This window comes from Terrapene carolina, unplaced genomic scaffold, assembly GCF_002925995.2.
Source record: "Terrapene carolina triunguis isolate 2854851 unplaced genomic scaffold, T_m_triunguis-2.0 Scaffold26, whole genome shotgun sequence".
Lineage (NCBI taxonomy): Eukaryota > Metazoa > Chordata > Testudines > Emydidae > Terrapene > Terrapene triunguis.
Window position 1 is genome coordinate 4761071 of NW_020664377.1, and position 70908 is coordinate 4831978.

General features: G+C 43.5%; 1 long non-coding RNA gene across 1 annotated transcript; it reads left to right on the forward strand.

Moving 5' to 3' along the window:
- Positions 1-20621: 20621 nt before the first annotated feature.
- Positions 20622-48315, forward strand: LOC115271193. Its single transcript, XR_003899804.1, has 3 exons — positions 20622-20706; positions 44427-44568; positions 48232-48315. It is a non-coding gene; the product is annotated as an uncharacterized LOC115271193 (long non-coding RNA).
- Positions 48316-70908: the final 22593 nt, after the last annotated feature.

Here is a 70908-nt window from a genome sequence, read left to right on the forward strand (position 1 = left end):
CCCAAGCACGCTGCCCCTGCTCTAATTCTCCTCCCTTCCCAGGCTTGTGGCGCCAAACAGCTGATTGGCGCCACAAGCCTGGGAGGCGGAAAAAGTGGCGCGGTGACCGCGCGCTCGGGCAGGGGGCATAGGAATGCTGTAAAAAAAATTGGGGGCACCGCTTTTTGGCACCCCCAAATCTTGGCACCGTAGGCAACCGCCTAGTTTGCCTTAATGGTAGCACCGTCCCTGGGTGGATGGTTATGAAAACCAATACCCCAGTAAAAGAAAAAAGGTTCTCCCGATCCCAAAGGACCAAGCCCCAGACACAGGTCAATATACAAATCAGATCTTACCCACAAATCACGCTGTTGCCAATCCTTTAGAATCTAAAATCTAAAGGTTTATTCATAAAAGGAAGAAGATATAGATGAGAGCTAAAATTGGTTAAATGGAATCAATTACACCCAGTAATGGCAAAGTTCTTGGTTCAGACTTGTAGCAGTGATGGAATAAGCTGCAGGTTCAAATCAAGTCTCTGGAGTACATCCACAGCTGGGATGGGTCATTCAATCCTTTGTTCAGAGCTTCAGTTTGTAGCAAAGTCCCTCCAGAAGAAGCAGGATTGAAGACAAAATGGTGGAGTTTTCAGGGCCCTTTATATCCTCTATCTCTGTGGAAGATCACAGCAGCAAGATGGAGTTTGGAGTCACATGGGCAAGTCACATGCCCATGCATGACTCAGTTCTTTACAGGCCGACGCCATTGTTTATATGCTAGTGTGAACGTTCCCAGGAAAGCTCAGATGTGAATTGGTGTCTCCCAAAGTCCATTGTCAGTTAAGTGTTTCTTGATTGGGCATTTATTGAGAATAGTCCTTTCTCAAGAAGCTGACCAAATGCTTCACTGAGGCTTCTTAGAATCAAAACACATTGAGGAACAAGTACACAGCCAATATTCAGAACTTTAACTGCAAAAATGATACACACATACAGATAGCATAATCACAACCAGCAAATCATAACCTTTCCATAGACACCTTACTGGACCTCCTTTGTATAAGATTTGGTGCAACTATAGGACCTTGGTTGCAACAGTGATCTATATGTCACAGTTTATGTCAGTAACATCACACCTCCAACACAAAATAGATGAGGAAGGGATGACACAAACATCGCTGACTGCATCCCAAGAGCTCCTCATCCTTGGTTCTGTCTCACTACAGCTAGTATTGGTGTATAACATAAATGGTTTATTAAAGTTATGTTCAATAACACGACTGACTCTCTTTATAAACTCAAGGTAAAACTTGGTTAGAACAATATTGGATTGGATCTGCTCTTGCAGCATGGTTCCTGTATGTCTCACGTGATCTTGCCAAGAGCTAAAGAACATAGCTACTTTATCCATACAAGCTCTGGCAAATGTTTGGAATCCAATTCACATTAAGTCAATGTAGATATTAATGTTGTTCATAGTATAGAAATCTTGGCCTTCAGCTGTGAAAGCAATATGGTAGTGTGCCTCAGTTTCCCTTTTCCATACAGCACATCAGGTCTGGAATGTCCTTTCCCCTGTGAAAAGTTCCAATACTGTTTACAGGCATTAACTGTGAAACATCAGCATTAAAAGGCCTTTTAACATAAAGTGTGTTCTCATGTATCAGTTTTAACATATTCAAGGGATTTTCCAAAAGACTAGGCACATTGTACATTTTTACAGTTCTTGGTAATAGCAACACATTAGTTACAAAAATTACCATCAGCAATAACAACAAATTCACTGCAATTGTACATTTACAATCATTTTTGTTATGCCACACTTTTGGCTCAATACCATTGGGGTTTGGGCCTTTTAGGGTTAACCTGTGGCTTTCCTTTGCAAAATTAAGTTTTCTTTTTCCTCCTTGTCCTGAAGGATCAAACTCTGATTTCTCTTGCTTAACAAAATTCACTGGCTGATTGGGTGTGCTTTCTTTGCTAACAGCTATTAACAAAAAGAACGAGGAGTACTTGTGGCACCTTAGACACTAACAAATTTATTTAAGCATAAGCTTTTGTGGGCTAAAACCCACTTCATCGGATGCATGCAGTGGAAAATACTACCTTGGCAGTTATCCCCCTATTTGTGTGATGAATTAATAAAGAATGCATGAATGTGAAACAACAATGACTTTATTGCCTCTGCAAGCGGTGATCGAAGGGGGAAGGGGAGGGGAGGGTGGTTAGCTTACAGGGAAGTAGAGTGAACCAAGGCGGCGTGGGGGGGCGGGGAGTTCATCAAGGAAAAACAAACAGAACTTTCACACTGTAGCCTGGCCAGTCATGAAACTGGTTTTCAAAGCTTCTCTGATGCGCACCGCACCCTCCTGTACTCTGCTAACCACCCTGGTGTCTGGCTGCGCATAATCAACGGCCAGGTGATTTGCCTCAACCTCCCACCCCGCCATAAACATCTCCCCCTTACTCTCACAGATATTGTGGAGCGCACAGCAAGCAGTAATAACGATGGGAATATTGGTTTCGCTGAGGTCTATCCGAGTCAGTAAACTGCGCCAGCAAGCTTTTAAACGTCCAAATGCACATTCTACCACCATTCTGCACTTGCTCAGCCTATAGTTGAAGAGCTCCTGACTACTGTCCAGGATGCCTGTGTATGGCTTCATGAGCCATGGCATTAGGTCCCTAAGGATAAATATAGGCATTTCAACATCCCCAACGGTTATTTTCTGGTCTGGGAAGAAAGTCCTTTGCTGCAGCTTTTGAAACAGACCAGAGTTCCTGAAGTTGCGAGCATCATGTACCTTTCCCGGCCATCCCACGTTGATGTTGGTGAAACGTCCCTTGTGATCCACCAGTGCTTTCAGCACCATTGAAAAGTACCCCTTTTGGTTTATGTACTCGCTGCCTTAGTGCTCCGGTGCCAAGATAGGGATATGGGTTCCGTCTATCGCCCCACCACAGTTAGGGAATCCCATTGCAGCAAAGCCATCCACTATGACCTGCACATTTCCCAGAGTCACTACCCTTGATATCAGCAGCTCTTTGATTGCGTTGGCTACTTGGATCACAGCAGCCCACTCCAAATTGATGCCTGACTGACCGGTAGCTGTCTGGCATTGCAAGCTTCCACAGGGCTATCGCCACTCGTTTGTGAACTGTGAGGGCTGCTCTCATCTTGGTATTCTTGCGCTTCAGGGCAGGGGAAAGCAAGTCACAAAGTTCCATGAAAGTGCCCTTACACATGTGAAAGTTTCGCAGCCACTGGGAATCGTCCCAGACATGCAACACTATGCGGTCCCACCAGTCTGTGCTTGTTTCCCCGGCCCAGAATCAGCGTTCCATGGCATGAACCTGCCCCATTAACACCATGATGTCCACATTGCCAGGGCCCGTACTTTGAGAGAAGTCTGTGTCCATGTCCTTATCACTCTCGTCACCGCACTGCCGTCGCCTCCTCGCCTGGTTTTGTTTTTGCAGGTTCTGGTTCTGCATATACTGCAGGATAATGCACGTGGTGTTTACAACACTCATAATTGCGGCGGCGATCTGAGCGGGCTCCGTGCTTGTCGTGCTATGGCATCTGCACTGAAAAAAGGCACAAAATGATTGTCTGCTGTTGCTCTGACGGAGGGAGGGGCACCCATGTCTGCCCAGGCGCCCCTAACCAACCTCACCAAGGTCGGCTAAAAGAGCACCCAGGAGATGACGACGACGGCTACCAGTCGTAATGCACTATCTGCTGCCAAAAGGCAATGAGCTGCTGCTGTGCAGCAATGCAGTGCCACGTCTGCCAGCACCCAGGAGACGTACGGTGATGGTGAGCTGAGCGGGCTCCATGCTTGCCGTGGTATGGTGTCTGCACGGGTAACCCAGGAAATAAGGCTTGAAACGATTGTCTGCCGTTGCTTTCACGGAGGGAGGGAGGAGGAGCCTGATGACATGTACCCAGAACCACCCGTGACAATGTTTTTGACCCATCAGGCATTGGGAGCTCAACCCAGAATTCCAGTGGGCGGCGGAGACTGCGGGAACTGTGGGATAGCTACCACAGTGCATTGCTCCGGAAGTCGACGCTAGCCTCGATACTGTGGACACACTCCGCCGAGTTAATGGTCTTAATGGTCTTGAGTGGGGACACACACAATCGACTGTATAAAATCGATTTCTAAAAAATCAACTTCTATAAATTCGACCTAATTTCGTAGTGTAGACATACCCTAAGACACTAACTGGTTGCAACCTAGTTACAGTGCCATTCTTCCTAGCAGACACAAACTTAGGACCATTCCCTTCCTGGGCTTTAGTTGAATCCAGAACCAACTTTGAGACAACTGCCTTATCCTCAACCATCACAGGCTAAAAGGCACCTTCTGTCTGCTTTACAGACAAAGAAGAGCTGGAGAAACCTTTCCCTTTAACAGACACACAGGTTGGGATATCCTTTCCCTTATCCCAGCACACAGGGCTGTTCACAGATAACTGCTTGGAGGCTCAGGTAGCTCCCTCCATAGGCAAGTCATTACCCCAACACACACAGGCACATTTCCTTCACTGTCACAATTCTCCACACAAGTAACAGGTAAGGTATAGGGACACTTATTTTCCACTATCCTGGTCTTCCCAAATTGCTGATTAGAACAGGAGTACTTGTGGCACCTTAGAGACTAACAAATTTATTAGAGCATAAGCTTTCGTGGGCTACAACCCACTTCTTCTGATTAGACAAAGCCATCAGCTCACAAGGCTGCCTAGGCTCATCCAAACTTTCCTTACCAGGCACATTGCCACTCCCAACAGATAAACTGTTGCTCTTCTCACTACACTGAGCTACTTCCAGCAAATCACAGTTACCCTTTTCAGGTTCACTTTTATAAGCTGTACTAGCCAACAATCCATCACCCATCAAAAATCTATCCTTTCCTTCCTCAGTTAGGGCTTTAGCCTGACCATCCACTTTAATCTGCTCCAGAGAAACATTTTCCTGACCAATGAGATCTTTCTGCTCTTGATCTAATTCCAGATTCACTTCTGAGACATTAGACAGACATTCAGAAACTTCATTCACAGACAAACAGCTATTTGCCACCTTTCCCTGGTTAGAGTCGCCCGCTCCCTGGCCATAGCAAAACTGGTTAGACACAGAGAACTGCTCAGCGTAGTACAACATACCAACATTGTTATAAACTGGACTTTCAAGAGGATACAGTTTCTGCTGTTCTTCCGTTGTTTTTTTGACTTGGAGCTGAAGTCTGGCAGTTTCTTGTTGCATCTGGCGAACCCTCTCCTCAGCAGCGAGCAGCTCAATACACTCCCTACAAGCCCTTTCCTCTCTCTCAGCGGCCTCTTTTTCCAATTCAGCCATTCTTTCTTTAGCTTTTCTCTGTCTTTCAGCAGCTTCCTTCTCCAGCTGGACCAAGGCTTGCTTCTCTCACATTCAAATTTCTGCCAGTTTTTGTTCATGTTCAAACTGCAGGCTGTCTCTCAGGGCTTGCAGTTTCATTGCTTCTGCTGATGCTTTCTGGCTCATGGTCACTGATCTTTAACCATCAAAACTCTCAATACCAAAATTCAAATTTGGATAGCGTGGGGTTTTGAGCCAAAGCTTAAATGACCTGGTTCTGTAGACGACTATGCCACTGTAACGATGCTGCCTTTGGTGGGACCCAACTGAGAGTATCAATTCAGGACAAATTGCTTAGAGTAGGGCTGTTACAGCACAAGGCTGGGGTTACTCTGCACACCAAGGGCTTGTCTACACTTACCGGAGGGTCCGGCGGCAGGCAATCGGTTTTCTGGGATCGACTTATCGCGTCTAGTGAAGACGCGATAAAATCGATCCCTGATCGCTCTGCCGTCGACTCCGGAAATCCACCGCGGCAAGAGGCGGCAGCAGAGTCGACGGCAGCGCGGCAGCGGTCGACTTTCCCCCGTCCTCACAGCCAGGTAAGTCGACCTAAAATACGCAACTTCAGCTACGGTATTCACGTAGCTGAAGTTGCGTATCTTAAGTCGGACCCCCGCTGTAGTGTAGACCTAGCCCAAGGCAAACCAAACTAGCCAAACAGAGAGGACTTCGGTCTCACCCCACTGGCTAACCATAAGTCATACAAGCAATTCCCTTGGACACTCCAGTTTCCAAGTATCACCACCAGTGCCACGCATTATGGGGGCAGATGGTTATGAAAACCTATACCCCAGTAAAAGAAAATAAGTTCTCCCAATCCCAAAGGCCAAGCCCCAGACACAGATCAATATACAAATCAGGTCTTACCCACAAATCACGCTGTTGCCAATCCTTTAGAATCTAAAATCTAAAGGTTTATTCATAAAAGGAAGAAGATATAGATGAGAGCTAAAATTGGTTAAATGGAATCAATTACACACAGTAATGGCAAAGTTCTTGGTTCAGGCTTGTAGAATCATAGATTATTAGGGTTGGAAGGGACCTCAGGAGATCATCTAGTCCAACCCCCCGCTCAAAGTAGGATCAATCCCCAACTAAATCCCCAAATGGCCCCCTCAAGGATTGAGCTCACAACCCTGGGTTTAGCAGGCCAATGCTCAAACCACTGAGCTATCCCTTGTAGCATTGATGGAATAAGCTGCAGGTTCAAATCAAGTCTCTGGAGTATATCCACAGCTGGGATGGGTCATTCAATCCTTTGTTCAGAGCTTCAGTTTGTAGCAAGGTTCCTCCAGAAGAAGCAGGATTGAAGACAAAATGGCGGAGTTTTCAGGGCCCTTTATATCCTCTGCCTCTGTGGATCTCTGTGGAAGATCACAGCAGCAAGATGGAGTTTGGAGTCACATGGGCAAGTCACATGTCCATGCATGACTCAGTTCTTTACAGGCCGACGCCATTGTTTACATGCTAGTTTGAACGTTCCCAGGAAAGCTCAGATGTGGATTGGTGTCTCCCAAAGTCCATTGTCAGTTAAGTGTTTCTTGATTGGGCACTTATTGAGAATAGTCCTTTCTCAAGAAGCTGACCAAATGCTTCACTGAGGCTTCTTAGAATCAAAACACATTGAGGTACAAGTACATAGCCAATATTCACAACTTTAACTACAAAAATGATACACACATACAGATAGCATAATCACAACCAGCAAATCATAACCTTTCCATAGACACTTTACTGGACCTCCTTTGTATAAGATTTGGTGCAACTATAAGACCTTGGTTGCAACAATGATCTATACGGTCACAGTTTACATCACAGAACTCCATTGGTATTTAATAATATAATAATAATAATAATATATAATATATGGAGATATACCTAATCTCATAGAACTGGAAGGGACCCCGAAAGGTCATCTTAAGCTATGGCTACACTACAGAGTTTACAGCAGCACATGTATTTAATCTGCCTGTAAGGTAGGTAAGTGCTACTACCCCCATTTTACAGCTGGAAAACTGAGGCACACTGAGATATTTAGGCTCCTAACGTCCATTGATTTCAAATTAGGAGCCTAAATACCTTTGTGGATCTGGGCCAGAGAGACTACATGAGTTGCCCAATGTCACAAAGGAAGTCTGTGGTAGAGCAGAGAGTTAAACCCAGGTCTCCAAAGTCAAAAGCTAGTGCCCTAACCACTGGCCCATCCTTCCGCTCCATCTAGATCAGCAAGTCTTCTATTTCCAGTGTTTTCTTCACTCACCAGAAACCACAAGTCAACACAGGATTGCCAAGCTAGCCAATATTTTTTTTTAAAAACATGCGTTTTGTTATAGGCTGCCAACAGAACTATGCTTCCATCTTTGCGTTGTACTAAACATTGTTTGGTAAAAGAAGATTCAGACAGTGGTTTAACTGTAGTGCACGTTTGTTCTCAATCTTAAAGTCATATTCAGAGTTTAAGGCCAGCAAGGACCATGAGATCATCCAGGCTGACCTCCTGTATATCAACACTTCATGCCATTATCTAGTTACCTCTGTACTGAGCCCAGTCACTTTGTTTGGCTAAAGCATACCTTCCAGAAAGGCATCTAGTCTGGACCTGAAGACATCCAAACACGGAGAATCCACCATTTCCCTTGATAAGTTTGTTCCAACTGTTGAACACCGTTACACTTAAGAATTTGCGCTTAATTTCTCATTTTAAATTTTTCTGGCTTCAGCTTCCAGACATCGGTTCTTGTTCTGCCTTTGTCTGCTAGATTAAAGAGTCCGTGAGAACTCAGTATTCTCACCCCATGAAGGCACTTGTACACTGTAATCAAGTTCTTCTTGATCTTTTGGATAAGACAAACAAATTAAGCTCTTTATGTCCCTTACTAAAAGGCTTTGTCTCCAGCCCTCAAATCATTTTTGTGACTGTCCAATTTTTCTGCTATCTTTTTAAAATGTAGACACCAGAACTGTATACAATATTTCAGTATTGGCGTCACCAGCGCCATATACAGAGATAAAATCACTTCCCTCCTCGTACTCACAACTCCTCTGTTTATACACCCAAGGATCATATTTGCTTTTTTGCCACAACACTGGGAGCTCATGTTCAGTTGGTTGTCTGCTATGACCCCAAACCCTTTTCAGTCACTGTTTTCCAGGTTGCAGTCCCCCTATTCTATGGGTATGACCTGAATTCCTTGTTCCCAGATGTATAACTTTGCATTTGGTTGTGTTATACGTCATTTTGTTTGACTGGGCCCAGCTTACCAAACAATCTGGATTGCTCCGTATGACTGTCTGTCAACATCATTTACCACTCCGCCAATCTTTGTCATCTACAAATTTTATCAGAAGTGATTTTTCAGTTACTTCCAGATCATTGATGAAAATTCTTCACTGTGTTGGGCCTAGTACCAATCCCCGCAGAACCCTCCATTCAGTGATGACTACCCATTGACAACTATTTTTTGGTATCTGTCAATTAGCTAATTCTTAACCCATTTAATGTATGTTTCACTGATATTGTATAGTGTCAATTCTTTCACTGGAATGTTGTGGAGTAGTAAATCAAATAACCTTACAAAAGTCTAAGCATATTATATCTATGCAGTTATTTTTATCAACCAAACTTGTAATTTCACCAAAGAATGAAATCAGCTTTGCGTGACAAGACCTACTTTCATAAAATCCTGTTGACTGGCATTAGTTATATTCCTATCCTTTATTAAATTAATTCTTTATCAATTGAATCCTCTATCAGCATTTTCATTATTTTGGAACCCTGGTTCCAAAACATGTCAAAATATGCCACTTTTTAAAATTATAGTGAAAAAAAGGAAGACATCAGGCCAGGAGATCCCAGTGTAAATATCTGTACTGTTCCAAAATCTTTACAATAACTACAAAATGTCAGACCAACCACAAGGCAGCTGGAACCTTCTTATCAGAAATCTCATTGTAAACTGGCTTCTCAGACTGGTTTGATAAAATGCCAGTGAATTTTAGGTCATTCGGTGGTGAAAGTACACACGACATGTCTTTTAAAATAACTTATTTTGTGTTTTTTATTTTTAATGTCTGCAGTAGACAGGAGTTTCCCTATAACTTGTAATAATCATGGCAAATCACTGAAGATGGCAATATGTGCCAGTGTGCCCCCATAGTTTTTCCCTCACAACTTCAATTTTGGTTATTGCTGCTAAACCACCAAACACAGCTGGGCAGAAAACAGAATTTCTTTCCTGTGAAAAACTGAGGGGTTTTTTTGCGGGGGGGGGGGAGGAGGAGGAGAAGTATCCTGATTTGGTATGAAAACTCTAAAACTCTCCCCCCCACCACCATTTTTTTTTTTTTTTTTTTAAAGAAAGTAAATCCAGAGAAATTCCATGTCAGGAGAACCGAAACTTTCCTTCTCCTGCCTGGTGTGCAGGTGGGCTGCCTGGTTCCCTGACCTGGCAGGCAGGCGAAGAACCAGTTAAACAGAGGAGCTGGCCAGCCCAGGGAAATAGCTAGTCGGGGATCCAGAGATACCGGGAACCCTGAGAGCCCACGAGTAATCCATCTGGCAAGTGAGCTGGCCACCAACCAGTTAATGTTGAAAGTGGAATCAATGACATCAGTGTGTTCCCACGGAATGTTTTGGTTCTGTTGAATCAGCATTTTCAGATGGAAAAACTTCTGTCAGAACGAACAGGAGTACTTGTGGCACCTTAGAGACTAACAAATTTATTAGAGCATAAGCTTTCGTGGGCTACAACACACTTCTTCGGATGCATATAGAGTGAAACATATATTGAGGAGATATATATACACACATACAGAGAGCATGAACAGGTGGGAGTTGTCTTACCAACTCTGAGACGCCAATTAAGTAAGAGAAAAAAACTTTTGAAGTGATAATCAAGATAGCTCAGTACAGACAGTTTGATAAGAAGTGTGAGAATACTTACAAGGGGAAATAGATTCAATGTTTGTAATGGCTCAGCCATTCCCAGTCCTTATTCAATCCTGAGTTGATTGTGTCTAGTTTGCATATCAATTCCAGCTCAGCAGTCTCTCGTTGGAGTCTGTTTTTGAAGTTTTTCTGTTGTAAGATAGCCACCCGCAGGTCTGTCATTGAATAGCCAGACAGGTTAAAGTGTTCTCCCACTGGTTTTTGAGTATTATGATTCCTGATGTCAGATTTGTGTCCATTAATTCTTTTGCGTAGAGACTGTCCGGTTTGGCCAATGTACATGGCAGAGGGGCATTGCTGGCACATGATGGCATATATCACATTGGTAGATGTGCAGGTGAACGAGCCCCTGATGGTATGGCTGATGTGATTAGGCCCTATGATGATGTCACTTGAATAGATATGTGGACAGAGTTGGCATCTGTCAGAACATTTTTGACCAGCTTCACACGGCTGGCAAACAAACTTCCCAACTGTATCAACATTTCTTTATTCACCAATCTATAGCTACGTTTGCACTCTTTGTTATTAAGGTCATGAACCAAGTAAGAGCACTGATGCAGATTTAACCCTTATTTTTCTGCCGAGTCATCTTCAATGCTCTTTCAACCGACCGTACCAGCTCAGATTGAGCAAAGAATTACAGCTGGAGGAGTAACGACACTTAAAGTTGTATGAGCATTTCCATTAGAAACCCCCTATCTATTTTTAATCCTTCTTAACATTCAAAAACTTTCACCTTTCAGGATGAAATTCTGCATGCTTAACTTTTCCCTGAGGACAATATTTGTTTGTAAAGTTTGGGATTAGCAGCCAAGAATAATGGACATGGGGAGAATAAAAACAAACACTTTTCCCCATCGTGAAAAAGAGGGCTTGCAGAGTTTGTTCTGAACAGCTCTAGCACTGTGTCAGTGTAGCACTCTATTGCTGGGAGTTTGAAAGTGAATTTGGCATGAAAAAAAGCCCTTAGGGAAGAAGAGTACTTTTTTATTTCCCAGTGAATGTCTGTCTTGAATTGGCTGGAGTTACCCGTCTTTGAACAGCAAACCTTATTTACGTACAGTAGGACGTGGTGTACACTGCTAGCAATTTTTACAATTGTTGACAAATTGTACTTAGGCCTCAATGAGACAAGCCCACCCTACAAGTTCCACTTCATGAAAATTGCTCCAAAGCATGTCTGAACTGATTGCTAAATTTTCTCAGAAACTCAAGAAAAGACAAAAGGTATTGTTGTATTCTCAACAATTCCACAGAATACAAAATTCACAGAATTCAAATCCAGTCTAGGGCATAAGGTCAGAAAGTCCTGAGTTCCAGACTCATCTCTTCCACTGACTGGTCTTCAATCTGGTGTTTTTCTTAGACCTCCAGTTCCTCAAATCCTGGGATCGGGTAGGACTCTCAGTTTTTATTTTAAACATTTCGAGTCCGTTTCTGCTTGAATGGCAAAACTGCCAGTGACTTTTATGCAAACAATCCTTCCTATTTCATTTACAGACAGAGTTTCTATTTTTCTGAGAAAAACATTTTGTTTGGGTCCCTCCCCCACCATAAAGAACTGGACACATCAACAGAATAGTTTGTAGTTTACTCTCAAGAAAATGCATATTTGCCCTTTTCTTCTGAGATGCCAAGTGTATGCATGTGGGTGGAATACCGGAAACATACAACAATGCAGCTGGAGACAGTATTTGGGGTCTGAACTTTTACAGAAGCAAGATTGTGTTTTCTTATGTAAGTAAACTGAAATTGGTCCTTTGGCGTTTTCCAAGCTCAGTTTCTAGTTTCACAGTGTTGGCCCTGCTTTTCACTTAGGTGAAGTCCACGCACCCCTTACAAATAAAGCATTGTCTTGAATGAGTGCCACCAACTTTTGTAGAATCTAAACTTTCATTTATGGTTGCTAACAAACCCAGATAGAAACTGAGTTTAAACAAGTGCAGAGATGTCCTCCTTGGGCTACACAGACAAAGCTTCAGTGCCTATGCTGATGCTCTGAGCTTTGCCAAGCTATCGCACAGTGAAGGAGTTTGGTCTGCTCTCACTGCTTCAAAGACATGTACCAGAGCTCGTTACTGAAGAGGAAAGGATTAAAAAAATGCAAACAGGGGGGTGGGTGGAGGGGGGAGGATAGAGTAGTAGAGACCTCAATCACAGCAGCCAGGAGGCTGAGGGAGGGATGCAGTACTGAGATCCCCAACACCCATCCTCAGACCAGCCAGGCGTCTTTGGAGTAGGAAGAACACAGCGAGACAATGTGACTTCCCCATCCAGAGTCAGAGAAGGTTCTGAGTGGAGGTGTCACAGAGTCACCAGGCGAGGCTCTGGAACTACTCCATACGAAACCAGTAAGGACTCTGGGGGAACATTCCTCCTCTCTGTGAGCATACTGTCTCCAGGGCAAGAAGCTTACACAGCTTTGACCTTCCTGGGCCTGACCTCGGAGCATTCAGCGTCCCTTTTTCACCCTGTGCGCTTCCCACAGCAAGTCTGCACAGGTGGGGTTCCTGGGGAAGCCAGAGGGCCCTGCACCCCAACTCCACAGTCAGATGTGACTCTCAGCCAGCCAGTAAAACAAAAGGTTTATTAGACGACAGGAACACGGTCTAAAACAGAGCTTGAAGGTACAGAGAACAGGAGCCCTCAGTCAGGTCCATCGTGGGGGGGTTAGGGAGCCCAGAACCCAGTTCTGGGCCTCCCTCCGTTTCCCCAGCCAGCTCTAAACTGAAACTACCTCCTGCCCCTCCTCTGGCCTTTGTCTATTTTCCAGGCTAGGAGGCCACCTGATCTCTTTGTTCTCCAACACCTTCAGTTGGCACCTTGCAGAGGAGAAGGGGCCCAGGCAGGGCTGGATTACCCAATAGGCAGACTAAGCACATGCTTAGGGCACCAGCAAAGCAGGGGGCACCAAAAAAAATGAGATTTTTTTTTTTAAAAAAAATTGATATAATTGATACACTTGAAGCTCATATGAAGAGGAGAGGTGAAGTGTATAAAGTATCAAGTAGATTTTCTTTTCTAAATGATATGGACTTATCTGACGAACAATATTCATAACGTTCCCAAAAGCTAGTTGACTCATACCCTGTTGACTTGAACATGAATCTCCGTGGAGAAGTATGGCAGTTCCACTGTTATATGCGCGCAAAGTTTAATGAAACAGGAAAAATGAAATTCAGTCACATTGATCTTCATGACACAATATTGAAAGATGGAATACAATGTGTATTTCCAAATGTAGAGATCGCACTACGTATTTTTCTAACATTGATGATTACTAACTGCTCCGCAGAACGCTCTTTTTCTCAGCTGAAAAGAATAAAAAACCCTCAGAGAACAACAATGTGTCAGGACAGACTTGATTCACTTTCCCTAATGTGTATGGAAGCGGACATGCTTCGTTGAGTCAGCTTCGATGAACTTGTCCAGAATTTTGCAATCAGAAAATCTAGAAAGAAGCTATTTTAATTTCAGCATACATGTAAGTTTTGTGTCATTTTGAAAAATAAAATTTTATTTTACGGTATAGTATTGTTTTTATTTTGAATTACATATGGGGGGGGGCACCATAATCTTTTCAGTGCTGAGAGCCTCTAAAGGTCTTAATCTGGCCCTGGGCCCAGGCCATCAGTTGCTAGGAGACAGGGTGTCGGCCATTCTCTGTGCAGAGGGCATCACGCCTGCCCTCTAGGGCTCTGCAACAATCACGCACCCTTATCCCACCACCTCAATACTTAAGAAAGGCATAGGGGAAACTGGGGCACCCACACAGTATTTAGAGAAAACATTAAGAACATTCCCACTTCATCATGGGGGAAAACAGAGGAGCAAATCCTCAGCTGGTGTAAATTGTCATAATTCCATCCGAGTCTATGGAGCTGTGGCTATTTGCTGCTGAGTCTCTGCCTCAGTATCCAGAAACAGCACCCTGTTAAGAGTACCACCTCTGTCCCAAGAGCTAGGGAGGCCAGTGTTCACTTCCCATTTATGAGAAGGGGCAGGTGAGGGAGTGTAGGGAAGGGGTGTGTGTGTGGATGTATGAGGGGACTCAGACAGGAGGGATCGCAAGAGGGATTGCTGAGAGACTTTAGAAAAAAGAAGTACCGTGCTGCGTAATACTGGGGATATAAATGAAAGGAGTGAAAGAAAGCATAGAAGACACACATATAGAGGGAGAGGAAGGCAGAAGGGGTGAAAGAAGAGAGGAAACAGACACTGAAGACACAAACAGGAAGAGATGCACAATGATCTCTATTCAAGAGAAAAGAGAAGGGGTAAATGAAAGCAAAGCCAGGAATGGTGAAAAGATCTAACACAAACAAGGGAGAAACAACATGAGTAATACATTTTTTTTTTTAAAAAGCATTGGCCATAAAGTTGCTTGCGTACTGCACTAAATTATAAAATATTGACAAATGATACGTAGCTGCTCCATTCCTTTCAATTGCAATAGTGTAGTTCGCAGAGGCCATGGCAGCACAGCCAGGTACAATTTCTTTAAGCCCTGGCCTAGGATTTTTTATCAGTCTGTACTGAAGCCTGTACACCAGCAAGGGGGTACTTGGCTGGGAACTACACACTATGCCTTTATAAAAGCAAGACTTTCCTCTCCGCCCTTCTCTGAGCATCCCTGGCAGCATCGCACTCTGTACAGTCAGGCCCATGTTTTCAAAAGTGGTCTCTGATTTTGCATATCCAATTTAAGACATTTGAGGTCCTCATTTATGGGTTACTGGGCACTCACAGGTCCCATCAACTTCCCAGTCGGGCCTGCTCAGCATCTCTGAACACCAGGCCTCTTGGTGTCGAAAGCTGGGCAGCTGAAAGCTGAAGCATCCCAAATTAGGTCCCTTTTGAAAGTTTGGGCCTTATGGAGCTAGAATGATCCCTGCTTGTTTTGCCAATTTCTTTCCCATGTATTAGCTGAAATACTACTCTGGAGTTTTTGCTGCTATTTTCCCTTACATCGTTAGGTCATTAGGCCTTAGCCATGTGGATGGGGGTTCCCTGCCAATCAACTCCCATTGCCAATTTTTAGCAGTAATTTTCTATTGAGGAAAATGTTGCTGTTGACCATTGCCTTCCTATTGTGTTGTGTGAAGAAGCTTGCCCTGACTGCCTATACCTTGACCTGCATAACAATGGACTTTGTTAGTATACAGGTGTGTGGTGGTTGCCATCTTCTTGTTGTTTTACATGCTCTGAACCTTTCCCCCTCCTTATTCTTCTTCTAGCTCAATGGAAAGTGCAACTTGTGCCATCACGGAAGTGGAAGTGAAAGGGGTGAATTGCACTTGGTCATAGTCCCAATATGCTAGAGTTACCTAAGATTGCGGTGAAAGCTGGGTTCTGATGCAGACAAGTTGGCAGCTATATTAAACAGAGAAGCGCTCATAGTGGTCAACATGCTGAGATAAATAACCTTTCTATCCTTATCCAGACTGAGGCATAACTAGCTTTACCAAAAGCAAACCATTTCAGAGAAGTTAAGTATGGCAAGCCAAGTGGTAGACCTATAGATTTGGTAAGGCCATTCCTTCACACAGCCTTATGAAGTAGGATTGTTTCTTTCCCCATATAAAGAACCTGATTGTTTTGGTTCACCTATCTGTAAGTCTTAAAAGGGAGGGGTAGAAAGAGGTGCAATCTATAATAATTCCATGTTCTTTTTGGCAATTTTCACCCTACTCAGCAGTCACAAAGGTACAGTCATATTTCTAGATCTTTATTGGTCATAGTGTGTAATCAAAATTCTAATGAGTCCATCTGGAAAGCTCTGCCCACACGTTTGATAGAGTGGTTTCCCAACATATATGAAAAGCAAAACACTGATTCTGAGGTCACTCTGGTCTTTGCACTATATCCTTTAAGGACTGGATCTTCTACCATCCTGTCACTCCCACTAACTCCAAAGGAAGTGTGAGGTGGGAAAGGGGTGCAAAATTCACCCCAGTGCAGAAGGTCCTCACAGATCTAAGCACCACTTCAACCCCACTTACATCCTCAGAATTTAATGAGCTTAGGCTTGTGCTGACCCTCTGGCTGGGGAAGAATTTCACCTAGAATGCAGGATCTGGCCTCACACGTGATTCACTTTGATGCAGGATCCTGCTGCAATGTCAAAGGGACCCATTATGTCCAGCACAGAACTGATTTTGATGGATTAGGGAGGAGGAGGAGAATACCAGCTGCAGCTAAAGTGCTCTTAAATTCTATCTGCCTGATAGAAGAGATGTGTCCTTGGTTAGATAATGTCTCGGCATCATTGCCGGGATTCCATGAATAGGGCACAGGGGGAGGAGAAAGGGCACAATCTTGACGTGTTCCCCTTTCTAGTTAGAAAGTCAGACATGTGACTATCGGATATCACTGCTGAAAGTGGGGAATCATACTGGATTTCTATCCACCCTAAGGGTATGTCTTTACACTGGAGCTGACAGCTGTAAATTCCAGCTCAAGGAGACATACCTATGCTAGCTCTGATAGCACTAGTGCGCTAAAAATAGAAGCGTAGCCACAGTGCCATGAGGGGCTGCACCAATTTCAACCCCATACCTATGTACTTGGGGAAGCTAGTTCCTCCCGCCACTCATGCTGCTGCAGCGACACTTCTGGTTTTTAGCACACTAGCTCGTGCAGGTATGTCTCCTTGAGCTGGAATTTACACCTTCCAGCTCCAGTGTAGACAAACCCTTTGAAGCAATATTCAGTCACATCCATTTTTTTAAAATACATTGTTGTAATAATAGGGCAACTTGATTATCCAGATCATCTTCCCACCCTCCCCTGGCCAAACAGAGGCTTGTGTTATCTTTAGAAAATAGTAAGCTTCCATTATTTGGAGTAGCTTTGTGTGGGTCTCCAAGAGTTTTTTAATTTCTGGAATCAAGGCATTTAAGAAACAGCTGGAGAGATCCTAATTTATATTCTTCCAACTTCAGTGTAAACTGGGAAAGAGGCCAATATGAACTTGTAAAGCATATTGAAACTGTAGAAGAAGTAATAAGCAGAAGGATTTAAAAGATGTAAACAATTTTGGGGGAACCAAGCCAAGCCTTTGGAGTTCTAACTAAAGAAAGCAGCAAAATTATAGCAGAGCCCCTTTCTGGGCAGCCTTGCGTGACTTCTCCAAGAAAGAGTAACCAGTCTGCATGGCCATTTGCAGGAGGATGTAGGCAACTCACTGAATGTTAGGACTCAGTTTCCTAAATACCTTCTATAATGATGTAAGTATCATTTCTTTAAAAGTGTGGCAGGAAGCCAAGCAGAAGGGAGATGAGGGAGATTTTGAGGCAGAAGTCTACAGTGAAGCTCAGAGACAGAGAAAATTGTAGGGATAATTCTGTTTTATTTAGTCGAATAAGCTTTCTTGTACAGATTTAGAAAAAAACCTACTCTGATTCTTTACCCTTGTCACGTGCCATTCCCCTCCAAAAGGAGGATCTCCATCCTCACAGGTTACCTTGATATACAGATGAGCTGGCACTGGCCAGGCAATCTGACTACCAAAGAGGATAGAACATTGGTAGGAGACTAAGTGCCTGATGGTGGGAGAAGCATAGTTGCAGACCTATGCTGCAGCTGTGATGGACACTAAATTCTCTTTCCCTGTACTACAAAATCTACACAAATCTAGATGAGTGAAGGTGTTCAGAGTGGTGGGCAACCTGCTGAGTATGGGCTGCTTGCTCAGAAACCAAGGTGACAGTTTCTCACTGAACAGGATGAGCTGCCTCGGGGGTTCTCAGCTTGGAGGTCACAAACAGATGTCAAGGGCAAGAGGTCACAACAGCACTGCCCTTTCCATATTAATAAGTGTGAGGTGGGGGGGGGAGGGGGAAGAGGCAGGGTCTTGGCTAGATCTCATCTAGATGGGAGGGGAGTCCCAGCGGGGACCCAGTGTGGAAAAGGGGCTCGTGATTGAAGCTGGTCAGAAAAAAAGGTATTATTCTCCACATGGAAAATTTCTACCTTTTGTAAAAACATGCGCATGCACACACACTCCCCGACCTACCCTGAAGTGGTCAGCCAAAAGCCAACTTTTTTTTTTTTTGGATTTTTCAACAAAAAGTCAATATTTTTCACTGACCTTCCCCTGCCCTATTTTCCAAGATGCTCTAATTCTGAGCTCTGAAATGGTATTGGTTAGTGTGAGCCTGCATTTGCAATACTCATCTGTCAACCCAAGAATTTACTCATGGATAGGCTGGATACGAAGGAAGTGTTTCTGAGTTTTATGGAGAAGTTGAAATGGATGAAAATGGATTGTCTTTAGTGCTGCTTGTTGTCTACAAGAGCCATGCTTTTTTTAATCGTGTTTTTATTGCATAAATATGCTGAGGCTTACGCTATTTCTAAACAAATAATATACAAATACATAGAATAATAAATAATGGATAAATTCACAGCTATAGTTTGTTGTGCAAGAGAAGGGGGGATCAAAGAGAGCAAGGTTAATTTAGGTGAGCTGGGAACGGGTAGCCAGGAAATGAGAGTCTGGGGAAGATTATGGGTAGGGCTTGGGACACAGCATCAACTAGGGTCATTCCGCATATAGAGTGAGAGAAGGGCAAATGCTGATCTAATAGATTGAGACACTGAGTGTCCCAGTGTCAAGTAGATGTCAAGAATGCCTGCTACCACTAATGTAAGTGTGCTGGAGGGTATTGGTGGCTCATAGGAAGCATGCCATTGATCTGTGGGCAATCACAGACCTCACTGAAGCTGATAGGCATGCTAGTCGCTTTTAAATCAGACTAAATGGAAGGAGCAATTAAAGTCCTTTTTAGTATAAGATAGCTGGAGACAATGGAAGCCACCACCCAAGGCACTGAGCCACATGGGAAGGCCTAAGAAAGCTCAAACTCAGGGATAATAAAAGGTTTTTCCCTGGGAATGACTGAAAATGTAGGGGCTGGGGCATTGATTGGTAGAGCTGTGTGTGTCAGAAGCAGAAAGGAACCAGAAAGCGAGCAGACAATGAGAGAGAGAGAGTGTGTATGAATGTGGCTTTGAGTGGAAGCCAAGAGAGTTTCTTTTGTTGGACAGAGTACTGGCCAGAAAGGCAGGCTTGGAAATTATGATAAGGAAATTGCCTCTTATATGTTTTTAATTAAACAAGACATCGTACATGCTATGTAAATAAACAGAACTGCCCCAGAGAAATACTTTCAGCATCAATTTCTCCTCCGAACAGATACCACAGACAAGATGCCGTATATTAGCTCAAGTAAAGTAATTCTTTCAGAAATGTTAAAAGTAGTTCATAAATGTTTTCATGCAGTGTTTTCATGGGGAAAAGTGCTTCCTATCAGTCAGATGGTAGATTTAACAAAAAGGAGTCTGATTTTATTGTAAGAGAGCATGGGTACAGTAGAACCTCAGAGTTATGAACACCAGAGTTACGAACTGACTGGTCAACCACACACCTCATTTGGAACCAGAAGTACACAATCGGGCAGCAGCAAAGACCAAAAATAAAAGGCAAACACAGTACAGTACTGTGTTAAACAAACTACTAAAAATATAAAGGGAACGCTTAAAAAAAAAAGATAAAAAGATTTGACCAGGCAAGGAAATTGTTTCTGTGCTTGTTAAATTAAGATGGTTAAAAGCAGCATTTTTCTCTGCATAGTAAAGTTGCAAAGCTGTATTAAGCCAATGTTAAGTTGTAAACCTTTGAAAGAACAGCTGTAATGTTTTGTTCAGAGTTACGAACAACCTACATTCCCGAGGTGTTCGTAACTCTGAGGTTCTACTGTATCCTAATTCTGAAAAGGACTATGATACCTGAACATTACATGGCAATTGACAGCTTATAATAAGAAAGTCATTGAGACACATTATTAAATACCCCCAGTAATAGCGTGTCTCAGTCTTATCCTCATCCATTCGCTTTGTTCCACTTCCTCACTCCAACTCCCATATTTAAAAGATAATATGCTAAAAGATCAAGAAAGGCCAGTGCAATAACTAGCCTTTGCAGTTTATAGCTAACCCATGTTTTAAAAATCCTCTAAATATATTCACAAAAATCACTGTAAGATTTTGGATCAATACATAATGCTCTGTGACATTTACAGCATAATGTTTGGCCAAACAGGGAGGTGATAAAGATGGAAGATCAAATGTTGCTGATCATTTATTAGATGGTACTTCACCACTAACTTCAGTGAAGCAAGCTGTAGTTAGTGTGATTATTCCTTTCATTCCACCGGTAGTCAAGACCCACTATGCTACATATGTGAGTCATTCCCTCAAACATCCTGCCTTGTATCAGCACTTCCTCATTTAATGCAGGGAGTTGGTTCCAGTACTGCATTCGATTTTCAGCCCGCTTAAGCAAAGTATCAAGAAAATCCAGACACGTAAGTTGGTTCTTTTCAATATATGGGGGAGGGGGGAACTATCGGTGCCGCATCTGAGAAATGAGCTTATATTGATCTTTTTACACCAGCTTCAGGAGTGGTGTGTGTCTAGAAAACAGGGAGTGAGACGTGAAAGTTTCTGCTGTACGTGGCAATGTGCTGGGGGAGATTAAAAAGCAACAACATGCCAATCTCCAATTTCTCGTAAATGCCATTTGCTTTAGTTTTGATTTGGGGGCTAGGGGGAGTGTGAAAAGTGACTGCTTAAAAACTAATCGTAGAAGAGAAAAACAAATCAAGCCACTAAAAGCATACCCGTGAGAACAAAGGTAGCTCTCACTTGAAGCTAAATGTTATCTACACAATTTGCTCAATTAAGGAAATGGCATGCACTTTGTACTCACTTTCCTTGTTCATTGTATTGAATGGGATTTTGGCATCAACTTTGCTGCAAATGTGAAGCTTAGATTAGTTTGCAGAAAGTGAATGCTGAACTCAAACATAAATACTGTACTTACACTCAACACTTGATGCTGAAAGTTATTTAGCCAGTCTGGGAAGAGAAACTGTAACAAACCGATCTCTTAGTCACATCACTAAACACACTTTAAAGTTTCAGATGCAGAGTGCTCCTAATGATCTGTTTGTGACCAATTCACAGAGCAAGAGTCAACTGTTGAAATTATCCAGCAAATATTGAAAACCACATAAATTCAAGAAAATCTCAAGCTGCTGACAGACAACTGACTTACTGAATTATTATTTATTATTGCTATTGCAGTAGCATTTAAGGACCCCAATGAGAGGTTAGGGTCCCATTATACTAAGCAAGTAACAAGGATGGCCTGTGCTCAAAATAGCTCAGGTGCAGTTGCATAAACTGTGTAAGTCACAGAGATCAAAGTAGTCACAGGTGTTTGTCATCTTAGCTAGTGGGAGTGATTCGTACACATCCAAAGATAGGCTTTAGGAGGTATGTAAGATGATAAGTTGTTGGCATTGAGAATTTTCATGGGAGTTTGTACAGTAACTCCTCACTTAACGTTGTAGTTATGTTCCTGAAAAATGCAACTTTAAGTGAAACGATGTTAAATGAATCCAATTTTCCCATAAGATTTAATGTAAATGCGGGGGGTTAGGTTCCAAGGAAATTTTTTTGGGCAGACAAAAGGCATTATATACTGTACAGTACTGTACTGTACTGTGGTTGGGAAGTGCCCCTGGCTTACCCCATACAGGCACAGCCCACTGCAGGCAAGGACACTAGGAAGCACCTTCGCAGCAGCAGTGGCAGCTTCCCTGGAGAAGAACAGGCGCCGACTTTGCCCAGGATGCTCCAGGCCCACCTCGCTCCATTCCAGGCCCACCTCTTCCTACCCCCACTCCACCTCCTCTCCGGAGCACACCGCATCCCCTCTCCTTCCTCCCCCTCCCTCCCAAAGTCCTAAGCTTAAGACTTTCTGGGAGGGCGGGGGAGGAGCGGAGACACAACGCTTCTCTGCACTTCCCCCTCCCTCCCAGAAAGTCCTAAGTGCTGCCAAACAGCTGTTTGGCAGTGGGGGGAGCACTGGGCGGGAGGGGGAGGAGGCGGAGAAGAGGAACTTGTGCAATGCTCCCTTGTAAAGTCGCTGCTCTCCCACAGAATCTTACAAGCAGTGGACAGAGCAGGCAGCCAAACGACGTTATAAGGGGGCATTCCACAACTTTAAATGAGCATGTTCCCTAATTGAGCAGCGACGTAACTTTGAAACAACGTTAAGCGGGAGGATGTTAAGTGAGGAGTTACTGTATTCAATACGGTACTTGCTACAAATTGCTCACTTAGTGCTACTCACAGAGGTGGTATATACCAATTATAGGTAATGGAGAAACCTGAAGCACACGTATAAGTGAACTGGCATGACATTAAGAGAGCAGAATGTTTTAAAAATGTAAATATAAATAGTTACTGATCATGTCCAAAACTGTAAATAATGAACCGCCTAATTTTGGCTAAACTGCCCCCACTATTCCTCAGAGGTGAGCTTAAATCATGATCATAATCAGACCAAAGCTAGAGGAAGCTTTTCCACCAAAAAGTTCATTATCCAAAAGCTGGGAGGTTCCTAAGTCCCATTTTCAAATGTGATTGAGGCTCCCAAGTCTCACTGAAAGTCTATAGGACTTAGGCTTCTAAGTCACTTATGAGCTTTTGAAATATTGACTTGAGATAACTTGAGATAACTTAAATTATGGAGGACTTGAGTTCCTCCATCATTTAAAAACAGTTGTCAATTCTGAAAATACAGTGAAACCACATTTAGGTCTGGTCTACACTTGGGGCGGGGGGAATCGATCTAAGTTACGCAACTTCAGCTACATGAATAACGTAGCTGAAGTCGATGTATTTAGATCTACTTACTGCGGTATCTTCACTGCGGTAAGTGGATGACTGATGCTCCACCGTCGACTCCGCCTGCGCCTCTCACCCTGGTGGAGTACCAGAGTCGATGGGAGAGCACTCAGCAGTCGATTTATTGCATCTAGACTAGATGCGATAAATCAACCCCCGCTGGATTGATCGCTACCTGTCGATCCAGCCGGTAATATAGAAAAGCTCTAACATATATCGCAATCAGTCTGAAACCCAAAGGTCTGCTGCAATTTGCAATCTGCCTCTTAGCCCCAGTCTACACTACAAATTTATGTTGGTATAACTATGTCGCTCTGGGGTGCTGGAAAATCCACACCTCTCAGCTATGGGGTTAGACTGACTGAATTCCCTGGGTAGACAGTGCTATGTTGATGGGAAGGCTTCTCCCACTGACACAGCTACTGCATCTTGGGAAGGTAGAGTACCTACATTGATGAGAGAAGCTCTCCCGTTGGCGTAGGTAGTGTCTTCACTATGTGCTACAGATGGTGCACCTGCACCACTGCAGCGCAGTAAGTGTAGACAAGCTTTTACTAATACAGTGTATGCAACACAAAAATGCAGGGACTGTTGCAGCTGATCCTCCTCAGGAAGCCAAAGAATATTTTCAAGAAGTAACAGTTGCCTTTTTCACCTAAATTAGGTCATCGAAACATTTTCAAAATTCCATCAGTCGCTTGCAAAGATTCTCCCATTGGTTAGTGATGTTCTAATAGAACATTTCTCAAGTGGATAGTCCTCATGCAAAGTGCTCCTTCAGTCCTGCGAAAAGTCAAATGCCTACTGCTGAGCTTTCCTCTGATGGCACGAGTGTGCCCATCTTCAAGAGAAGCCAGCTTGAGAAAACTAAGTACAGGCAAGTCTCATCTTACGCGGGGGTTCCATTCCGTGGTTAGTGCGTAAAGTGAAAACGCGTATAGTGAAACACTCATTGAGTTCAACGGCGGGCAGAATCGCCCGCACTACAGATGCAGTTTTTATATTGTTTTTTTTTTCTTTTTTCCCGTTTTTGCCGACCGCGCAAAGCTGAATTCGTGCATGTTAAATGCGCCTAAGATGCGACTTGCCTGTAACATTCTATTCTTTAAGAGTAGGCCAGCTGGCTCCCGCTCTCACTGTGCTATGTTCACTTTGTTTATAGTTGATTTTATAGTTGCTTGTTTTTTTCCTCCTTAAAGATTTGCTTCCCTCTTTTGCTCCATCACCATCTGCCCCCTCCCTATTTGATTCCCAGCCCCACATCTGCTTTTGTCACTAAGGCCTTGGCTACGCTTCCAAGTTAGAGCGCATTAAATCAGCCCTGGGCGCCCTAACTCCTGAGGTGTCCACATTGGCAAGGAACGTAGAGCACCTGGACTATGCAGCTGGAGCGCTCCTAGTAATTCACTTCCACAAGAAGCATAGAGCTTGCTGCGCCCTGGCTGAAATGCCCAGGTGTCAGTGTGGACAACATGTTGCATTACAGCGCTGTGATTGGCCTCCGGAAACATCCCATAATCCCCTCAAGTCAAGTCACCATTCTTGGCATTGTTTTGAACTTGGCTGCAGGCATGTGGATATCCCCTTTCAAAGCTCTGTTTCTGACAGCCGGCATGCTTATCTGCTCTGGGACGAAGTAACCATTACTGTGGAATGCTGCTGCTGAGAGTGTGTGTGAGAGAGAGAGGTGGGGGGAAGGGAGGCTCTGCTGCTGTCTGAACTTACAAGACAGCATGCTGACACGCTCTTTGCCCCCCAAAACACACTGTCTCTCCCCCCACAGACACACAACACACTCCCTGTCACATAGGGTTACCATACATCCGGATTTTCCCAGACATGTCCGGCTTTTTGGTCCTCAAATCCCCGTCCTGGAGGAATTTCCAAAAAGCCAAACATGTCCAGGAAAATAGGGAGGCATGGAAAGGGGACTGCCTCCTCCCCGGGCTCCAACTTTCCCGGCTCCCGCCGCTCTCCACTGCATGCCAGGGCCGAAGCAACTTCCCTAGCGCAGCAGCAGCCGGAGCCCGGGGAGGAGGTGGCTGTGCGCTTGGATGCCACCCGCCGCCTCTGTGCCTCCGCAGATCAGGGGAGTTGTTAGTTTTGCTGCAGCCACTCGCACTCGGGCAAAAGACACTCGGGGGACCCCGAGTGCGAGTGGAGTGGCTGCAGCAAAACTAACAACTCTCCCAATCTGCAGGGGCACAGAGGTGGCGGGCGGCATCCGAGCACGCAGCCGCCTCCTCCCCAGGATCCAACTTTCCCGGCTCCCGCCGCTCTCCACCACGGCGGGGGCCGAAGCCACTTCCCCAGCGCAGCAGCAGCCGGGGGGGGGGGAGGGAGGAGGGGGAATGCGGGGGGCCCAGGGGGGGGGGGGGGGGTGGGGGCGGGGACTTTGGTGAAGGGGCGGAGTTGGGGCGGGGCCGAGGCCCCGTGGAGTGTCCTCTTTTTGCAGTATTGAAATATGGTAACCCTACTGTCACACTCCACCTCCCCCACCCCCATTTGAAAAGCACGCTGCAGCCACTTGCACACTGGGCTAGCAACCACAATGCACTGCTCTTTGTGGCGTTGCAAGAGCTGCTAATGTGGCCACGCCAGTGCACTTGCAACTGACAGTGTAAACACACGGCAGCACTTTCCCTGCTGCGGTCTCCGAAGGCTGGTTTAACTCCCAGCGCTCTACATCTGCAAGTGTAGCCAAGCCCTAAGAACCAGAATCTAATACCCTTACTCATGCTAAGTATCAACTTATTGCATGAGTAGTCACAGTTAGGTCTATGGGTCTATTTTTGCTTCCCAGGGTGAGTTCAGGTATGAGAATCTGGGCCTCAGGGTTTCATTAGGACTTTAGAAAGAAGCTCTGAAAACATTTTGTTCCTGGTATATAAGATTATTTGGGGGGGGGGAAATTAACTGGTTTCTCTCCCCCTCTTTTTTTGCTGAACTTATTTCATGACATTAGCTCCCTGTAAATAGGAAATGCCTTCCCTTCCAGTCCAGTGACAGCAATCCGTGTAGGCAGCTTTCACTGTCATTCATGGGAGGTAAAGAATCATCTTCCTACAAAAGCATGGGAAATTAGATCAGACAGTTTATGACTAACATACAGATGGCAATGGAGCTATTTTGTGTGGTTTGGCAAGTTTTGGAGGACAATAAAATTGCATAAAAGTACTTAGCACTTGATTAGACATTTCATGGACATAGTGCAAGTTCAATGGTAAAGGAGCATAGTGAATTCTGATGTGTATTATTGAATTACGTGGGAGCGAAGGTCAGCCAGTTATCAGTACATCACTCCCTCCAGATTATTTCAAGGCAGATCAAAATCCCTAGAAGCCAATTACTGGTCAGGTTTTTACACAGCACCTATTAATAATGATGACAGTGCCCCTGCCTGCTTGTCCTTTACTCAATTCTGTTTATTAGTGTGTGTAATAGTCACATAAATGTATATGTACACACACACACTATGCATTTATAATATAGACACACACAGTCCTGCTAACATTTACATACAAGTAATTTTACTCATATAGATAATCCCACTGCTGCAATTAATCACATCTTTGCACGTTCTTAATTTAATTAGGCTAAATTCAAACTACAGGATTCTCATTTCTTTGTGTACATACATGTTTGCAGGATCAGGCCCCAGGAAGAGTAAGGAAAAGGAGCTAATGTGATTTATAGATTACCTACATACAGTGAAACAAATGTAAAGTAATTTAAGTCTGACACTTCCAATTTTGGGTTTGATTTTTTTTAAATCATTGTAACCACTGAACACATGACAGCCTGAGAAACAGAGATATCGTCTAGCTAGCTATTTCAATAAAGGAAGGGCAGAGGCAACTTCACTGCATATATTCTAAAAGAAACTATTCACTAGACAAAACAGTGGGCCAAATTGTTCTCTGGTACATCCATGCAGGACCATTAACTTCAGTGGCCTGGAGCAGAATTTAGTCCACAGCCAGTATGAAGGGTAAAAATGAAAAAAACACTTTTCTAATTGCAAACTCTAAACACAGAGAGAGAAGTTTTCAAGAGAATCCTAAGTAAAGGTTAAACCAGGAATTGCTCCCACTAGCACATCTTCACTCCCTCAAGCCCTTGATATAGCATCTCTGTTGCACTGAGGCAGTGAACTGGGACACACACACACACACACACACACAGCCCTCCAGCCAAAGCCTATGTTGTCATCGATGTTAATGGCAGGTTTGCACAATGATGAAGAGCAAAATACGGCTTGAACATCACGACTAACGGGTGGGATGTTCAGAAGTGCTCAGCACTGACCCAACCCCGTTTTACCATTTTGTTTGGAGGGTGAATTAGGAACCAAGGCCACACATTTTTGAAAATTCCACCCTAAACTAGTTGTATGCAATTTTCAAAACTGCCTCAGGGCCAGATTTTTACAGGCAGTTAGATACCCAACGATGCAGCTAGGAGCTAAGTGGGATTTTTAGATGCAGTGTCTAACTCCCATTGATTTTATCTTTAGGTGCGTAAATACCTTTAAAAATCTGGCCATGGGTGATTTAAGCTCCTATGTCGTTTTGGTGCACTGGAAAATGTTATCCATTATCACCATTTATAATTTGTTCAATTCAGCATCATTTAGTAGAAACATACTTCTCTTTAGGACCACAGCTAATTCTACTCATTGTTTCTCTTGCTTCCCCATCATTTCATTGAGTCTCCCCTCTGTACTTCCTTTTGCATTTCTTTCTCTGCAGCATCTTCAAAATCCCACCACCATATAGATGGCATTCCCCCTCCACCCCCGCAGTAAGATTAATAGGAGGAAGGAAGTTCACACGTCTGAGTCATTCGTTCAGGCTGCCTGCTGATGCAAGATAAAAACACTGCATCAGTTACACTCATTCATATTTGGAACATTATTTTGCGCAACCATGAGGGCTAGAAACTTCCTATTTTTTAATTAAATCTTAGGTACTACAACCTTATAATATGCCTAGCACACTCCAAATATCATCAAGATGCATAGGCCTTTGACACACCCGCTCTATAGATTATTATGCCTGGGAGTGTTTTGACTTCCTCTAGCCCCAAAAGTTTAAAGGCATACTGGCTAGAAGAGGCAGAGTCATCTACAAACAGCTCCAGACATGAATGATCTGCTTCTGGTTTCATGTCTATTTAACTATGCAAATGCTTATAAGGAATGTGAAGATTAGTCATAGATTTTCTAAGAGACTTCTAGCTCAAAATAATTTTAGGTTTCAGAGTAGCAGCCGTGTTAGTCTGTATCCGCAAAAAGAACAGGAGTACTTGTGGCACCTTAGAGACTAACAAATTTATTAGAGCATAAGCTTTCGTGGGCTACAGCCCACTTCTTCGGATGCATATAGAATGGAACATATATTGAGGAGATATATATACACACATACAGAGAGCATGAACAGGTGGGAGTTGTCTTACCAACTCTGAGACGCCAATTAAGTAAGAGAAAAAAAACTTTTGAAGTGATAATCAAGCTAGCCCAGTACAGACAGTTTGATAAGAAGTGTGAGAATACTTACAAGGGGAGATAGATTCAATGTTTGTAATGGCTCAGCCATTCCTTATTCAATCCTAAATTGATTGTATCTAGTTTGCATATCAATTCCAGCTCAGCAGTCTCTCGTTGGAGTCTGTTTTTGAAGTTTTTCTGTTGTAAAATAGCCACCCGCAGGTCTGTCATTGAATGACCAGACAGGTTAAAGTGTTCTCCCACTGGTTTTTGAGTATTATGATTCCTGATGTCAGATTTGTGTCCATTAATTCTTTTGCGTAGAGACTGTCCGGTTTGGCCAATGTACATGGCAGAGGGGCATTGCTGGCATATGATGGCATATATCACATTGGTAGATGTGCAGGTGAACCAGCCCCTGATGGTATGGCTGATGTGATTAGGTCCTATGATGATGTCACTTGAATAGATATGTGGACAGAGTTGGCCTTGGGCTTTGTTACAAGGATAGGTTCCTGGGTCAGTGTTTTTGTTCAGTGATGTGTGGTTGCTGGTGAGTATTTGCTTTAGGTTGGGGGGTTGTTTGTAAGCGAGGACAGGGATGTCTCCCAAGATCTGTGAGACTGACGGATCATCTTTCAGGATAGGTTGTAGATCTTTGATGATGCGCTGGAGAGGTTTTAGTTGGGGGCTGAAGGTGACAGCTAGTGGTGTTCTGTTATTTTCTTTGTTGGGCCTGTCTTGTAGGAGGTGACTTCTGGGTACTCGTCTGGCTCTATCAATCTGTTTTTTCACTTCAGCAGGTGGGTATTGTAGTTTTAAGAATGCTTGATAGAGATCTTGTAGGTGCTTGTCTCTGTCTGAGGGATTGGAGCAAATGCGGTTATATCTTAGAGCTTGGCTGTAGACAATGGAACGTGTGGTGTGTCCTGGATGGAAGCTGGAGGCATGTAGGTAAGTGTAGCAGTCAGTAGGTTTCCGGTATAGGGTGGTATTTATGTGACCATCGCTTATTAGCACAGTAGTGTCCAGGAAATGGACTGCTTGTGTGGATTGATCTAGGCTGAGGTTGATGGTGGGATGGAAATTATTGAAATCATGGCGGAATTCCTCAAGGGCTTCTTTTCCATGGGTCCAGATGATGAAGATGTCATCAATGTAGCGCAAGTAGAGTAGGGGCGTTAGGGGACGAGAGCTAAGGAAGCGTTGTTCTAAGTCAGTAGCCCACGAAAGCTTATGCTCTAATAGATTTGTTAGTCTCTAAGGTGCCACAAGTACTCCTGTTCTTTTTGAAAATAATTTTAAACTCCCCCCCCACACAAAAAAAAATCTTTTACAGTACAGACTCTGTACACATCACAATTTTTAACTGAGTTTGTAACAAATTAGTGGCATAGTTGGTGCTAAACATAATTTGTGTCCTCACAACAAGGCTATAACTTGGTTAGTAACCATAGCAGCTAATAGTGCATCCCTCTTGCCACAGCCGTAGGTTGGCACATAAGGTATGTCTACACTGCACGCTCCTTTTGGCAACATGTAGAGCACATACACTACACACCTCCCTAGCACGGGTACAAATAGCAATGTAAATGGTGAGGCATGGCTTGGGTGAGTAGTGTACACACTCCAGGACCTGGTATGTACCCTACATGGTTCTCTAGATGCCCAGGCAGTGCATCCCCCATCAACACTATTATTTTTAGCAGCGTAGTGTCCTGACTCCAGCAGAGGAAGACTCCAGTAGCTCCCCGCTTCCGCTCCTTTGCCCGCTGCCAGAGTTTTTCATTGACAAGTGTAGCTACACACCGCAGTGTGGACACAGCCTGCTTTTCACTGTGGCGTCTAGCTATACACCCTACATTCTGCCACAAGTGGTATGCAGTGTAGACGTAGCCTCTAGAGTGGTCTTACTGTCACTGGTTCAGCATGCTGTTGGTTAAGTATACTGTTGGTAGAGGAGGATTTGCCATGCCTCTAACCAATTTGGCTATGTAGTCCTCTGCTTTCCCAGATCTCTGTGCAGCTGGAAATCCCAGAGTGCTTCACCCCACACGCTGCTGGTGTCATTCTACATCTGTGTCCTCTGGACATGCTGCCCCCTGCTGAAGCGCTATGGGCAAGCTGCCCATGTGTCATATTCATGTACTGTGGGAACTGCATTTTGGCAGCATAGTAGATTTGCACACAAGCTTGTGACAGCAGAAAAGCTGCTATTTGGACACAAACTGAACCATGTTACGTGTAGTTGGTTAAGGTGATCATGCCTCCAATGAGTTACAAAAATTGTAGTTGCACTTTCAATGTGGACTTATACTGATCCAAAGCAGACATCCGCACCACTCAAGAATATGAAACTATGTGCCACCGAGCTGTGTGGAACTCAGTGGTTTCACTTTGCAGGGGTTCACTTGGGCATTTTATTCAGTTTCAGTCCATGCAATTTCACACACACAGTTTCACTTTGGATTGAAACTCACAAGTCATAAGCGTAACTCAATTGAAGCCACAAACCTATGTCTTTAAACAAGTTCAAAACTAAACTGTAATTTGACCTCCTTTGGTTTGAAACCGTTTGTTTGACTGAAAGGCTCATGAATCTTAGCTAATCTTGTAATAAGTCTCATGTTCTTATTCAGGTTTGTAATGAAACCCGAGACAAGGTAAGTTGCATAAGCATGTATGTACAGGTCTTTATACCAGCATTGTTAAGTTTGGCTTACTGGGGCCGAAGATCCTCTGTATTGTTTTATTTTCTCTTACAATTCCTCATGACCGGCAGCTGGCAAGCTTCTGGATAATGGGCTGGAAGAGGAAGGGGGAGGGGGTCTCAATGCACAAACATAGAAAAAGCAAGAAGTTGTTTATCTATGGAGTCCAGATCCATTTCCCAGCTAAACATTTCTCAAAGAGGGATTATAATCTTTTGACGTACCCTGTGTGTTCAGGCTGTGGATTCTGCAAATTCACAAGGTTTCTGCATTTCCCTCTCACTCCACTGCACCATATGATGGGACTTCTGAACCAACGTACTGCTTCTATAAAAATGAACTTGGTCTCTGGGCACAGTTACTGACTGGATGGAGAAATTCGTTTCTGCTGTTTCTGGGATATTTTTGAGCTGAGGAGCTCCTTGCTAGCATGTCTGACAACACGGAGTCGTTTGTCTGCTATTTTGCTTTAGGAGTAGCAGCCAGTTCTCCCACTCCACCCTGATCAACTCTTTCTGGAACCTTTCTTTTTTAGGGGTAGATTTTAGAGATTTGTTTTGTTTTACCCCCCTAGGCTAAAGATGTTCATGCATACTCTCAAATTCAGTATAGAGCTGGCAGTTGGACTATTTTTTCATTGTAAGAGTTCCACAGGAAAAAAGACAACATAACATTGGTATGCTCCCAAACCACAGATGCTAAACTGAAAATTGTTCTGCTTATGTTGTTCCAGTTGTGCTGAACTTCATCACCCCAAACAGTGTTGCTCCTCCCCAATGTACACCGTCTGAGGTGGGCCACATCCATTCGTAGCTAGGAGGGTGGGCACAGTTCAGCCCTCATCAGAGTAAGAATTAGTTTTGTGATTTTTTGTTTTTTGTTTTCTAAGAATCAAGGCAGCAGAAGGGCCTTCACTGCACTGCTGTGTAAATTCCTCAGCTTGAACAACAGTTGGAACTGCTCTCAGGATGTCATTCTAGAATATTCTTTTGCGAGCAGGTATCTGCCACTTAGTGACTTCCAAAGAGTAAAACTAGGATGCAGCATGGTGTGGTGGAGAGGGAGGCAAACCGGGTGGGTTCTATTCCCCCCTCTGCTGCCACTGAGCTGATATGGGATCTAGGGCAAGTCACATTACCTCTCTGTGCTTCCGTTTTGGTCTTGTTTATTTAAAATGTATGCTCTTTGGGACACAGACTATCTCCACCTAGTTGTTTGGGGCAGTCTTGGGCTGGACCACTGTATAGTCTCAGCTAGGGACTCTACCATACTACAAACACAGAACAAGGAAACATTAATTCTTCAGAAGGGTCTTCATGAGCCATGGAGTCATTCCTAGCAGAAACGCCCTGAGCAGTATCCAGAGTAGGGGGTGATGATGGGATTGTTGTGCTAGAAGCTATGATACCTACCGCTCCAGGTGAAACACTGCTGTGCTTGGTCTCCAATACGTTCCCACATGCCTGTTGTATAAATTTTGAAAGAATATATGTGCCAAAAGTGCTAACATAACCCAGTTGTCAGTGTCTAACATTAAACAGTGTTGAACAACGTTTGGCACACAGGGACCTCAGCCTGCTTAGCACTATGACAAACACACTATTAATTTTTTCAGCCCTTTATTAAAGATACAGAAAAGAAGGAAAGACAGTTAAAGCATTTGAAATGTAAAAAGTGCTAGATAAAGCTTCCATTTTAACAACACCCCTGCCTGATCCCCTTCCCTTTAGCTGGAGAGCGGCTTTAGAAAGAACCCTCCCCCATTTGTTTGTCAGTCTTTCAGATGGTACAAAAGATGGTAATAACTGTCCTCTTTGGGAAAAAGAGAAGAAGTTAGCCCGAGGCCAGTCCATCTAACTATCATTGTTGCTATCCGATTCCATTGTTGTAAAATATGCAGTCTTGGGCAGCTAAGCTAGACTCGTATTAGAGAGATAGGAAAGAGATATGGTGGGAAAGGATCACATGCCAAATGATGTTCAGTATTTAACTGAAGCTGGTGGAGGTGGTAATGTCATTGGGTCCCTCTCTCTAGCCTGGTCTGGTCAGGACAGCTCTCAGGATCAGGGTCGCAGAAGACAGTTGGTGTGGCAGCCATGATAGCGAAGCTCACTCTAGTAGCCTATTTTTCACCCCAAAATCTCTTTAATGACACAAAAAAGGAGCAATAGTGGAAAGTCCATCCCAACATTATTTTGTCCACCGATCAGACCAATTTCTGACACACCATTTTTGGTTCACTGATAGGGCCCTACCAAATTCATGGTCTATTTTGGTCAATTTCATGCTCATAGGATTTTAAAAATCATAAATGTCATGATTTCAGCTATTTAAATGAGAAATTTAATTTGTTGTAATTGTAGAGGTCCTGACCCAAAAAGGAGGTGTGTGTGTGTGTGTGTGTGTGTGTCTAGGGGGGAGGGGGTCGCAAGGTTATTGTAGTGGGGTGGTTGTGGTACTACTACCCTTACTTCTGAACTGGTGGCAGCGCTGCCTTCAGAGCTGGAGAACAGCAGCTAGTGGCCAGGAGCCCAACTCTGAAGACAGAGCCACCGCCAGCAGCAGTGCAGAAGTAGGGATGGCACGGCATGGCATGGCATAGTATATTGCCACCCTTACTTCTGCGCTGCTGGCTGCAGAGCTGGGCCCTCAGTCAGTAGCCGCCACTCTCCAGCCGTTCAGCTCTGAAGGCAGCACAGAAGTAAGGTTGGCAAGACAGTGAACCCCCCCCCCCACCCCTAGAATAACCTTGCAACCACTCCTGCAACTCCCTTTTGGGTCAGGACCCCCAGTTTGAGAAACACTGGTCTCCCCTGTGAAATCTGTATAGTATAGGGTAAAAGCACATAAGACCAGATTTCATGGTTCATGATGCATTTTTTATGGCTATGAATTTGGTAGGGCCCTATTCATGGATTTCCACTCCCCTTGTTTACCAGTCATAATTTTAACAGTCCTTGAAGCAGATCAATAGGCCTTTTTGTTTTAGCTAATTCAGTCCATTTCCCTTTTGCAACTTTTCCCATCAACATTTATTATGATAAGATATCACAATCTATGAACTGACACTCACTTTTTACAGTTGAGCTCACAATTAGAGTACTTTTGTAGACCCCGTTATCACAACACGCCTCTGCTCATTTTAAGAAAAAATGAATAGCTCACATGAAGAAGAGGGTTTCTGTGGAAAAGCCATTTACAAAATGCTTTGAGAATTTCTTGTGGCAGGATAAAGCAAGCCCAAAGGTCGGAACCAGCAAACCAACCAAGGCAAGGGATTTTGTCCATACTGTACTTCTGACATGAAACTAAAACATTAGGATTACTAACATATGATATTTCTACTAATCCTAACAGAAGAAAATCCAGAACAAATAAGAGGTAACATTTACATTCATTACAGAAGAGATTTTTCATCCTCTCAGGAATTATACACTGGAGTCCAAATTCAGCAAAACATTTAAGACCATCTCTATTCATCAAAGCTTTTAAACCCTTGTTTAACTTTAAACACAAGCTTGAGTCACATTAACATCAAGGGGACAACATACACTTAAAGCTAAGTGCAGGCTAAAGTGCTTTGTGAATGGGCACAGACTGCTGCATCAGGGCTTGAATGAGGCTTCCATATTATAAAACAAAAAAGTAAAAACAAAGGCGTGTTTTAATAAACACATCTATCAGAAAACGACTGCTAGCAAATTGCAGTTGCTTGAAAGATGTGGATTTAGATCCTCTTTAGTTCAGCCACTTGGCTCCCATTTGTTTCATGTTACCCTGTGGTTAGTTTAAAGTCTTTGTGGGTCTTGTGGTGATGACGGCTATGTAAGGGAAAGGAGGTGCTGTTATTCTGCATCCTGCTCCTTTAAACAGAGTCTTTCTGACTCATGAAGGGCAGCTGCCTTTTTCTGTGTTTCACTTCAGATGTGGAATGTTACAGAGAGAATCCGTGTTCCCTCACTCGCTCGCATACGCACGGAGGGCCAGACCATCAGCCAATATAAATCAGTGTAGTTCTCTCCATTGGAAGAGGTCAATGAAGTGTAACCAATGGACACGAGATGAGGACCTGACTTGGATACATTAGATTGTTCTCTCTTTGTCTTAATCTGAAACAGAAGTAATCTAGATTTGGGGGGGAGGGGAGGGGAGGGAGAACAACAAACAACAACAACATTATTTGTTCCAATTATTCCTGCTTCATGCCTTTTTGGTAACTCACAGCAGGAATAAAGCCAGCTTAACCTGCTACCCAGGAATTCCCCCTGTGGAGGGGCAATCCCTGACTGGTATAAAACCACTGTATCAGCTCCATCCCTCATTTTGTAGCCTGGGATAAAGGAAGCATGTTGGGGAGTGGCTGGCTGAAAAAGGGGGCATGCCTGGAACGTCGTGGAACGCCAACTATTCTTGGCTTTTAGCAGCCAGGTACAGGTTAGAGCAACCTCGGGGCTGCTCTAGTTTATACCAGTGATCAGTCCAATCCCTGGCTGGCCCCAGAATCTAGGAGCCCTCAGAGATGATACAGAAACATTTGCACCCCTCCCGGAGACCTCTCCAATCACTAACAAGACTTCACTGAAGAGATCTGCCAACTTCGTGGCCTGGGATGGCATGGTCACATTGATCAATCATCCCTTCTGGTTACAGTGATGCTATTGTCCTGCCAGAAGACCTCTATCCCTAAAAACATAGGGCAAGACCAAAAAAACTGCTTTCCTGGTACACAGCTGCTGTAGGCACGACTGGATATCACATCTTTTAGTGCTGTAAGAAGTTACACACAACATTTCAGCAGAGGATGCAGAAATACTTCCAGATGTTGCAATAAATTAAATACCTGTCAATCCACCTCTCAAAGCATCCACAGGGTCTAACCTGAGAGGCGCTGAACACCGTCTGCAAGATTCTTGCCACCTTCTACTCCCAGTGCTCAGCATCTTGCAGAAGGCAATCGGCACTTCACGGGATTTGGCCCTCTGTTCCCAATTGAAAGCAAGAGAAAGAGCAAGAAAGGAAGTTAATCTTTACGCAAAGCAGTACAGTGGATGTAAAAAGTCAGCAGCAGCAGGTACTGAGCCAGGAGGTACTTCAGAGGCAGCCAGTCAAGGAGAGGAAGGAGTTGGGGAGATACAGCCAGAATGGGGATCCCACATAAGGGCTGCTCAGAGTGGGAGGAACGGTGCTGGGGTTGCCACCACAGTCAGTGTCCCATTGACTTCAATGGAACCCTGCGCATTCTTAACGTTACAACACTTACGTAAGCACTTGCACTGGTTATGAAGACCTCAAACCTGCCTCACCTTGCAGCCCTATAAATCCCTGTAAAACTATGGAGGTTTTCCCTTTAGACCAGTTCAGCTATTTGAAGACTTCACTGCAGTTACCATTCACCTAGTCCAGGGGGAGAGAGAGAGAGAAAATCAAACCAGAACCCCAGCATAAGGCCACAAAGCTAGCACCAATTAATGATCTTTTCATACAAGATTAGGACCAGAGAGCTGGGGGAGGGATAGCTCAGTGGTTTGAGCATTGGCCTGCTAAACCCAGGGTTGTGAGCTCAATCCTTGAGGGGGCCACTCAGAGGGATCTGGGGCAAATTCAGTACTTGGTCCTGCTAGTGAAGGCAGGAGCCTGGACTTGGTCCCTTCCAGCTCTATGAGATAGGCATAGCTCACCAAATGCTTCCTATTCAAAGTGATGCTACACATGGTGTCAGTTGCCAATCTTCTCTGGAATTATTGTTTAATTCCGGGATATTTCACTTGCCTAACCCTTAGAGTTTGTGCTGGTTGGAAATACAATACAAAACTAGTGTGAAAAGGAAAATTAAATTAGATTTGTATCTACTTTCAGGGGGGTTTCCTAGAACATACACCTAGGCCAACTTGACATTTCTGTGGTTTCACTTATATTATACCATCAAACAATATCAGGCACTTTTGTGCTTCTCCTATTTCTCTGAGAGAGTCACTGCTCTTCGTCACAATAGATACTGTGGTTTTAAAATTCAATTTAATTTCTTTGTAATGCTATTTTTAATAAAACTGTCATCCTGATGTGGTCCAGGCATCCCCTGAATACGTCTACTAATGCAAGTTGAGCCTAGTATTATAATGGTGTCTGGGCTTCTCTCAAATAAAGGCTACTAACAGTGCTAAATACTGTAATGATTCTTTGAGATTAATCCTCGGTGAAACAAATTTGGTAAAGCCATTCTTGAAGTCCCTACCATATACCACCCCTTAGTTTATTGCCTGTTAGTTCACAATGGAGTGAAATCATTAAGTTAGATGCTACTATAGTAGAAGAGTGGCAAAACAAGCAAACAGGGATAATTTTCATTGACTCAATACAACCTGACCATTTGCAACTATCAGTTATCCAGCTTGATTATTTTAGTATGTACACTTACTTTCAGATGACAAATGCTATGTATCCCAAATTGCTTTACAAGATTAAACTAATACACTGTGCAAACTACAGGGTAGTACTGAAATGCAGGTTATGAATGATATACGGGTACTTACTATGAAACCTTCCATATAAAAGGGCAGATAGGGTTTTGCCCAAAGAACTTCATAAAAACTGGTTACAGCAATTGCACCTGGACAGTTGTTTCTATGGGGTTTTATGGGTCTTTTGCCTGGATAGACACTTTCAGAGAAGCGAACTCTGGAGGACATTGGTTATGGTTGAACCTCTTAGACAAGGTGGATTTAAAAAAAAAAAGTGATTTTTAACATAATCAGATTTTAAAAATTTAAATCAGATTTTTTTTATTTAAAATTAAACAATCTATGTTAAGGTCTAAATTTATTATAATCTATTAAGATCATTACATTAGAAAAATAATTTAAAACATTACATGTTTGCTGCCAAAGTTTTAAACAAAGTCAAACCATTAAACTGGTGGAAGTCACTTGCTAAGCTCCTGGAACCAGAGTTTGTTAAAGTGCTAAATCAGCTTTTGACAGTAGTGCCCTCTTCTGCAGATATAGAGAGATTATTTCCTTCATTTCAGTTCAATGACTAGTTAATTCAAAGTTTAAAACTAAATTGGGAGTTGAAAAAGCAGGAGAGAGTTTGCTTTTGACTTCCAATCTCTGAATAAAAGGAAAATCAGTTGCATACATACAAAATGGGAAATGACTGCCTAGGAAGGAGTACTGCAGAAAGGGATCTGGGGGTCATAGTGGATCACAAGCTAAATGTGAGTCAACAGTGTAACACTGTTGCAAAAAAAAAAAAAAAAAAAAAGCAGACATCTGTCTGGGATGCATTAGCAGGAGTGTTGTAAGCAAGACATGAGAAGTAATTCTTCCTCTTTATCCTTCACTAATTAGGCCTCAACTGGAATATTGTGTCCAGTTCTGGGCGCCACATTTCAGGAAAGATGTGGACAAATTGGAGACAGTCCAGAGAAGAGCGACACAAATGTTTAAAGGTCTAGAAAACATGACCTATGAGGGAAGATTGAAAAAATTAGGTTTGTTTAGTCTGGAAAAGAGAAGACTGAAAGGGCACATGATAACAGTTTTCAAGTACATAAAAGGTTGCTACAAGGAGGAGGGTGAAAAATTGTTCTCTTAACCTCTGAGGATAGGACAAGAAGCAACGGCAGTTTAGATTGGACATTAGGAAAAACTTCCTAATTGTCAGAGTGGTTAAGCACTGGAATAAATTGCCTAGGGAGGTTGTGGAATCTCCATCATTGGAGATTCTTAAGAGCAGGTTGGACAAACACCTGTCAGGGATGGTCTAGATCAGTGGCTCTCAAAGCTGGTCTGCCGGTTGTTCAGGGAAAGCCCCTGGTGGGCCGGGCCGATTTGTTTACCTGCCGGGCCCACAGGTTCGGCTGATCGTGGCTCCCACTGGCTGCGGTTTGCCGCTCCAGGCCAATGGGGGATGCGGGAAGCGGTGCGGGCCGAGGGATGTGCTGGCCGCCCTTCCACTGGTGCTGCCCACCTGTAGGCAAAGCAATGGGTCAGAAAGGAAGTGGTTTTCTTGCTAGAGGGCTGAATATAGCAGGGTCTTACTAGAGTTTCTCCAAGTTGAATTGCATGTGTACAATTTGGCTATTATTCATTTTCTGTGTCCAGGGTAATAGGACTTTGTGTACATTCTGTAACTAAAATTAGACTAGGAGAAAAGACATGGGGAATTTGTGTGACTAATTGCTCCTCAAAAAAGAAGCTAGCCCACTGCAAAGTCCCCAAATTGGCTACCCACTTGGCAAAAGGAGCAACAATAATTGGTCACTGCTTTGTTTTTGCGGAAGGAAGCCCAGTATTGGAACTTGGTTGCAGTTCAAGGGAGTGAAAATCTCCAGAGGAGCATGGCACACTTCCTCCCAGCCATTATCCATTCAGTTTCATACAAAAAAAAAGCTAACAAAATATTCCATGGCCTAGACTTTGGTCAGCTTGAAAGCAGTCTGTCATTAGTTTCATAAATAAAGTTTCCCTTCCACTTCCTGGGAAATTCCCAGAGAATTTCCCTTTGACCATGTTTTTTTTAAAAAAAGAGAGTAAGATATGGATTTCAGAGTACAAGGTTGGGGGTTTTTTCCCCCCTCTTTTTGTGTCTGGACTGGTGACATTTGTTGAGGGGATTTTGTAGTCCAGCAGCTAATTTTAGCATCAAGCCTGACTGAAAACTTATATTTGAATGAATTAAATAAACATTATTTAAATTAACAGAAAATTTAAAGAGCCAGTCTTCAATCACGGCACCTCAAGAAATCTGCAAGCTAATTACAATAATTAGAAGCTGACAATTTGACATTTTTAAAAAGCTGAAGTTGAGTAGAAATGCTCACAATTGGGATTAATTGGTTATACAGGTATTGTGTTTAGAGGCAGCTGTTGCACTTGCTTGGGGGTTGATTCTGCTCTGTCACACTCATGTAACTCTGGAGTAATTCCATTGACTTCAGTGCAGCTACTCCAGACTTACACTGCTGTGATTGTAGATATTTATTCCTAAGTGAATAAAAGGTTTAAAAGGAACACGATATGGGCACAAAATTTAACTCCTCCACTTGATTTCTCTACAAGATTTTGCAGTATCCGTGTAATTAATTCCCTTTGCAGGATGTGGTTACTTCACCAGAACACCCCCACCCCTCCAAATAGTTCGTTTTTCTTCAGTTAATTTCTCTACGCAACACACACTAATATTAGTGTCAATATAGCTCAACTTTACAATAGCAAATCATTGTGCACACGAGATAAAGATACACGAGTGAGGAAAATAGTCTAATTCATAAAGTTTTAAGAAGCTGTCATCAAATGTGAGCAAAAGAGAATTTAAAAAAATCAGCTGTGTGCTTGTCACCTTCAGACGTACAAAGTACAGCTCTTATTATGTAAGCACTTAAGCAGGTGTGTAACTGGACTCATGCAAGTAGTTCTATTCACTTCAATGGGGATATTCACGTCAGTAAAGTATAAGGTATGTGCTGAAATGTTTATAGAATCTGGGCCTTCAATAATTTAGTGGTACAGCACTTAACTAAACCCAAGATCAAAACACTCATGAGCTCGGAGTTCCAGCGCTAAAACTGACAGCTGGCCTCTTGTTATAGGGAGCTGAGCCAACATATAAGCTTTTTGGAGACCCGACCCTTACTCTCATGCGCCTCCCCCACCTTACATGTGCGACTGAATTAAATTATTGCACACAGGAGCAGCCAACCTGGGTGACAGAAATATCACTAGGACAAACTATAGTTACTGGAAAAAACTGAGCGTCTCAGGAGACATTCAAGATTACAGCTAAGCATGTGACAACAGACAAGGATAGAGCTAAGAACCTCCAGTTCAGGCATCCTGATTCAGTTTTCATCTGTGCCAACTTGAAGAGCCAGCTACTGTTAGTCACGTCACTTGTCACACGTTTTAGACAATTAAAAATGGAGCGAAATCTATGAGAGGCGTTTTTGAAATGCCTTTGGACGACCAATCTCTATATGTCTAACACAGAAATGCTAGTGGCAGGTACTGGCGAATGAAAAAGATATCAAATGGATTTGAAGCTGAGCTGGTAACTCCCTCCCTGCTCCCATATGGCCTACTGTGGTTACCCCTTCCTTACAGCAGGGAAACTCATGACAGAGAAAAGAAATGCTGCAAGCACATACACACTTTAAAAGGGGAAGGCCACGCTTTTCAAATATGCCTAATTTTAGGCATCCAAAAAGATGCCTGATTTTCAGAGGTGTTCGGCTCTCAGTTCCCATTGGCATTGATCAGAATTGTGACAGCCCAGCACCTCTTAGAAATCAACCCAATTGTTAACTTTAGTCACCCAAATTTGAAAATCTTGGCCTAAGGGTTAAATCTCTAAGGCCTTGATCCCACAAATATATATGTATGTGCTTACATATATAAAATTAAGTATTCCTATTGAACTCCATGGGGCTCCCAACATCCATTAAGTTAAGTACATGGATAAGTCCATATTATGTAACTGATATATTTTTAAAAGAAATTCCATACTGATTTAGACAGTGTCTTCCTAAAACAAAAACAACCTATCCAGAACATGAGCTAGCCCTTAATTCCACACGAATGCCCCCTACACTGGTTACTACATCTTGCTGCTAACTCCTAGAGACCAGCAGCTCATTGCATTGTTTTAGAAAACTTGTTAGAACCCAGTAAATAAATTTGAAGCTGCAGCTGCTTTTGAAACCAGTCAGTCACACCGATACCAGCAATCAGCATTTGTCCCTGCTCAGATTAATACAACTCGCAGTCTAGTCCTTAGAGATTTCCGGTTCAGTTTTTTAAGCCATGAGCTTTTGAGATAAAAAAATCAAAACCCTTTCAACGATCTTCCCTGCTATTCATTTCATTCCTCCAGCGCACAAAGGAGTTTGGAAATGACAGAGCAGGGGCCGCAGAAACTTTCAGGGGAAGAAAAGGGAATCAGAAGAAAAAACAAGTTCCTTTCTGGCTGTCAGAGAGAGACCACAATAAGGAACAAAATCTTCTTCTGACTTCCTTTAAAGTTTCACAAAAGGGCAGGAGACCATCACATGTCACTAGCCTCTGGAAATAAGTCTAGTCCTACAGGCACAAAGCAACACATGGACAAAACATGCTTCTTGGGATTCTGTTTGTAGGATGGATTTTCAGGACTCTCCATGGGATATTAAGGACTCTGGACTTTCAGAAACCCAGAATAATTGACATCAGGAGAAATACACCAATCGTTGTGTTTAATGACACACTAACCTGTCACACAAAGGCGGTCACCAAGTCACAAGCAGTTTCTCCCTGCAGGTCTGAAGAGAAGGTGGCCCCTTCTTGTCTTCTTTCTGCAACAGATTGGAGAAGCAGGGAGTTATTTACTAAATTGTAACTGCTATCTCTGGTGCAGATGTGCTATAAACAGATCCCATTTTTAAAATATGGGATGTAAACATTCTGTAGAATGGAGGGCTTGTGAGAGGCATAGGATTGATTGTCCTGGAGTCTGAAGTCCAGAAGAGGTTCACCACAGGCAGCCACAGTGCAAGCTTCTTCATGTACTCTCATACCAGCGTGCCTCAAACCTTCCCTAGAGGGACCTTCACAGGAGAAGAAAGTAGTTCAGTCTCCATTCCCATTCATGCATTTGTCTCTGACCTGAGATCAGCCACACTGGTGGCGCTTGAAGTGGATTTCATGGCCCACTGAAAACTGAACTCAGACCAACCATTTCATAAAGACCACTAACCAGCCATAAGATTGTAACAGCTTTTGGTCACTACAAATGAGGGCTGGCTTCAAACCATTTGCGTAGTAGTGAGAAGTAGCATCCTTATTAGTTCCCTAAGCCACCTAGACCCTCTCCATTTTTCAAACCTGGCCAGAGACAATTAATAGGATGAAACCTTATTCAGAAATCAAAGAGCAAGGCCAGGAGAGTCCCTGTGAATTTGTTTCCTCCTCTCCTTTGTCTGGTGCTCCCAGACTGTGTTACTTTGAGGGCAAACTGCAAGGTTTATCTATTTTACCTAGCTTTTTAGGAGCTGTGTGTGGAGAGGTGGAATACAGGTTGTGGGGAGGGGGAAAATTTAATCTGATTGGGGAGGCTTTTTTTTTTTTTTTTTTTTGAGGGGGGCAAATGTGAGTTCTGCACAATCCTATCAAAGTCACTCATGTGTGTAGAACAAAGCAGCTAAGGGCTTTGGAACTTCTGCAGAGTTTAACTTATGGCTAGAATTTGTGATTTCACATCATTCCTATATCCTTTTAAAGTGATCCCTTTGTCAGTTTCAAACAGCACACTGATGTCTGAAATATTCTTCCTTATAGTGACCTTTCAGAGCCAGATTGCAGTCTGTGCTAAGAGGATTTAAAGCTGCTCTAAATGGGCAACTGGGGATTCCTACAGCATGGAGAAATCTCAGCAAGCATAGAGCCAACACCACCAACCCCCTTCCTTCCCAGTATAGGGGCACATTAGGGGTGTACTGAGGAAAGGAGCAAGCATGCCCAGAGTATGCTATATTCTGGGGATACCCAGCTGGCATGACAACCCTCTACAAGGCTATCACAAACCACAGCAATTCTGAACAGCCCTGAGATTGTTGTAGATTATGTCAGAGGCCAAACAGCCTCCAGGATTGAGGGGAGGGCAGAAAGGTGGCATACATCACCTTTATTCCTCCATCCCACAGAGGGCCCAAGCTCTGCTACAGTGTATCTGAAGACTGAGCGCACAGTCAGTGGCTGGCCTTTCACTTTGGGTGACCTAGTCACATTTGACAGCATGAGAAATAGCAGTGCTTCACTTTGGAAGCATCAAAGAAAATACAGCAGATAATCCTACAAGGCTCTCATTTGCTGAGAAGCTGAACTATGCAGTAGATAAAATTAATAAGCAACAGCTGCCAAAGCCCTGTCCAAAGCCTGGAAGTTCCCAGAAATTTACCTTCAGATTAGAGTTAACTTCATATGCTTCTGTGACTTTAAAAAAAAAAAACAATCCAAAACCAAAAACCAACAAAGTGATTTAAGATCAGAAAGAGTTATACCTTTATGGATTTTGGCCAGTGTCTTTGTCGACTTGAGACACATCTGTGAAAAATCTCATTGAATGAGCCGCAGTGAATGACCTTTCATTCGATTTACAGGTTTCCCATGCTTAAGAGCAGGCTGGAAATATTGCCAAGTTTCAGTATGGACTGCTGAATCATCAGAGCTCTCTCAGAGAAGCCAGATCTGGAGTTCTATTTGCACGTTCACCAGTGAGTGCCCTTAAAGCCAGATACTAAGGTAAGAGGATTGTGTTGGTTAAGACAGGTGTAACCCACCTTCTGGGTGTGGTGTTCTGCCCCATCTAGTGACACCGAGACCACTTAGAGAGAAACATTAACGAGTCTACGCTGCAGTCTTAACTAACAGTCAGTTGGCTTTAGCTCATGCAGTAGAGGCTCATGCACTAAGCTCCAGAGATTACAGGTTCAATATCGCTCACCTAGGTCTGTCGGCGTTACCCAGGCAAAGGGTGTTTGCCATGAAAAACCATAATTTTTGCAGCTTCTTTTAATGGGATTGTAGAAGTTTGACATGTCTCTCCTAACTTTAGTGTCATGGTTTACAGGAGCAGGTCACTAAGCAAAAGAGTTTTTTTAAAAAGTTTGAGCAACAATGATCAGACAACTCTACTTTCTCTTAAAAGCCAAACAACTCAAGAAAATCCTGAAGGGACTAATTAATAACCCACAAATAATTGCACTAAATGATGCCCGGCAATTCCCTTCTTGGTTCTCTTAGTCCAACTACTAGGGTTTCTGGTTAACCCTTTTGAAAGTGTCAGTGTCTTATAGAGTAGAAGTTCGTTCAGTTTCACCACCACACTGCGTTGAAGAATCTCACTGTAAACCAGCATTGCTTGGCGGCGTGGCAGACTGCCAACTCTTCCTCTCAGCTTCCCCAAAGATATCAGCCCTCTTAAGGGCGGTGTGTGCCCACTGTACATTACTGGAGTTCAGTTTACTTTAGAGGTTCTATTAGAGCCACAGCTGACTGTAGATCAGGACTTTGTAACCAGGGAGGCACAACACAAAGATGGCTCATGATAGGGCCACCCTTCCCAGGTCCACCCCACCCCAGCACCCTACCAGCCTCACCAACTGAACCCACCCAGTATCCCCAAGCCAACTCTCATTTCTCACCCAGACCCTAACCCCCCACCCCACCCCCAATCATCTGCAGCCAAAGCATTTGGGTGTATTGCTGCAAAAAGCCACAGCTAGATTTTGGGTTCTGGGTGAAAAACCACTGTTTTAGATGATAAGGTATCAAAATGTGACCAAAACTGATACATCACAGTAGGAGCACACTATACCAGCTCTCTATGATCTGCTGACCCACCATCCAATGGCTGCTTATTGATTCCTGGGTCAAACATGGCCTGGAACATATCTACCTAAAGAATTATTTTTCTTCCTGTTACTCTGACAGTTCTAATCAGCAAAAGTTCTCAGGGGAGTTCCCCTGGGTTAACTGAAGGGAAGGTTGCTGACGGGCTGTTCTTGTATCTATGTCAGATTAGGAAAATAGATTGTATGTTTTAAAAGAAATTATTTTCCTATTGTCAACATGGGGCATGAAGAGCCCATATAGCTTTGGAATTTACACCTCCCCCCCCCGCCACACACAGTATGAAATAATCTGAATCTATCGATCTCCAGGCCAGGATACAAGGCCCACGTGTTTTTTCAGGCATTTGGGAAAGCTGTGGGTAATTGTCAAGCTGTCTGACTCAGTTTTATTGCTGGGTTAGGCTAATTTAATTAGCTTCTAGAATTGCAATTTTTATATGGTGCAATATTTTAATTGCTGTAAAAGTTGCCTAGGGCTGCTGAAAAGTACTTTTCCATGTTTTAAATTAAAATAAACAGTTTCCCTTCAGAAGGTTAGGGTTAGTAACAAGACCTGACTGGCCTTTACAATTGTTTTGGGAATTACTCTTCACTGAAAACCCCACCACATTTTGGTAGTTTTTCAAATGCAGGTTAAGAAAACAAAACAACACTTTATAAGACTGAAATGAAGGAAGTGTTGCTCCATCTTGCACTGTTAAAAAACATCTATCAAAAAGAAGAGAAGGAGTAAGGGGCTTAATACCATAAGCTAGTTAGTGTCATCTTACGTGGCATTTTAGAACCCTTAGATGTGACAGCGTAACTGGAAATCATTCATTGTAAATCCTGCTTTATTACATATATCCATAGCGCCTAGGAACCCGGGTCATGGACCAGGGCCGCATTGTGCTAGGCATTGTACAAAGAGAGCAAAAAGACAGTCCCTGCCCCTAGAGGTTTACACTCTAACAAGTTCCCTACCTGAAATGCCCTCTTAGGCCTGATTTAAACAAGAACATCGCACTGGTTTAACGAACGGTATTATTTTAAACCAATTTAGTGAAGCAGTTGCAAACCCCTGTGTGGACATTTATGTTGGTTTAAGAATGTTTACACTGTTTTAACTAGATCAGCTTAAAAATCAGTCCTACAGTTAAACCAGTGAAACTTTCTCATGTAGACAAGGCGGTCAAGACCTTGCTTCTCTTTACACAAAGCTTGAGCGTCAGAAGAAAACTAACGGGAATACAGTGAAATTAGGCTAGATATTCAAGTGATGGATGATTTACACATGCTTAAGATAGAGATGGCTTGCATTACCAGGCTCCTTGTTTTCTAGCTTTTTATAGTCATATCTATGAGAAAGAAGTCCTATGGGGCTTTTAAGTGGAAGCAAATCAACTAGAGCTGCAACAACTCAGAAGAATGAGCAGGCTTGGTTTAAGTAAAAGCCTCCCCATTTATTGGGTTCTTTAGCCTGCACCTATGTTACTCAAGGAAATGACATTTGAAAGGTCACTAAGGGTCTGTTCCAAAACCCACTGAAGTCAGTGGGGAGGTTTCCATTGACTTCAGCGAGTTTTGGGGAAAATCAGGCCCTAAGCAAGACGTTGCATTGAAAAAAGAGCCAGGCCTCAGAACTGTTGCAAGCAGGTGCGGACTGATTGACTTCAGTAGAGTTACATGCCCTTCCAGCAGTTTGAATTTGCCCCAAAGGGCCTATTCTCCTTGCTGCTACAGCCCCTGTGCACAGAGGTGGAACACCCAGCCAACAGCAAGTCCCTCCTGTGCAAGTGGAATATTTAGGCATGGGGGACGGGACACTGCAGCAGTCCCTGTGACAGCATCCTTCTTCCTCTGGTATGAGTAGAGAAAAAAGGGGCATGGCCACGGTATCTGTACATGGGGCTACAGGCAGTCAGGTCTCACTGGGGCTGAACTGGCCCCTGCATGAGGGAGTAGCAAAGGTGGCATAAAAGGCACCTTCCCTCTTGGGGTCCTGTGCTAAGCACAGCTCAGCCAGACTTGGGTCACAAGAGTTTAACGTTCACAGTTTTTAACCTAGTGCTACCAATGGTCTATATAACCATGTGTCAGACGGAGGGCATCTACTGTAGGGTCTTAGAGGCAACTCACATAGCTCAGAGGCACACTACTTGTGACCAATAGACGGCAGCACTGCTGGACTGCAGAGAGCAGGCTGGTCAGCTGGAACTGGCTTCCAGTTGCTAAGATTCATTTATTGAGAGGAGGAGAAAAAAAAAAACAGCCAAGTTTTCGTAATATTTCGTCACACAAGGAAGTGCTGTAGCAATCACTAATGGGAGGGGAGGCAGCCACAAAGACAACCTCATTATTAACATGTGGTGCATACTACTAAGAAGTCTGAGTCTGAGACAAGCCCTGTGCCAAGTAGATAGCTAAAACAACAGGACAGGTGCAGGGAAGGAATTAATTCAGAAAACTGTCAGCCACACCCACGATCCACTTATCCTCCCCATAAGGCAACAAAGAGAAAACACACCATCATCATCTGACAGTGGACAAGATGAATTTTTTTTTTTTTAAGGCTGAGCTAACCTTCTTTGAAAAGAAGCGAGACAAAACTGCCCCACCCTGTAGATGTTTTCTGAGATCTCCAGCATGAAGGAAGGGCCCTCAGGTGAGTCTAATCAGGCCATCATCACCCAGCTTTAACCCTTAATACACTGGTTCCTCTTGAGATGTTCTGCAGCAAAGAATGGTCAGTCCCCTGTCATTCAGGATGGTCTGCAGGAGATGCTATGCTAGGAAGCAGGTACAATCTAGGACTAGAATAGAAGCAGCTGAGTCAAGGCTCTGGGATGGAGCAAGTCCAACCCTACGGCCTCCAGGCTGAAAATCCTTTCTTCCCCTGCCTCACCCTGCTGCTGACTCCTGCCTTAATCAGCTCACTCTGAGAAACAACAGGAGGCTCAGGCTAGGAGCACAGCAGAATTAGCACAAAGGTCAGGGCACCTCTATGCTTAAACTGCCTGCCAGCTGAAGAAAGGTGAGCAGAGACTAGCAACCCCCTCTTTCAGCCTTTGACATACAGTCCTGGTCCTCAACCAGGGGCACACATACCCCAGGGGTACATCAACTCATCTAGATAAGTGTTTCTCAACCTGGGGGTTGTGACCCCTGGGAGGGTCACAGGACAAGTTTGGGAGTGGGTCACAAGTGCAGGGCTGGCATTAGCGGGTGGCAAGCAGAGCAATTGCCTGGGGCCCCATGCAGCTATGGGTATGTCTACACTACAGGATTAATCCGAATTTAGATAATTCGAATTTGGGAAACAGGTTGTATAAATTCGATTGTGCGCGGCCACACTAAGCACATTGATTCGGTTTTTAACCACATTAATTCGGTGGTGTGCGGCCACACTAACCCTAATTCGAATTAACAAAATCGATTTAGGCGCTACTCCGCTCGTCGAGGTGGAGTACAGAAATCGATTTTAAGTGCCCTTTAATTCGAATTAACTGGCTCTGTAGTGTGGACGGGTGAAGGGTTAATTCGGATTAACACAGCTAAATCCGAATTAAAGTCGTAGTGTAGACCAGGCCTAAGTTACATGCTTCAACCCCGCCAGCTGGGGCTCTGACTTCAGACAAGGCTCACAAGTGAAAAACAGGCACAAATACTGCACTGAAATATAAGTACAATATTTATATTCCAATCGATGTATTTTATAAGGATATGGTAAAAAGAAGAAAGTAAGCAATTTGTCAGTACTAGTGTGCTGTGACACTTCTGTATTTTTATGTCTGATTTTGTAAGCAAGTAGTTTTTAAATGAGGTGAAACGTGGGGGTACAGAAAACAAATCAGCCTCCTGAAAGGGGTACAGTAGTCTGGAAAGGTTGAGAGCCACTGGTATGGAGGACAGGGGAAGCAGGAAGGGTAACTTTAAAGAAATGAACTGTAGGTGTGGGTGGGACAGAGGAGAAGTAAAATAAGTCTACTCCTACAACTCAACATTGAGGTGTAAGTATAAGACCACTAATCCTCCCCCCCCTCCCCCCATGCTAGTTCTTGAGGGGTTTACTTTAAGGCTTTGTCTAAACTGGTGCGTCAGGGGGGAGAGACAATTCACCAGGTGATAGAGGGTAGATAGTAAAAACTCCTGAGTCCTATCATATCACTGACATGGTAGTAAAAGATTCAGAGCCCTGTCTACACTACCATTTCCACCATTCCTGCCACCAGTGGAGTTGCATTAGTGAAGAACCACGCGTCTCATTTTTGCCACCACAGATATTCATAAGGGCGTAAGGAGGAAGAGAGAGTATTGTTTCCTTTGTTGGGGTTGCGATAATGTTAAGCAAAAGGAACATGTCTAAACTAACCCCTTCCACAAAGGCCCAGTAAAAAAGGCTCCTATTCTGGTTTAAGCCCTTATTTGTCTGATTGGAACGAGGTGGTTTCTGTGGCTGTGCAGCTAGCTTAGTGCTTGGGAAGACCTGTGGAGCAGTTTTAGGAGCACATGAAATGTACAGCAGCAGCAAAGACTCACAGGTGTCACCTTGATCTCTGACCCTAGGTGGGCATCTGCAAGTGGTTCCACTCACCACTGTAGCATCTCTTGGCATTAGGTCATGGTATTGCAGGGATCTACATGGCTAGCACCTCGGGGTGATCACTTCTTAGGCCACACAGTGGCCTCGCTCTCTATCTTCAGGAGCCTAGTCCTGCAGCCAGGTCACATTTAAGTTCAGTCCTCTTCCCACATAAGGAGAGGCCGACTAACAAACTTGAACAAACAGCAAAACAAATGACCCTCCTGCCCCTCAGGCCATGCTGAAGTTCCCTGCTCCCAGGCACTGCAGCATTCCACCTTTGCTCTTTTGGCTGAGCCCTGCATCCCAGGGCTTTTCCCCAGGGGCCCTTCTTAGCAGCTTCATTATCTTCCCTCCTTAGGCACTGACAGCTTCTGCCAAGGATCTCCCGGCTTCATACAGCTTTCACCTCAGGGTCACCCCCAGGAGCCTCACCTGCTCTCTGCAGTTCTCTCCAACCTGACTTCACCAGGCCCTATTTCCTCCCCCTGGAGTGCTCCTATCTGCTGAGTCATCTTCTCCTGAACGAGCTCTCCTCTCTCTGTAGTGCACCCTGACCCTTTCACAGCCTAGGGCACTAATGTTAATTAAGCCACCCACTGCAGGATCAGCTGGGGACTAACTGCTAGCTCACAGGCAAGGCTGAGCGTGACTGCCCTTAAAGGGCCAGCAAGCCGGTGATAGTGTCTATAATACTTGCCTCACTTGGGACACTAAAAAATCCAAATAGGGTTGCCAGGCATCCAGTTTTCGATCGGAATGCCCGGTCGAAAAGGGACCCTGGCGGCTCCAGTCAGCACCGCTGACCGGGTTGTTAAAAGTCCGGTCGACAGCACAGCAGGGCTAAGGCAGGCTCCCTGCCTGCCTGGCTTTGTGCAGCTCCCCAGAAGTGGCCGCCAGGTCCAGCCCCTGGGCGCAGGAATGATCAGGGAAGTTCCACGTGCTGCCCCGAGCACCGGCTCCGCAGCTCCATTGGCCAGGAACCGCGGCCAATGGGAGCTGCAGGGGCGGCGCCTGCAGGAGGGGAGCTGCCTGGCCGCCCCTGCACCTAGGAACCAGGCCGGACGTGCCGGCCACTTCCGGGAGCCACAGGGAGCCTGCCTTAGCCTCCTGCACCGCCACCCGAGGTAAACGCTGCCCGGCCAGAGCCCGCACCCCAACCTCCCTCCTGCACCTGAACCCCCTGCCCCAGGTCGGAACCCCCTCCGGCACTCAAACTCCCTCCCAGAGCCCGCACCCCTTCCTGCACTCCAACCCCCTGTCCCAGCCCTGAGCCTCCTCCAACACCTGGAACCCCTCATCCCCAGCCCCACCCCAGAGCCCGCAACCCCAGCTGGAGCCCTCACCTCTCCTGCACCCAACCCAATGCCCCAGCGCAGTGAAAGTGAGTGAGGGTGGGTGGGGGAGAATGAGTGACGGAGGGAGGGGGGCTGGAGTGAGTGGGGGGCAGGGCCTCAGAAGGGGCAGGGCAGTGGTGGGGCCTCAGAAGGAGCGGGGCAAGGGTGTTCGGTTTTGTGCAATTAGAAAGTTGGCAACCCTAGATCCAAGGCTGGTCCTGAAGGGAGTTGTGGAATTTCATCCACCCCACACCCTGCTGAAAATGAAATCCTTCATTTTACATATGTTTAATATTGTGAAATAATTAACAGATAGAATAGACTGAACCACAGCAATAGTGAGTGGATGGAATAGAAAACTTATTCCCTTCATCCTCCTTTGGATAAATTCCCCTGGACAACAGAAATCATTCCCCATTCCCTCTGTGTCTTTGTTCTCTGTACAGGGAAAACCACCCCAGCTAATGGAGTGCATGGTGACATTAATGGAGTGAAAGGATTCACAGTGACTGGGACACTGCAAAAATGAACAGGTAAACTTTACTGCAGTGCAGCTCATCGGGTGGTGCTACAGGAGCAGAGAGTAATGTCAACACCAGACTATGTCTATGTACACAATGGCTAACTTCCTTCGATGAACATACCCCAGAAGGGCCTGAATAGGAACACCAGATCCAGAATCACCTCAAACTGTGGGGAAGTTCAGATCTGAAGCCAAAAGTCACGGCTGACACCCATCACTAAAAGATGATTCCAACTGAGAGTCTAACCTGGGTATCAATTTGAATCTGGATAAAAACATTATGGCCAGGGATGATTTATGGGACATAACAAAAATGTAATGTTTGCTATGCTAACTAAGCAACAATCCTGGAGTATCAGAGCCAAGATTATTCCCATATCAGAATTCTACTTTTCTCTGTTTTTCTTACTATCTAGGGAATATGTCCTCTGGATACTCTCCTACTCACTGCTGTGCTTTTTCCCTGGTGGTAAGTATACTACAGTATGCATCCACTAGTCAGTGAAGAGGCTTGCATGTGTTCATCAAACTGCAGATTAGTGTAACAATCTAATAACCTATAGATAACCTAATGTACATTTCATAATATTAAAAATCATGTTTTCTCACTCTTTATAATCACTCAGTCTACACCTGTTTGCTTATTGAAATTGTTCTCCTTCATTGCACATGCCCTGCCATGTTAGTGTAGGGTTGGGTTGGGTTGCTGAGGAGTGCTTGGTATTAAGCTGTTTAGAAAGCCGGCATTACACATGCAAGGGGTATGACACCAAAGAGGTTACCCTAGGAAAACTATGTATTATGATCAAGGTAAAATAATGAGTCCTGGGAGTTTTCTGTTAAAGACCTTGAGTCCCAAATCTTTGCCCACTTGGGGTCAGGCCTTCTAGAAGTTTGCTCCATTATTTTCAAAGGCACTGTAACAGAAGAGCAGGATAAGACTACAACGTATGGCTAAATCTTTGGCTCCATTGCAAAAAGCACTATTCTCATTATATTTAGTGGAATTTACATATATGACTCTCCATGTAGCAAGAAGAAAATATGATTCCTGCCATCTAAATTGGTACGAGTTCAATGGAAGAATGTGTTGTCAAACTTGTCAACCTTTAAGACACTTCCCTGGTTAATGAAATCTTTGGCTCACCTTTCTTTTTAAAATGGGGAAGTACACATTCAATCCTTCTGAATGAGCCACTGGGACAGCTCTGCCACACATCCTCTTTGGTATTTAAGATTAACACGTGTTTGTAGGGAAGTATGAGGTTATTAAGCCACAGCATCACAGTTTTCAGCTTAATCTTTATAAGTGCCCAGATTGATAAGGGAAGAACTTCATTATTGCACTATTTCTAATAGAGGAGTGGATTTCTGCTTAGTCCTTTGCTGCAGGCATATTTGTTTAACAATACCAAGGGTTAGTTATAGACATATACCACCTCAGAACCTATTGAACCAGAAACGGATAGTCATTTGCTTCACTGTTCTGGAACCTTCTCCCAAGGTGCCTACTACAACATCTCTGCCTGTCTCCTACTCGATTTTTTTTCCAAAATGTTGATAAAACCCATATTTTGAGCCTAAATTCCCTGACAGTCTCTCTTTAAAAGCATTGAGATTTGTTTAAGTCTTATTTCTAAAACTTCATTACTTTTTATAAGCTACATTGTAGTATGTTTTCCACTATATTATGAAGTAGTTAAACAAATTAGTAGAAAGTTTGTCAAAATAAATAAAGTACATTTTGGGACAAGTTCTTTGATTATTTTTTAAATGTTTGTTTGCTTACTCACTAATTTACAAAATTTGTTAATACAGCATGGGTCTCCTAGTTGTTAGAGAGTTAGCAAGGTTCTGCTCAAAGAGGAAATGATATGGGAAATATAGTTAGTCACAAATTACTCCAGTTTACAATGCTGAGAGACATTTTGACAAGTTCTATATAAGTCACAAACACAAAATATACCCAGAGATCAACTTTTGCTATGATTTAGGCACTAGTTTGGGACTTGGGATACCTAGGCCCAACTTACTGCTCCGCCACATATTCCCTATCTGACCTTGAGCAAGTGAGTTGGACCCAGATCTACAACAGTATGTAGGCTCCTAAATTTCCATTGATTTAAATGGAAGTTAGGAGCCTAAATGTCTTTGTGGATCTGGGCCTTAGTCTCTCGATGCCTGACTTTCCATCTAGGAAATGGGTATAACATTTTCCTAACTCACAGGGGTGTTGTGAGGATAAATGCATTAAAGATTGAGGCTCTCAGATACTGTTGGTAATGTGGATCATATAAGTGTCATCGATTAATAGCTTTACAGGAGATCCACCAATGCTCACGGCTATTAATAGCTGCTGTTTTCAAGATATCAGTAAGGTATAGGTGTTGGTACATTTGTCTCTCCATTACAGTTATTGACAAATTTAGAGCCAAATTCTGAGAGGTGCTGACCAATGGGCGTTGCGGGTGCTCAGCACAATTTATCCCTTGACAATATCAATTTATCTTTTCACACTCAGCATTTTTTTATTTTACAGCTATTCCCCACACAACCTTGTGCCACGCAGTCAGCGGAGACACCGTTATTTTGCCCTGTGCCATTAAGACTTCTGAAAAGCTGAACATTTCCAATTATTCTATATACTGGCAGATAAATACATCAGTGGTAGTGCATTTGTTTTACTATGGGGAGGACTTGTTCAAATACCAGTCCGGAAGATACCACAACAGAACCAGACTCTTTTTGGATCAGCTGGAGCGTGGTAACTTTTCTCTAATGCTCTCTGGAGTTCAGCCTGCTGATGAAGATGTGTATACCTGCATCTCTAGAAACAAAGTGACCAAAACTATGGACACGTATAAAGTTAAACTCAACGTCTCACGTAAGACCTTTAGAAGTTGATTTCAAAGGGAGGGAGTGCAGGTGGGAGATCCTCCACTGAGCTTATTGTACCTGGTGGAGACTCACATTGCTGACACTAGGCATGATAAATTTAAAAAATGGTAAAGTTCCACTGATTTTCACCACTCCACTTCCTCGTTTAAGTATAACAAGGAGATGGGCAAAGGGGAGGAATGAGAATCTTTGGGAAGCTTCAAGACTCGAATATCAGCAGCGGATCCAAGACCCGAGAAGCCAAACCCCTCTGACATTCCCCTCTTTAAATGAAACATATCTTAGGGCGAGTGCCTCACAAGTTTTTAAGCATTTGGTCATTTATGTTTACATATTCTGCTGGGTGCATCCTTTCCCTACACCTACACTAACAGAAGGTGTGGGAGACTCCAGTCTATTACCCCATACATCAATAGCTTAACCCATACGAGTTCATTCCAAAGCCCAAGGAAGTCAAAGGAAAGACTTTCAGTCATTTTAATAGGCTCTGGAGCAGGCTCTATAACCTTTCAGAGCAAAGACACAAAATTAACTACCTTTGCACCTGTGACTTGTCCTTGAGTGCTGAGATGCAAAGAGAAAATCTGTTGTACAAAGAGCTGAGTGAGGTCCGACTTACCTTGTAACTCATGGGATGCAGAGACTAGAATATGCAATAAAAGTCTCTTTTTTCCCTCCTATGTGAAAATAAGTGATACCATAACAAATGACTGAATAATGGTGACTGCTTAGTCTGCACAAGGTCTTTAACTATCCAATAGTACATGTTTTTTTTTTCTTTTTAAATATAAATGAATAATTTTTGTATTTTGTTTTTGTTTTTTCCAACTCCAGATAATCCATTAATTGAAAGAAATGTTTCCCCTTTTGGTAAGTGAACAATCTGGAACTTGCCTTGAATTAGGCTAGATCATTAGCAGGGCTAGTTTGTTTTATTCTCTAATTGGTATGACTCGTTATAGCACTGGAAAATAGAAGAAAGTCCTATAGATTTTTGGCTTTTGCTGTCCCTGCAAACTACAGAAGAAAGGAGTATGTACCTCAGTGTCAGAAAGGACTCCCACTTAAATCCTTGATAGGACTGTTTTAGTGGTAGATTTGTTCTTATCTCACAGTAAAAAGAGCTACAATGCCAGCAGTCTTTGGCCCTTAATAGTGGTCAATGTTTTACCAATATTGGCACCCTGCAAAAAATCATTCAACTTGGAAGCCATAAGTAAGGCTAAGATTTTGTCATGGTTATTTTTAGTAAAAATCAGGGACCGGTCACGGGCAATAAACAAAAATTCATGGAAGCCTGTGACCGGTCCCTGACTTTTACTAAAAATAACTTACAAAATGGGGAGTGGGGGGGTCCAGCACCCACTGTTGTTGCAGCTCCAGAGTCCATCCCCCCAGTGGCTGGGAGCTGCGGGGGTCCCCACCCCTGTGGGGCTGAGAGCTCAGAGCCAGCAGCTGGGAGCTGTGGGAGAGGGCTGCCGCCTGCAGCAGCTGAGAACTGCAAGGTCCCCCATGCCCATGGTGGCTGGGAGCTGCAGGGAGCCCCACCACAGCTCGGAGCACCAGGGCTGGGAGTGGCAGGGGACCCCACCATCTGTGGCAGCTGAGAGCTTTGGGGCCCTTGCTGGTTGACAGCTCCAGCCCTGCAGCCCCATTGCTGAAGCAGAAAATGTCAAGGAGGTCTCTGGAAGTCACAGATTCCATGACATAATTGTAGCATTAGCCATAAGGCTCTTACGATTAACAAGAGTTTCTTCTGTAAGTTCTCTTGGTATAGATGAATAGTCAGATCAAAAGATCTGAGAAGGCACTTGGATAACACAGTAATAGGTGACCTAGAAATACATAAGGTAGATGGGTTTGCATAAACCCTTACAAAGAAGATTCAAATGGCTCTTGCCCCAGTACAGTTCTGCAAGTAAAATGCAGCTGTTGAATTCTAAACATATTCACATCATATAATTAACCCCACCGAGGTCACTTGTAGAGACTTCTGGGCTCAGTGAATTATGAGCAATGAATGTGAGCTATGCAGAGAAATTGTTATTACAAGAGGATAACCCTTTGACCCCTGTGTGTGTCTCTCTCTCCAAGGACCACTTCCTAAAACCTCAAAGCTAAGGAAGGGTCTCAGGCTCTGGAGTTAGGGAGAGGTTGTGGGGTAAATAATATAGTATAATAAATTATTTGGATTCAGATGTGTGACTATTACCTAAATGTCATACCAATCTGATTGATTATTTGCCCCTCATTGGTTAATTCTCTATTTCCAGTCCTGATGATTGCCTAAATTAGCTTTCCAGAGCTCTAATTTGCATTATCAAAGCCCTTACACTTTGTGTATGCTGTAAAACATTCTTAATGACTCATTTTACATACTTTAGATCAAAGACACGGTTGATTCCAGAATAATAAACCCTGAACAAATTAACCCCCCCACAACATGACTTTTCTGTAGGGTCTGAAAAAGAGGCAGCACTAAACTCTCTCAAACAACCACGCGGAAAGAAAAATATTTTGTGAATTTAAGTTATGGAGTTTGCAGTAGATGTTTTTTCTTTTTAGCAGTAGACATTCTCAGCATTGTACATTAGTTGTAAGAAAGAGCTTTAGAATTACAGGAAATCTTCCCCACCTACTTTTAAAAGTTCCAAATGGCGCAAAATGCAGCAGCCTGCCTCCTCAGCAACTCCAGCCCGACACACAGGCCTTTCAAAGAACACTGGATTAGTTTCAAAACAGTAGTTTTCATCTTTAAGGTCATTTATGACAATGGACTAAGTCATCCCCAAAAAAGACCTAAGGCAGCCAAGACTTCTCTTGCCAGTTACATTCCAAAGGAATGATCAAATGATCAGGCATCAACCCTGAGAAAACTGGGGGGCAGAGTTTTCATGGCAACAGTAAGGCCTTGTCTACACTACAGACTTTTGTCAACACAAGTTATGCCGACATACAGCCCCACTTTAATTAAAACCGCTGTTGCATGTCCACACTAGATTCTTGGGTCGACAGAGTGCATCCATACTAGCAGCTCTTGCATCAGCGCAGAGAGCAGTGCACTGTGGGTACCTATCCCACTGTTCAACTGGCCGCAGGGTGCTTTGGGAAGGGTTTGCAATGCCTCATGGGGCAGGTACAGCATCACATGATGCAGGTTTCTCAATCCCACCATTCAGTGTAGACACTGTGTTCTACATGGACGCTTTGTCACTCTAACTTTCCCACAAAAAGCTCTATGACTCTCGTCTAGGTGGTTTTATTTTGTTGGCAAAACAGGAGAGTTTTGCCGCCAAAAGTAGCAATACAGTGGGTACATTTCCACTGGTTTGTCAACAAAAGCTGCTTTTTGCTGACAAAACTGTATAGAGTAAGTAGACAATGCCTACGATTACAGCAAATAGGAGAAGGGAGGGAAGAGTTGGCGTTCACCCTCAGTCACCTACATTTGAAGGAGTAATATATATATTACTCAAATTTTCTGACAACTTTTTTTAATTAAAATGGTTTTTCAACTGAACAAATTTTGATTAAAAAATTCAAATTTTGTAAAAATTGTGTAGGTTTTCATAAAATACTCACCTTTTGGTTGCAACGAACCTGAAATTTCAAAGAAAAAATAGACAAATGAAAAATATTTGCTTTTGTAAAAATTGTTCATGGGGAAACGATTTCCTCAATGGCTCTGATAGTTATATCTCCAGCAACCACCCAAGGAAGAGGGAGGAACAGTCAATTTGTTGGACATTATCTTCTATTGGGTCTCTTTCTGGAATGCACTCAGATAAGAGCTGAGAGATCGAGCACAAGCTCAGTTAAATGTCTACCTTTTGGTTTAGCTATTAAACCATTTCAGCAGCTATTTGCTGTTTCATATATAAACAAATACTTTTTTCACTTTTTCTTTTTTAAAACCTCAGAGACTCTCTATATCCTGGGGGTGGTTGTACTAGCATATTGGGGCTCAAAGGGAGAACTCTTCTGGGCCAACAGCAGTAAACCTCAAGCTGGTCCCGGGACAGAAAACTCTTATATCTTCTTCTACCTCAAGGATTTATTGAGGACCACCAGAGGTTAAACAGTTGTTTACCTGATAGAACACAATTCTCCTTCTGGGGAGAGGATGAGAGAAAGAACAAACCACATGGTGACATCTGTTAGTCATGTTGCTTAATACACTGCTGGAAAGCACCCAGCTATTACAGTGATCAGGGCAGTAGAACCTACACCAAGTACAATAAAATAGAACCTGGTCTTCGCAGAGGAGGGATCTGGCCCAAATAGTGGTTGGGGAAATGTCTCCATAGGCTGAAGTGTTTAATAATTACTGCAGTTTAAGGAGTGTAAATAGAAGATCCTGGCCTGGGACCCTAGGAGGTCTCTGGTGTATATTCTTTTGTTATTGTGGTTTTGCCAAGGGTCTAAACAATATCATCACCACAGCAGTAGAGAGTCTCTCATTATTTGTTGTTTGGTGTCCAGTGTGTCTCTTGTGAAGGGAAATACTTCAGATCTGTTACAATCCCCTACACTATCTCTTTACTGGGGTTAACTCAGAAACATGAAAGAAATGTTTCAAATAATTCAAAATGAAGAAGAAAAGAGTGTAAGTGATTTAAAAAGAAATCCTATAATACATTGATATCAAACATAGTTGTACAACTCAATGGAAATTTGAAGTTCATTCACTGCCACGGTTCAACAAAGGTGTTATTAACATTTGTTTACATTTTAGGGGAGAAGCTACCCTTCATTTTCAAAAATGTCTTGCTCTGTCTAGAATGACTGAAGCCATAACTAGTAGACTGCCAGAAGCTGGGTAGGAATAGGAAAGTGTAGTTGACTTCAGTTCATTTCTGAGGTGATACAGAAATATGAGATACAGAAAACGGAAGGGAAAAAATAGGAAATACCTGTAATGGGCAACATGGGGAAAGTGATGTAGGTAGGTGATTGCTAATTGTTTACAGATGTTTTCTTCTCTTTCAGGTCAAACTCAGGGTGTAACAAATTGTCCTGGGGATGCAAACACCCTGGATATTCTTATACTCTGTTCTCACTTCCTGATGGTGTTGGTGGTTTGGATCTTGTAACTGTGAAATCAGGGCTTTTGTCTGCAAACTTCTCCTGGCAAGTGACTCTTGCAGCACAACACCCATCTGTAAGGGTTGCACAACTACTATTCCAGAAGCCACAAACAGCAAGGCGTCAGCACTTGAAAACTGGCCTTATATTAAGCACCTATAACCATAGTTTGGTGCTCAAACAAGCAACCTTATTTTTCAGAGGCACTGGCCATCTGCAGGTCCAAGTGGCTTCGGTCAGAGGTAATAAGCCTGATTTTTCATCCATCTTCAAGAGGCTAGCTTTAGGCCTCCACATTTGACAATTCTAGACCTACAGTTTTTTTGTGTGTTTTTTGACGACAATTTTGAATCCAACTAGGGTGACCAGATGTCCCGATTTTATAGGGACAGTCCCGATTTTGGGGTCTTTTTTTTTAATATAGGTTCCTATTACCCTCCACCCCCGTCCCGATTTTTCACTTTTGCTGTCTGGTCACCCTAAATCCAACTAAGGTTCACAATGTTATTATAATTGTCCTTAATGTGATTTCACATAAGATTGCATGTGCTTTACAAAAAGGGGAAGTAAAAGAAGGAGAAAGCGTAGCCGTATTATACGTCAGAGAAAAACTGGAAGTTGTGGTGGTGGCTGCCTTTGCGAAAATCAAGGGTGGAAACATTGTGACAGGAAACTGGAGGCTGTGAACTATGGCTGTGCCTCTTTTCACTCTGATGCATCCATTACATCATCAGTACAAAGAAATCCATTCAATCAGCCAAAGGAGAAGTTGTTGTCAGAGGATGTTAAAAAAAGCAAACAATTCCAGAGGAAGAGTGCTGCATACTACGAATAAGCCAAAGACTTTGTTAGTTTCAGTCTTACACTCTTCCCCAAAGAAAGTTAGATGCAGCCAACTGAAAGGTACAGAACTGCTGTGCTACTTGGGTTAGGGTATGAGCGATTCTGCAACCTGTGATGCGGAGTCATTAATTTATATAGGTTGTGTTTATCACTCTGCATTCCATTTTTTGTTTAAAATGTCCATGGTTTAAGGAACTAAAACTATCATCTGTGTCTATCGGGATTGCATTGCCTTACTCCTTAAAATGCAAAATGCAGATATAACTGAAGCTATCTTGCCATTGTTAAAGTTGAAAGTAGCTTCCGGCTGATAATATAAAGAAAGGACAGTATTTCTTTGGCAGCCCAGTGCCATTGCAACTGCACTATTGTGTAGCTGTGAACAGACAAAGGAATCTCTCACCCAGGTTGGAAGGGAGAGTGTGAAAGTGCCATTCAGGATATGTCTACACAGCAATGTAAGCGTTGGCTCCTGGCTCAAGCCTAACCCCCATTGTGTCCACATACTAATGGTGTTAACCCAGTGCTCAAACCTAGGGTCCCAGAAGTCTGCAGGGCTGGAGGGTCTGAGCCCGTGTTAAGCAGGGACCTAAGGTCCGAGCCCTATTGGTTTCCTGTGTGTACGTGACCCCAGCTTGACTTGGGTCCTGGAAGTCCTCTGGATGTATCCCAGAGTTTCTTGGGGCAACTTCCTTAGTCATCTCTATGCCAACAATATGAGGTGCAGTCTATTTCAAACAGATGTCATGCTTCCCTTTGCAAAGGGCAGCAGGTCAGATCAGCGTTAACCTATCATCATCTGAACACTGGTCTTCAAACACACTATCAGAGAACCTGCAACATAGGCACTGACTATGGGAGTGCAGTGGGGCTCAAGCACACAAACACACACCCCAATACGGGGTACCCAGCACCCGCACAGACGGATTAATCTTTTGTGGGCTCTGACTCCTGAACCAAGGCTCTGCCCTGAGGCCCCCTCCCCTCAGCCTCTTCCCTTTAAGGTCCCGCCCACACTCCACCCCAAAGCCCCAGCGAGGGCAGGCGGGGGGTTCGGGAGCAAAGGCCAGAGAGCGGAGCAGGCACTAAGCAGCTGTCCTGCATGGAGGGCGAGCGGCAGAGCTCCCAGCTCAGCATGGCCCAGGGAGGGATGACCCCTAACACTCTGGCAGCTCCCCCTCCCTGCCGCGCAGCTGTTTAGTCCCTGCTCCGCTCTGTGGTTCCCATTGCCCGGACAGCGTGCACTGTCAGGGGGGTGAGTGGAAGCCAGCCCCAAAACCTCCATGCAGAGTCCTGCAGCGGTGGCTTCAGCTCTTCCTCAATGTTGCATAGAGCTTGCCCAGAGCGGGAGCAAAGCTGAGAGGCAGGAGTTGGCACCCAGCTGCCAGGATGTTGGGGGGTCATCCCTCCCCTGGCCGTGTTGAGCCGGGAGCTCTGGTGCTTCCCCACCCTGCAGGGCAGCCCCATGGTCCCAGGCCCCTCCTGCCCTCCTTGGAGCTGTGCACTGAGTGGTGAGTGGGAGCCAGCCTCAAAACCTCCCCACAGGCTCCTGGGCATTTCTTATCCCTGCCACCAAGGGTGCAGCAGGAGCAGGGATAAGGTATCCTCGGGGCCGATGCTAGAGCACACTGCACCGCAAGCCCTGGGGATGCTTGTCATTGCTCAGCTGCCAGGCTGGGGGTGTGAGAGTGTTTTTCTTCTGAAACCTACATTTTATGTCAAAATTCAAATACACTCTCACTGAACATGCCAATCTAAAAAATTAAGAATTGCAAAGTTTCATTTCAATAGTTTGACAGCCCTGAGGACTGATGTCCTGATTATCCTCAGAACCGGTGCACATGGGTATTTCCCTGCTATGTGACTCAGCCTAGAAGTGGAGAGCCCCGTTCTCAGATCAATGTATAAAGCCTCCTCACACTGCAGTCATTCTACTGAGACAGCCACCAGAGGAGCTACTTTTGCAGTTTCTGTACTCCTGTGCTCTTTATGGGCACCTGAGTCCCATCAATAGCACCCTCACAGTAGGAAACAGGATGGGCAGTAGAGTTTTCCACAGTGCAACACATTCATCAGGCTAGAGTGTCAACATAGGGCGGGAGAGAGGGGAGGGGTGCTAGACACTCTGGGATAGGATTACTTTCAGGGCCGGCTCCAGGCACCAGCGTAGGAAGCAGGTGCTTGGGGTAGCCAATTCAAAAGGGCGGCACTCCGTCTGGTATTGGGGCAGCACGTCTGGGTCTTCGGTGGCAGGTCCCTCATTCCCCCCCTTCCTCTTTGAGCTGCCACCGAAGAGGAAGAGAGGGAGGACCTGCCGCCGAACTCCCGCTGAAGAAGCGGCACGATTTAGCTACCGCCGAAATGCCGCCGCTCATCTTTTTTTTTTTTTTTTGCCACTTGGGGTGGCAGAAAAGCTGGAGCCAGCCCTGATTACTTTGACTCAGATCTGTGCACTGAAGTGTGGATACCAGAGCCTAGGTTTGAGCACAGGTCAGAAAATCCTTAACCTAGGGTTAAAACGGAGTGTAGATGCTCAAGCCCAGCGTTCTCTGATATGGGTCAGATGACTCAAGTCCCACTAACCCTAGGCTTACAGTGCTGTGTAGATATACAGTAACTTTTCAGCATTGCTGAAGTAGGGGGAAGTGGCTTATAAACGGCAGGATGTTTTAAGTACAACTCTACCTCAATATAACGTTGTCCTCGGGAGCCCAAAAATCTTACCGCGTTATATCGAACTTGCTTTGATCCACCGGAGTGCGCAGCCCCGCCCCCCTGGAGCACTGCTTTACTGCGTTATATCCAAATTCATGTTATATCGGTCGCATTATATCGAGGTAGCGGTGTATACACAAGTATTTTTTGCTAGAGCTGAAGTCACTCCACTCTCCTTCATAAGTAAGGCACCCAACTTGTTGTATTTGCTGGGAAGGAAATGGAATAAAATAGGAAACCTGGAGCTCAATCCCGCATCCACTGAAAGGAATGAGACCACTGACTTCAGTGAGTGAAAGGTCAGACCCCTGCTGTAGGGAAAAGCAGATGAAACTCCAGGTATTCTGAGTCACTGCTAAGGTTGGGTTGAGCCCGTATTTATACCCGACTGGTTGAAAAGCAGATAGCTATAGCTGACATATGTATTTAACAACAAAAAGTATTCATTATATAAGTGTATGTATTTTGATTGTCTGCTTCTATTCCAGTCTTTTGTTACTTGACATCTAAGATTGTAAACTCTTCAAAACAAAGCCTTGCACATTGTAGAAAAGGCTGGAATACAAATAAACCATCACTCAATCACATGCCGTACCCACACTTCTCTGCTGACCCCTGTCACCTTCTGCAGAAGTGAAGCTTTTTGAAGTTTCCGGCTGTGAACAAAAACTTCAAAAAAATGGAACTAACACAGGAATATCTTCACAAGTTTGGTTAGCTACACTAGCCATCGCTCTGAGAGGTGAGCGGCCTCCCTTCATCGCAACGGAATGTTAATTCTTAAATTCCATGACAATTAAAAGGCCAAATTTTTAAAAAAACAGTCCATATATGCAAAAAATATACATTTTCAAGTGCAAGTAGCGTGATTTTACATATACATGAGTTATTTGGGCAAGCAAAGGAGCAGACCAAAATAGCTGTTTACCTATGAAAACTAGCATGCAATCACAATAGCTTCACAAGCAAAAGCAGGCATAAACTGCAAGAGCATTTTGGATGCTTAAATGGACCCTTTTCTTTATTTAACTTTCCCCTAAATATCAACACTGTTAAATTGCTTATCTAATGGTAATATGCCATTAACAGACAGCTGTTTTGTTGGAGAAGTTTGGGAATATATATAGGTAGAAACTGAGTAGAGCACCATTCCTCCTCATCATCTGGCCCCATGGTGAGCTACTTGTACCCTCAGAACACGTGTAATGACAGTGAACAGGCCATTCTGTGCCTCAAGCCTTCCAAACCTTCGACAAGAACTAAAGAGAGAGAGAGAGAGAGAGAGCTTTTAAAACTCTAAAATGGACTGAAACAATTTATCCATTTAAAAACTCAGTATCTTAATTTTGCTTACTTGAAGTTCACCAGTGGCACGCACCCCCATCTGATACTGGGAGACCAGGCTCGGATAAATTAACCTGTCAGATTAAGTAAATCTCCAGGCAACCACTGTGAATTTCTCTTATAAGTAGTTGCACGGAGGCAGGAGTGCAGTTTTTATGCTTCCTGCTTATTAATTTTAGTTGTAGTAAGATACAAGTAAACAGAGCAGTAGTTTTATTGGAACAAATTGTTCATTTTTTCAGCTTGTGTATTATTAAAATTTAAAGACCTCCCTCTTGTAACTAACTGATTACCATGCTTTCAGAGAGTTCATATAGTCTTATCTTGGTGGCAAGTGTCACTCCTCGCATATCAGCACCAAAGGGATGCCATTATACAGCAATGTGTGAGAATTTCACCAGTATCAGAGATCCAGAGCATAGACAGTGTTCCCCCTTTTTCAGGCACCAGTCAAACCAAGCAAGTTGACAACTACTAAAAATGGACAAACAAGATTTTTATAAACAAATTCAAGAAGCAGAGCAATGTGCAGCAAGCATATTCTCTAAATCTACCCTCATTCCATTTGCTTTTGTTTGCGGGGTGTCCTAAGGCTATCTCCATTTCTTCCTACTTCACACCTCCTCCACTCACAGAGGTTCTTTTAACACACCACACCCTTCTAGAAAAAGAGGACTAAATGTAACTTCCTTAGTTCTTCAGAGAATTGACATTGACCTACAAAAGACAAGACCTTCTCCTCAGTTGCTACAAGCCCGGGAAGAGGGAAAGGGAGAGGGGCGAGGAATCAAATGAAAGACCCCTGTCCAACCTCATTAAAAACAAAACCCTACAACAGTGATACTCAGAGGCTCGAGTTCTGCAAGTGGCTCTTGAATGTGTCTCCGGCTGCCCTTTACAGCACATGGTACTTAAACAATGTGTGATTTAATTATTAACCAAGCTAAGTTATTAACCAATCAGGATGCTTTCAGTATGTTATTAACCAAATAAAATAATACTACTTGGTCAGTCAAAAACTAAATATTTCCCATCATACTGTTTAAATATGAATATATAGTATTATAGTAAATGAAACAATGCATTCGCACTACTGTGGCTCTTTTGGGTAATGTGGATTGCTAATTGGCTCCTCAACCACTGAGGGTCTGTGTATCACTGCCCTACAACTAGGCTGCAAATGCATTTTTTAAGGAGGAATCAGGCTTAAATTTGTTTTTTTTTTAACTAAGTGGAAAGCAATGTTTATTATTTTACCTTATTGTTTCAGTGCCCCAAATGTCAATATAGGGGAAAGCAACAGCTAGACTACAGCAGCTTTTCAGTTGAAGGAAACCTCTGTCCTGTAAGACTGTTCAGAAGGTGCCCCCTGCTGGCAGCTAACATGTTTGAAGATTCTCTTTATACTTCATAAAAACTAGCGGGAAAGCAATGAGACAAAGCCTCCGTCCTTACCCATAATTTCATTCTTCGAAATAAGCACAGGTTCCAGCTGTTGGGAATGAGAAAGGCCAAAGCTTCAAACTGCAGAGAAATTGGTATCACAAGCTCAGACCAGAGTGGATTTTTTTAACGACAGAACATGATAAGACATGTTCACATGGAACACTTTGCAACCCAGGCCTTGCATGTACCTGCATAACAGTGAATAATGTAGCACATCCTCCCCCAGCCCACTCTCCCAAAAAGTGTAACAGAAGTGTGTGGCAAGAGGATCAGTTAACCATATTCCATATCCACCAAACATATTTAGATATTTGAGCTGCTGGAGAAGCAATGCTAACATTGGACTAAACTGTTAATTTCAGTGATATAAATCAGCTCTCAAAACATTTTGGCTGCAGACTGAAAACAACATTGTCTGTGGACAAATTATTTTGTGTATAAAATGTGTGCCTGCAGGGAGAGGAGGAGGGAGACGGGGGAAGACTGAACATATGAACACACCTCTGAGTTCTGATGATAGTCACGTGCTCAATTGTACTTAGCATGCACCTTTGACCACCTCAGCTGCACTGTGCCCCCCTCTGACAGAAATAAGAAGCTTCTAGGCATCTTCAAACAGCCACCATTTCGCAGAGAGGGGAAAAAACCAATCCTGCCAGAGAGGTGTTTCCTTCTTCCTATTAATCCCCCACCCACAACACATGGACTTTCCCTCCAAACTTACACTTGGGTAAAAGCCAGGTTGGGTAATATTAAAGTCCTGCAATAGCAGCAGGTTTAAAACCTCACCTCACAACAAGAACCAGAAAGGGTTTTGTACTGTACTCATCACTGTGCAATCTGAGTGCCTCACAAGTAAATGAAAGATTCATTCTTTCGTGTTTGGTTCTTTCTCCCTTACCTCTCCTTGGTGCTGAAGGGATGTTTTAAAATGCATTTCTTGCTGAGGGCAAGCACAGTGACAAGTCTTGTCTTTGTGAAGGCAGTGAAGCTCATGTTCCTCCTGATCTCCCCAATGAATGCACTTCCACAACTGTGCGCCAGTCCTGAAAAAAGCTGTGTCCCCAGCACTCATGATTCCCTCTTTTTGTGGGTGGCTTCCTTATTCATAAGGGGCACAGCTGTCTTAAAAGGTCTTGTTGACTGACAGCTGGGTTCCCAAGTAAGAGTCCCAAGCTCATGAAAACTTAGAAAATTAGGACCGTGACCTTGATCCATTATTAAATGGGCTGCAGTACAGAAACCAGAACTCCAGGGTGATGTGTTCTCTTCCACCGCTGCTGCTTACTAGGTGCACTGTTGCATTCTATGCTAGTTGGAGTTTTAAGGGCTTGTATGTTTATTCCCAGGCATAGGGCATTGCAGCAATCCAACCTGGAGGTCACAAAGCCATAGATCACCATGGCCAGGATTGCAAATGTCCAAAGAGGGCATAGTTGAAAGAAAGTATTTCTGGAAGTCACTCTTATTTGGGTAGCTACATTCAGTGAATTAAGGACTGAAGAGCTGTGCATTGTCTTGATCTGTGGCCTAGTTCTTCAATGACTGGTAGTGATATAGGGCTAGCTATTTCTTCAAAATGTCTCCCTTTCTCAAAAAGATCACCTCTGTCTAGCCCAGAGAAAAGGAAACTTTATTCCAACAGAAAGGGAAGATTCCTGAATCTGCACTACAGCTACCTCCAATGGAACTGCACTCACTGGGAATTGCAAGTATGAAAAATCTTAACATGCAATAGCCTGTAAGATGAGAAGCTAAAGAGAAACCTTCACCCAGACCCTGGGAGATGTAGTGCCATAGAAGAGGTACACACACAGCCCTGTAGAAGATAGAACAACAGCTATCACAGACTGTAGGAGTTCTCACTAATCCTAGGAGTTCACTACCATCGACAGGCAAAGTACTGTATGTTTTGCAGTGCTGTTTATATACTATTCTTTTTTAATTCCTGCACATGTAAGGCAGGCACACATTTAAGAACGGTGCTTAAAAATTCCTTTTATACAGCCCCTTCTTCTAGAGCTTTCCCACTGACTCAACATTTAAAGATAGTTAGAACATTTCATACCCTCAATAAAGTTCAAACCCTGCCTTCTCCCCACTAAGATAACCCCATATCTGAAAAAATAAGTTGATTAATAAATAAAATTTACAAGCGAAACATATGGAAGCAGCCTTTATTTGTAGTCAGCTACATGAAAACAATGTCTTACACTTCTATTCTTGCTCCTTTGATAGCTGACAATTTCTGCACACACAAACCCAGCCTTGTAACAAATCATGAACAACATGAAGTTTACTAACCTCCACCCAAACAAACTTAATATAATTTGTATGTAGCTCTTGTTTTTAGCTTCCTGAGAATCTCCACAAGAAAGGATACTATTGAAGCTCACAGTTTTGACTATTAAGGTGATCAACGTGAAGTGCAAATGCTTGTGGTGCAATTTCAAAACCTCAGCTCAAGCTGGATATGTACTAGACAAAAATGTTTTGTATTTTTAAAAAAATGCTCTAATAGATAAAAAATCTCTTCCATAAGAGTACTTTTCTTTTCACATGAGCATTGATTAAACCATTTTTCAAACTGAACCATCTTTTTTACAAAGAAAAAGCATCTTCTTAAATCCCCACTGCTTTCCAGTCAAGGGCATAGATAGTATTTATGATACCTCAATGTGATATCACACAACCAGAGCACATCAGAATCTAAATGAAGCTCATTAGTTTAAAATTTACAAGAACCACCTTTAACTGAAACACCCACTATGATATATATATTCCCTGGAACATATCTCATACATGACATTTTTGTTAACTTTATGGACAGTGCTTTACTGTAGTATTACCACCACACACACAAAATTTCTGTAGCCACATCAAAACTAGTTTAGTTTTCTTAACAGCGACAGCAGGCCTAAAGCCTGGATAATAAAAGCACCAATAAGCAGAACAATGTATATTCATATCATTACATCACAGAGTAAACAAATTAGCAGACTATGTGCTGGCAAAAACACCCTCAAAATCCATGTTGTAACCTTTTAAGATCATCATCATAATAGGAACAAAAGAATTGGGACTCTTGAAAAACAACTTCATGTACATGTCTTAAAATTCCTGTTGATTAAAAAACACAGGGCAAAGGTATTTGGAACATGGTACTTGTATGTGAAAAGCTGGTGCCCACGGGGCACAAAGCTCTGTTATGTCGACATTATTTTTCTGTGAATAGAGAGAAAGACAGACAACTTGGAGCTGAAAGAGAATACAAGGAACAGAATGCTATGCTGGCCTATAAAGAAAAAAAGTTAATGAGGCAGGAAAAGAAATAAAAATAAGCGAATAGACAACATTTAGGAAAGAGATGGAAATGCTGAAGGTTGTTGGACTCTATGAATCACTAAAGGCTCCTTCAAATGCAAATATTCTATGATTAAAAGAGAGATGCAGGGAAAAGGGAAAAGAAAATAAGTGGACAACATTTAATTAATTTATACCTCATTCTTCTTACATTTGATTGTATTTCTACGGAAGGAGCGCTGTTAGTCTGGAAAGGGGAAGGTGGTAATAGCACTGGAGTCAGCCTGCTGCCCATTGCTAGGCAAATAACTACGTTCATGTGGAAGATATCTTTAAAATGTACAAGGCACTGTCGCTGATACTTTTTCCTTGTTTCAAGCCCTCTTTTAGATATAAAAGGCTTATTGTGCAGTTAAATTAGGAGAGATTCTTCAAAATGCTAGGGCATTTACAATAAGGTGTGTCCTGCTGCTGACACACAGATTTATTCATATTTGGAAAAAGCACACCTTTTAAAACAAAAAAAAAAAAGCCATGAAAAGAATATGGAAAGGAGGGCCATGCAACACAATGTTTTAATTAATGTTGAGTTAACCATGGGGCATAGAAATGACTGTTTCCATTGGCTACATCAAAGCTGATCCTGACTTTTACCTCAGGGACATAAGAAATGACTGCATATGCAGCAAACTATTGCAGCCTTGCTTGAAACACAAGTGTGTCCCTATGGTTCAGTCCTCTTAAATTTCTCTGTCCCCAGATCCCAGCAATCTCTCAATGCCAAAGTTCAGACTGACCCACCCAGAGAACTAAATACAATAGCTGTTTCAATGGAAGGCAGCTAGACTAGCCGGGGATGCATTTTAACATAGCTTTCCTCAGAAAGAACAGCAGTAACTTCACTCCCCACCTCTGAATGGCAGTCAATCCTACAGCAGCTGTATCTACTCCTTGCAACAGCAATTTAACTGGTGCATTTCAACCACACTATGCAGCCTCTGAAACAGAACTGTGAAATCTACAAAGCAATCCAGCCCTATGCTCAGTCCACTGCACCAGGCTGCTGCTCCAGATATTCTGATTCCACAGTATTCATGTCATTCTGTTTTCATGTGTGTCCCTAGTATTACTCGAAGGAATGGAGGGGTTTTTTGTTGTTGGAATAGTATGCTG